The 72,089-nt window shown below is 32.8% G+C and overlaps 3 protein-coding genes and 1 non-coding gene across 5 annotated transcripts; 1 reads left to right on the top strand and 3 right to left on the bottom strand.

Annotated features, from left to right (window-relative positions):
• The first annotated feature begins 19,750 nt into the window (after positions 1–19,750).
• Positions 19,751–22,478, top strand: LOC120256046 (IQ domain-containing protein IQM2-like). Its single transcript, XM_039263816.1, has 8 exons — positions 19,751–19,847; positions 19,948–20,424; positions 20,514–20,694; positions 20,784–20,963; positions 21,064–21,210; positions 21,294–21,386; positions 21,476–21,577; positions 21,659–22,478. The coding sequence occupies exons 2-8, from the start codon at positions 19,976–19,978 to the stop codon at positions 22,376–22,378; spliced, it is 1,872 nt and encodes a 623-aa protein (XP_039119750.1). The 5' UTR covers positions 19,751–19,847; positions 19,948–19,975; the 3' UTR covers positions 22,379–22,478.
• On the bottom strand, positions 22,300–24,756 carry LOC120256047 (pentatricopeptide repeat-containing protein At4g39530-like). Of its 2 annotated transcripts, XM_039263818.1 has the most exons (3): positions 24,274–24,756; positions 23,338–24,156; positions 22,300–22,372 (listed from the first exon to the last, which is right to left on the bottom strand). In XM_039263818.1, exons 1-2 carry the CDS (start codon positions 24,738–24,740, stop codon positions 23,340–23,342), a joined length of 1,284 nt encoding a protein of 427 aa, XP_039119752.1. In that variant the 5' UTR covers positions 24,741–24,756; the 3' UTR covers positions 22,300–22,372; positions 23,338–23,339. The 2 variants fall into 2 exon arrangements, with proteins under 2 accessions (XP_039119752.1, XP_039119751.1); XM_039263817.1 differs by having other exon boundaries at positions 23,338–24,756.
• A 31,887-nt stretch (positions 24,757–56,643) lies between these two features.
• Positions 56,644–56,750, bottom strand: LOC120256051. The gene has a single exon (XR_005535172.1). It is a non-coding gene; the product is annotated as a small nucleolar RNA R71 (small nucleolar RNA).
• Positions 56,751–66,720: 9,970 nt separating this feature from the next.
• On the bottom strand, positions 66,721–70,229 carry LOC120256042. The gene is made up of 6 exons (XM_039263814.1): positions 70,123–70,229; positions 69,815–69,953; positions 69,648–69,717; positions 68,942–69,571; positions 68,641–68,706; positions 66,721–66,995 (listed from the first exon to the last, which is right to left on the bottom strand). The coding sequence occupies exons 2-6, from the start codon at positions 69,945–69,947 to the stop codon at positions 66,866–66,868; spliced, it is 1,029 nt and encodes a 342-aa protein (XP_039119748.1). The 5' UTR covers positions 69,948–69,953; positions 70,123–70,229; the 3' UTR covers positions 66,721–66,865.
• Between the last annotated feature and the right edge of the window lie 1,860 nt (positions 70,230–72,089).

Raw genomic sequence — 72,089 nt, forward strand, 5'->3', positions numbered from 1 at the left:
TGTTTTAGTGTAAACATTTGATGGCCAATAATGGTGATGTGAGCTTTTTAGCTTAGAAAAATGATATATATTGAGTGGATATCTATCTTCATTTTATTGCTAATTTTTCTTTTTATTTTTTTACACACTTTTAGAGCACTCAATGTTCACTTCGTAGGAATCAAAGACTTAGAGAAGATTCTTGTGAATAGGGACTTGTTAGACTATACAAATTAAGTTATCTCTTTAGCTTATTAAGAACTAAAAGAATTAAAAAATGATACCACTTTTGAAGTGTGAACTGGGGAAAAAAAGCTACATTGAGGAATGTGTAAAAGCTATTGTTCATAGTTTTAGTGAATAAAGGTAAAATGAGTTACCACCTTTGTAGTGTGAAAACCATGTATAATTAATATGTAGTTGATGATCTACCTAAAAAAGAGCTACCTTAGAGGATGTGTGAAGTTACTGTTTGTAATGTCATTTTAATTTTAAGAAAAAAATGTCAGAAATCTAATAAACACTTTATTTACATAACTCGATTTAAGTTGAAAAAGAGCAAAGTAGGGAAGATTGAACATACATATGTAAAAATAGAGTGAAACTTATTTGTTTACTGAGATTGCCGGCTTTACTTGACTTTTAGAATTTTTTTTTCTTTGAATTTGAGACTCCCATTGTCAAGGCCTAAGGGTAATGATTGCAATCTTTGTTTGCTTAAGTGTAAAGATGTCTGAAAAAGTGCATGATTATACATATTTTTTTACTGATATTTGAAGCATCTTGCTCATTCTCTTAATGGATATGTTGCTTCTGGTAATTAGTTCTTTTCTATTTTCTATTCAAGTTAAGTGTTCAGAATAAAATGAACAGATTTGGAGTGATTCCAAGTTATTTTGATGAAATATTAAAGTTCCAAAAACTTACATTGGTATATACATTGCCATGTTCATGGCCATGTTAACTACTACTCATCATACTCAACTGTCCAAGTTGTGTTGACAAAGTTAACCATGTTCTTGATCCATAGATTTACACCCACTACAAGAGTTAAGATTTTTAGTGACAAATTTTTTGTATCACCCGATTATTTTGCCACAAATATTAGATTTTTTTGTGTCAAAAAATCAAACAGACACTATTGTTTAACTTAATTGTGATAACTTATGTTTTTGTCATTATTATAATGATAATTGTAATAATTTAGCATATGTCACAATTGAGTTGTCACTATTAATATATTAAAAGTGGTAAAAAATTTCTTGTGTCCAATGTCCATTACTAAAAATATACAAGGTTTTATGTCAAAAATTTTAATGAGAATGATGTGTAATTGTGACAAGAAATATTATCGTCACTATAATTTTTTATTTATTGTGACGAAAGTGTTATCCGTCACTCAACAAATATTTTTTGTTACAACAATTATGTCACAAAAAATTCAACCATTTAGTGCCCACTAAATATTGCCAAAACATTAAATTTCTTAACCATATTATTGGTTTTTTATGCTAAAAAAGTTAATTGGCATAATAATTTGGATTAGTTGTGACATTTAATTATTCTGTCACTATTATAATTTTAATTGTGACAATTTAGTATCCATCACAATTATACATCTTATCTTTTGTGTTGATAATTTTGGATACAAAAAAATTCAAATAAATAGTATATATAGTAGTAAAATTATATCGTTAATATAATATTAAAAACTCAATTTTTTTTCCTACCCAATCTCAAAGGTTATGTATAGATTTTTTAAGTAATTATAGAAAAAATTTGAAAGGTTTTCAAAATTAAAATTTAATATGATTCTATCAAACAAAATTGTTATTTATAAATACTTCAAAATAACCTATTAGATACTAAAAAAAATTTATTCTATTAAGCCAAAATATTAATCTATTAAAACATTTAAAAGTAACTATGCCCAAATACTAAATCATCATCATTGCATTGGTGTAGCCCCTGTATCCACAGTGTGAAGAAGAATATTCTATATATATATATATATATTCATCAATCATTTACCAAATAAACAACTATTTTTCATATAAAAGTACCAAAAGTAACAAAAAAAATATTAAAAAACAGTAAAAATATAGGCATGGCTTTCTCCAATCTAGTTTTAATATACCAAATAAATTATGCTTGTATTATAAGAATTACGACATAATGATTTTTACGTAAATCTCCAAAGATCATTTGTCACCAAATACCAAAATTTTGTGTATTAAAAAGTGAGTGTAACACTATTGTTTAAGTTAAATGCTGATAATGTCACTAAAAGCAATATAATTACGATGATTTCACGTACTCTCTCATAATTACGTTGTCACTATTAATATACCTGTAATTGATCTAAGTGAATAATATTTTCATTTGTTATGTGATGGCAAGTGTTCATCGCGTGGGTCATTTTATACGATCACATTTTTATCTACATTCGCTAGTAATGTCTACTAAAATGTTGTGCACACCCTAGTATGTTTAGCATATTTTAGGATCAAAACCGACAAAGTGTGTGTCTATATATGTCGTTTTAAATAGAAAACTATTCAAATTGTAAAAATATTTGTATTTGTGAGATAAAATTGATCGTATATTTTCCAGTCGTTGTTTTTGATTGTTATTGTATACCCCAAATCACACTCAAAATTGATATTTTTAAAGGGATAAAAACAAGCTTTTAATTTAGATTATACCTAGGATTTATAGTACTATTTATTAAACTAAATAGAGATTTACCAAATCTCACAAAACAAAATCTAGATAATATAATTTAAAAAAAAATAAAAATTTAAAAAGATATATATCCTCAATGAACTTAACATATAAAAAGAGTTAAGCCTCGAGTAATTATATGCCTGTGGAGATCGATAGCAACGGTTCGGCTTTAATTGATTCGGAAAATTAAAGTGACTCAAATAGCTCTTGATGTAAGCGTGCATGTTATTGATGGTCACAAGATTTGCTTATTTCTTTTGTTAAATTCATTTGCTTAGTTTTATCGATTGATAAAGAGATGTCTCTTTTAATCTTCAAAGTTAGGTTTATTGAATTTTGTTCAATAATGATTGTTTATTGGTATTTTCTTTTTTAATACTTTGAATCTTAGTTTTAGGTTCATCATACCAATATGTTATTTTGATTTTGATTATATGATTTTCGTGATGATTTTTCTATTTAAAAATTACAAAAGCCAAATGCAACATTGAACTTGTCTCAATTGAGAATAAATAATGGAATGAAACTTGTAATTAAATTAGAATTTTTTTAATTTTTTAAATTATTTCATTGGATTCTCTTAAATGTGTAGAATAAGTATCAAGAAAAGGGAATAACACTAGAGTCCCAACAAAATAGTCAAATTCTAACATAAGTTGAGGCTGAAAAGTAAAAAAAGAAGATTCAAATGTATAAAGGCGTACTTCATCTCCAAATTTTGGATAATTTTATAATCTTTTTCTTTTTTTAAAAGGATGATTTTATAATTGTATTTGGGATATTAAAATTTCCAATTTTATATATTCAAATTTAAATTTTGTATATTTTGATGATATTTATTTATATATTTTCATATAATATTAAATACTTTATTTGCTTGTGTGATAATATTTTTGCTACTAAAAATTTGTCTTGACAAAAGTATCTAAAATATAATTTTATATTTATCACAAATAATTTATTATATTAGTGACAAAACTAGCGTAACAAAATTTTTATTTTAGTGACAACATTATTTTAAATTATTAATTTTATTTGTGACAATAATAAACACAACAATATCTCAAAGTAACATTAGTGACAAAGTATTGGTCACCAATAAAAATATTATTGTTGACAAAAACATTTTGTCACTATTGTATTTTTTTTCTGTGTCAATAATATTGTCACAATAAAATAGACTATTATGACAGTTTATTCATTGTAATTTAGCATTTTTCTTGTGTCAACAAAATTGACACAACAAAACAAATTATTGCGAGCATTTTATTCGTCACAATTACTAACTTTTTGTGTCAACATAATTGACATAAATAAATAAGGTTATTATAGCCACATCGCTTTGTCACAAATATTAAATTTGTTAATGTCATGAAATTGGTCACAAAAATATGGAATAATTGTGACCATTTGTCTAAAATGGTCACTTTTGTATTAGCATTGGAGGTATTTATGAAGGGAGGTAACGACTTCTAAAATTTGCTACTATTGCTAATTATGACTAAAATTATTGCTTTTAGTGATAACTTTTGTTATCACTAAAAATACAATTTATTGTAGTGACCATCTCTACTACATCTATATTGGAGTGTTTGTTAATTTTGTGGTATGAACTCGGCCAACTCATGACAAAACCCGTAACAGGACTGATCCAGATTGTTTGCTAATACTAGCTTAGAAAAGAACCTTGACCTATGCTTATATTAAGCAAAACCTCACTATGTCAAGACGCTACGAACACTTTGCGGAAGGTTGTTCAATAAGTAAATGGGTGAGCTCCATGAAAACTCAAATAAGGTCAAAATAGTTTTTAAAAAACAAAAAGAGTATTCAAGAGTGTCATAATTTTTTGGTAAAAGGTAATCTAATTATTTCAGCCAAAAAGGCTTCTTAAATAGAGGAGTCAATAAATTTTGACAACTAAAAAACTCTCTAAATTAATGCAAAAATTCCTAAATTATTCAAATCAAATAGGGAAAATACTAATTTCTTGGCATGCAGACCTTATAATCCCCAAATTAAGTCAAACTAAATAAGAAAATACTAACTTCTTTGATCAACCCATTCAAAGCCTCATTGAATTGTTTGTTTCAAGAACGAGTAACCATACCAATTGAAACTTGAATAGGAGTTTTTCTAATCATGTCCTCATCGCTTTGAATTTGGTGTATTAAGAGCGATACACAACCTAGTACATGTTGTGTTGGAGCCCATGTTCTACCCAATCTTTATAGCTATGAAAAGGGGGAGGATCAAACCTAATTTTGTAAACAAGTTTTAGGCTAATTTCGGAAGAATCTTATTTTAGGTGATCTTGGGATGGAAATCAGGAATTAGCACGATTGAAGATCATGGATTGAACATCCTCAAAGACGATTCCCTTAAAGTAAGAGAATTATGAAGATTCAGAAAGGGTTTATCATCTGTTCACTAGTTTCTTGTTCCTTCTTTAGATTTGATATTATTTCTTTGATGATAAGGAGCTAAACATCCTTCAATACTTGGATATTGATAAATGTTGGGATGAATTTTGTAATTTGACTTCTTTTATATGGATTTAACACTAAGGGTCATTATGATTCAATTATATGTTCTTTATTATCTTTAATTGAATATTGCTAGCGCATCGATTCATGTTTAATTTTATGTAATTAAGATTGAGAAATCCCTTTGCATGAATAGATCTATCATAATTAATAGAAAGTTGCTTGTAATCCTGGAGATCGAACAACATAAATTTTCCATATTAGAGCCAAACCTAAAAGAGGGTTTTATCAAATGATTAATGCAATTCTATGGAGATTTAATTAGTAAGATATTTTAATTAATCAACCTAAGGTTAGTTGTTAATAGTCTTGAGAAAGATATTAACACAATCAAGGAATCTCCATGGTCCATTGAACTTAAGATTAAACCTAATATTTGAGGTCGTTTTGCATTAGAAATCCCAAGGAATTCATTACTTAAGGTACCACCTTTATCATTGATTGTTTTCTCGATTGGCTTATCATTCTTGTTACTCATTGCATTGATTTAGTTCCCCTTTGATTTAATTCTTGCAATCACATTATTTTGTCTGGTAAATATTTGAAGGAGATTCATTACTAGTACTCATAATCTTTATAAGATCCACGCTCTACTTACACACTTTATTATTTGAATGACTTATGCACTTGCTAGCTTACTGTTACATGCTAGTAGAGCATCACATGTATAAGAAATATCAAAATTTAAACAACAATTTCAAGCTCTATGTTCATAATTCAAAGAGCTAGGAAGCTACAACTTTAAACTCTATGTTTAGAATTCAAAATACTTCAAATGAAATCAAAAGAAGTAGTTTTAAACTCTATAACTGTTATTGACATAATTTGTGTATATGCTCCTGAGTTATGGGTGAATTTGGTATTTAATAGGCTTCCTTTTTGTTTTAGGGGTTAATGAGGACACATGGAGCTACAGAAGAGAATTTGAATCACTTTGAACCAATGAAGCCCAAAATATGGATTTTTCATAAGAGTTTTCAGTCAAGTTTACAGTCATAACTCTAGGCCATAAGAATGAGATTCAAAGAATCAAGACTCAAGGCGGAGAGGATGTTAACAGAAAAGTTTACAGTGGTTTGCTCGGCCCACTTTATGTCTGTAAGACTCCTTACACCTATAAGCATTGTCGAGCAATTTACTAACGAGTGTTAGGCTAGGGAATGTGGTGGCTTGTCTACATTATTAAAAATAAATAAATAAATAAATGAAATAATTAATGTGGTACATGATGTGATAAAATGTGACATTTGATTATCCATATAAGCTACTATCTTTAGGGGTGTTTGGTTTGAAGGAAAGCAATGGGAATCATTGCTTATAGTGAGGAAACCCTTGTTTGGATGTGGAGTAATGGGAGTGAGAGAGGCATGGGTAAGGAGTGAGAGAGGCATGGGGGAGAGTTCCCATGCCTCTCATTTTTGAGAGGAGTGGGAGGGGAATGAGGGTTATGATGGGTAAATTTACTCATTTACCCTTTTATTTTTTTTAATTATAAATCTATTAATCTAAATAATTTATTATAATAATTAAATAATAATTAATCTGAAAATATTTAAATACAATATTAATTATAATAAATAAATGAATAATATTAAAGTGAACTATTTTAATTTAATACTTAATTATTGTAATTAAAGTGAATCATAATTGATATGAATGGTTATTATGACTTAATTTTTTAATTAAAATTAAATAATTATTTATTATGGTTAATTAATTGTTAATTAATGATATTAACAAAATTTTAGATATTAATAAATAGTGTCACATGTGAGCTATTAAAGTTAAATATCTTTTTATAATAATGAATTTATTTTAATATTTAAATAATTTAAAAAATAATTATCACACCTCATTATATATATATAATAATAATAGTAATATTCATTTATATAAAAGGGCATGACGGTCATTTTATCATATTTTCCTTTTTCACTTTTTCTCATTCCCAATAAACTACCTCCCCAATCCTTCCAACCAAACATAGTTTTCATTCCCATGCCTTTTCCAATCCCCCTCATTTTCATTACTCCTCCACTCCTTTCCATTCCATTCCTTGCAACCAAACGGCCCCTTAGTTTTTATGGCCATCTTAGCACTCATAAATAATAAACAATTTTGTAAAATAAGGGGTACGTAAAAAGTAACATTTTTGCAATTTAAATACTTAAGAAAACATATATTATAATTTAGATGTGGAAATCAAAAGTTGAGCGACTGATGGGACGCATACAAATGCCTAAATATGTTCTCACTCTATGTGAGTGTAAGTGTCACATCAAGTAATAAAGTATGTAGACTATGTAGGATATCGAACCAACGGGAACCATAAGTACTAGTACTGTCTGCTCGTCTACAATCTAATCTAACAATTAAAGTGAAGGATTTAAATGAATTAAAACATACTCAAATTTAACAAGGCAAAACTTTCTAGATAATCAGAAGATAAAACAATCATTAAAGGAAAGTATTCAGGCAAGACCCTAAAATTTCTAATAAAGCTTTAGACATGGATAATAGAACAACATCGATTGGATGAGACTACAATTGCTCCTCAAGTATGTTAGCCCTGTTCTCAAGATGGCTAACAACTAATCCCAAAAATGAAAGTTTGAGTTTAAGTCAAGCAAAATTCAATAGAGGCCCCCAAACCCTACATGTCCTATTTTCGTCTAGCAACGCAAGAGCCTTCCTTATGGGAGATATTGGTTTTATCATTCGGTTATTGCATGGGTTGCACATTATTTGGTATGTATTTTTTTATTATTTTCTAAAATTATGCATTAATTATTTTAAAAATAAAATCGTGTAATGATAATGGCAACTTACGTGGGATAATGTGATACGTAGTTAACTTTATCCACTTCTATATTAGCCTTGATTGTCAAGTCAGCAACAAATGATAAGATTAGAAAGAAAGAACATGAAAGCTTTTTAAATTTTAGAAATTGATATAATGTTTACATTTTAAATGAACTTTTATATTCAAAGGTCAGAATGCAAACTTTCTAATATTTTTGGGCTAGTATGAAAGTTGACTCAAAGTTCAAGGCCTTCAACATTTCCTTAAGCTTTCAATGTGCATTCCTCAATCCCAGACTTAGAATTTCTAATCTCTTTAATTTTCAATTAATTTTATCTTAAGTACATGTTTTAATTGAATGGTTTCTCTAACAAGAAGACATCAATTAGCCTTGTTTTTTAATGTTTGTTTAAAGAAGTCAAATTAACCATCATATCAAGATCCAGCTTGGTTTTCCTTAAACCAATTAAACCAGTTATAAGTTAATTAATTTTCTTTCATTCTTTTTTCATCATAGTAACACATGGCTATTCATGATACTCACATGTAGCCACTTATGCATCATAAATAAAAATAATAATAATAATAATAATAATAATAATAATAATAATAATAATAAGATACCATAAAAGGCCACTTATCTTTTATGAATATGTAATTTTCATACTTTATAAGCATATAAGACCATGCTATTTTGGATTGTTGCTTTTAATTATACAATTTTAAAATATTAAACATAATTCATGTATTATGTTTTTTAATTTATTTTTGTCTTTAAACATGATTTTGAGTATGATCCAAAATATATGAATTTTTTAATTTCAAGTCGATTTGTAATTTATCGTTAAAATGGGTTATGATGTGTTTATCAAAGTATCAAGCATATTGTTGTACATTAACATCACATTAGTTGTTTTATAAACAATGAAAACATTATAAAATTTTGCACTTTTAATAATAAGCTTGCCTCCTATATTAGTTAATTCAAAAAAATATATATATATATATGGACTTGAATTTATAAGTTTGAGTCCCTCGTCTTCTCATATTAAATTTTTGAGTTCAATTAGGTCCATATATGATATGGTTGTTTTCTATCTAACAGGGTAATTAAAAAAAATTACAATGTTTATATAGTTTATTTGTAATGTGGCTATTTAAAATAAATTAACACATCAAAAGTTTGAGTCTCTATATCATTCTATTAACTTAAGCTTTTAAGTGTCATTGATATCTAACACAAGCGGTGGAGAAGCATATGAAAGTTGTTAGTTCGGCCTAAAACAGCACCCACTGTTTTTGGTAATCTTAAGTTAACTAGTTAAGGTGTCCTATTGCTGTTTTGGTTGGGTGCAATGCTTTCATCACACACCAAGGCCAAATATAAAATGATGGAAAGCATCCTTAGTTTTCAACTCATACTAAGCCTTTTTTGACTTAACAAAAATAGTCTTCAGTTCCACCTAGAAAGATTGAGATGGATGAGAGGCACTTAACTATCAAACAAACAAAGAAAGAAAACAAAAGAAAAAGAACACAGGCGCATTAATTGATTAATGAAAGAACCAAGAGATCCAATTTATGTTTATATAATTCAAAGGAGGGTGTTGCATGGAAGGAGGGTGTTGCATGAACAAAGTTAGCTGGTAGAGTTGGTTGCCATGCTGTTACTGTTGACTTTGGCCATTGCATGTGATTATTTTTTATTTTTATGTAGTAGCAGTAGGAGGAAAAGAAGAAGAAGAAGCAGTTCATTAGTCAGCTCAGGTACTAGTGCTATTTGTTTTGTGTTTGGTACTAGTACAACTACAAGTCTTTAATAAGTTTAACTAGTGATCTGTTTGGTAATATAATAATGTTTGCATGTCTTCTCAAATCCAGACCTTGGTCCTCTGGTTGTTGCTTCCTTTTTTTTATTTGTTTATTTGTTTTTTTCCCTCTATCTTGTATCAAGATAAATAAACAAACTGAGTTTTGTTAATTATGAATAATGAGTATGAGAATACAAAATGGAAGAGATAAGATGGAAGATATGCATAGCTATCTAGAAGCCTTCTTCTCTAGATTTATGTTTAGGTATATTATTAGGGTTTATAGTTTAAGGTTAAATTACTGCATCCATGGCTGGGAGTCCAAATTGTCACAGAGTTAATTTTTCTACGTGAGTTTTGAACTCTCATTACTTTTTTCTGCTCTAAAAGACTTTGAAATAATGTCAGTTAACATCAAAACTAAATGGCTTTGGTTGAATCTATTTTTTTAATATAAGTTTTATATTAAAATATAAAGGTATTTGCTTTTTAAGTCTATTATATAATAGGTTGATAATAATCCCCAAACAAATAGTTTAACAAGGTAAAGGGTCATTATTAAAAGATTTTCTGCATAAGTTACAATATTAATGAACAAAAACATGTAAAGAGGATATGCGCTCTTCCTTTCTGATGAGTTAGCTTAATAATATTATATTATGTCTTTTTTATATTATTTTTAAATATAGCTGTTTTATATTTATAGTTATTAAAAAAATATAAATATAGCAATTAGATACACATAGAAAATGAGAAATTATAGTTTCATCTCATTATTATTTTCATTATTATTACAATTCTTTAAAGAATCATGGACAAGAGATGAGCAGGGCTATTTTGGTATCTCAAAATTACACTCCCTGATTTATATTAAAAATTTTAAATTATTTAATTTGGCTATTGTTACATTTTTTTCACATGTATTAAAGGATCATTATTAAGAAATTCTACATCATAATAGATAATTTTCACAATAATTACAAATAATGGAACCTTAACATATATAGAGGTCATTTATATTTTTTATATTAAAAAATATATATATATATATATATATATTTAAAAGGACAAGCAAACAAACAAAGATGAAGCAATGTATAGGGGTTACGTTGGAGCCTACCTGGAATCCAGAGGCAATAAAGAGAGATGGGGCCAAGAGTATCCAAACAAGGCAAGGAAACCAAAATCAGATCCGGTCATTAAAAGGGTTCTCTTAACCTGGCTTTGCTTAGCTTTCCAATTATTTGAACCTCACCTTTTTCATTAGCTCCCTATCAATTTCATAAATTTCTATAAAAATAAATCATATACATATATATGTTGGATGTGGGTCGCATGCTATTCAGTAATATATTTCCTACAATATACACATATATTAAAGATGTACTTAAAGACATGTATTTATTTACATTAATATAAAATATATGTAAAACATCCACCGAAAAAGATCTAACTTTGTATAAAACTTTGACTACTTTGTTAAGGTGTTTAAAGAAAGTGTTTATTAGGAAATGGATGAAAGAAATTAATTAGATCATAATATCTTAATAATATATATTTTTTTATTTCATATTTTTATCATCTACTTAAACATTGTGGGAATATTGCAAAAATAATAAATTTTAAATTAAAATTAAACATTTATTGATAATTCATTAATTTTAATTCGTTGTTTGGTAGGAACAGCTCAAATTAATTGTGTGTTCACCGACCATTGCCATCCTCTGTCCTCATCAATCACTTTCTTGTCTTTTTTATTTTCTTTAATTTAACAGATAAATAGTATAGTCAAAGAACAAATCCCACAAAAAGTCACTACTTTTATGTCTGTTTTTCTTTTCCTTTTCATTTCAGTTTTGGAAAGAAGAAATAGTAAACTCAAATATCAAATACCACAGTGTCTTAATATTCAAAGAGGGAATTTGCAGTATATGATGCATTTATTATTAACATTAGACATTGTGTATAAACTTACTATCTATTATTTATTATTTATTATTATTATTATTATTATTATGTTCCTTAAAGTTCTTGTTTTTGACATCTGGCTTTTTAAATATTTGCGATAAATTTAATCTTTATGGATTATGCAAAAAACTTGTTTGGTTAACAATGGTAAAGCACATTTATTTACAAATATTATTAAAAAACAAATAAATAATAAATTTTTTTTATTTTTTTATAAATGTGACAAACACAATATAATCAGAGATGTGCACTATATTGTTCAGTCCATCCACCCCTCACATTCAAAATCAAAGATCTATTAATATTATTACTATGTCAAGCAAGATTGGAACTTGGAACTTTTAAATCTTGACACCAACCCCTTATTTTTATATTATATAAAATATCAAGTAATATGTAAATATTTGGATAACTATTTTTGTACCAATATTTAATTTACAAATGGTGTCTAGCAATTTATCTACAAATAACCCTCAAAGTTTATCTATTGATTAATGTGGTTAATGATTTAGTGTCAATTATAATTTTAAGCAAGTAATCTAACAAAACATCATATTAATTAATGAAAATTTTAAAATATAAAAAATAGAAAAATGATTTTGAATGTTTAATTTTTTATTAGTTTAATTTTTATTTTTTAAAAATATTTATGAATAAGTTTGATGTGAACAGGAGTAGATGCCGACTTGATGGCTTTGCATGTATTGGACAAAATAAATTATTTATAAAAAAATAGCAGCTCAATAGAACACAAGTGAGTCACTGTAAGGAGAACTGTACTATAATGTACTTATAGGATAGAAAAGAATATAATAATTTGATCTTGGCTCTTGTTCATTGTTTCGGTGCATCCAGCGGTTGTGTATTTTGATAAATTTAAATAAATTATGTGTCAAAGACTAATGATTATAAAAAAATTAAATTTTATAATATATTTGTTTTTCATCAAAGTAAACTGAAATTCAAATATGTATTTTAACAATGAAAATATCTTATATATAGGGGATCTGATATCAACACTTGTCTATTATATATTTATTTATTATTTATTTTGCTTAACTTATGTATTTAGAATATATATATATAATATAATTAAAATTTTATAATAAATAAATAAATAAATATATTATGTATTTATATTCAAAAAATAAAAACGAATCTATAATTTACAAAATATATAAAGTATTTTATAATTGAAAATATATATAACTAAATATAATTTTTTTTAAAAGGGAAATTTTAAAATTATCTATCGATACACAATTTTCTTATTTTGATATATAACTTCAAAAATTATGGGAAAATGTCAAAATTGCCTCTAGATGTCATACTTTTTAAATAGCCAATAAATTCTTAACTTTTTATAAACCCTAATATATTAAATTATTATTTTTCTTATATTATTTATTCATTAATTATTCTACGGTATCAAGTTTCGATAAGCAATAAATAACTAGTATTTATATTGTACTCCCTCGTGTACTTTTAATTGCCCAGTTTAACTAATTCAAATAAATTAACAAGTTAAATAAAAATAGTTGGTAATTTAAAATTTATACAAAATTATATTAATTTTATAAAATATCCCTATTTAATAAAATATGTAGTGAATATAATTTATTAAAAATTCTAAAATTATATAAAATATAAATGGTAAATTTAAATAATTAATATTTAATCATTCATAAATTTTTTAAATGAATAAATAATAAAAAAAAACTCTAAGATAAAATAAGTAACGCAATTGAAGTTTAAATCTTTGCCTACTTATTAGGCTTTATTTGGGACAAAAATAAAGTAAATAAATATTTGAAGATAATAAAAATAAGGTTATAAATTACTAAAATACTTTTTGAGTTTCAAATGTTATATTATAATAAATAATGGATTAATAAAAAAATTTAATTAATAATTTTAATTAAATATTATTAAAAAAGAATTAAATCACATGAAAATATTTATATAAATATTTTCAAATTTTATATAAAACCCCATATATAAATATTAGTAAAACCATGCTAGTATGGCATATTTGATTTTTAAATTTTGATTTTTTTTTTTAAGTCTAAAAGCAATAAAGAAAAGAAAACGAGTATAGATGTACGCTTTTAATTTTTAATTTTTTCCCAAAGGCATTGTTAATTTGGTGTAAGTTTTGCATGAGACCTTTCGACCTAAACTATTAGATCGGATCACACGGTTTCCAAAGCTATCCAAATAAATTAAATAAATAAAATATTTGGAAATGGTGAGAGGTTGTTGTAGTAATAACTGGCAAGTGCCAACCAAAGAGCACGTGATGACTACTCTAGTCTAGTCTAAAGCCACGTGGACGGATAGATCATGTTAAGTACGGTCCAGTACAATAGGCAGGGGTCTCATTTTTGTTTGACTTTTTAATGTTTTTCCAAAATCGCTTAAAAAGTTAAGTGTGACGGTGGTTTAATTTTGTTTTTTTTGTTTTTTTTTAATATTCGGACTTTGATTTGCACAAAAAAGTCCACACTATAACCATTAATTTGAGAAAGTAGGTTTTAATTGCTTTCATTTAAGAAAATTTAAAGTTGGAGTTTGAGATTCTTGCTAACACTGCTTTGTGTACACACTAGACACCATTCATTATTGTTTTCTTATTGCTACCTAAATAAAGAGATTGATGGGAAGGGTGGTTGGACATTTTTAGTTATTATTATTATTATTGTTATTATTATTATTATTATAAAAAAATGCTTATAATATTTACATGGTACGAAAAGCCTTCTGTTTTAAAAGTAAAAGAATTTTTTTTTATTGAGTTTTTTTTTTACATAACATTATAAGTATTTACTTTAACTGTTTTATGAAGAGTAAAAAGAATAATTGAAATTAAAATTTGGACACCCAATAAGCTTATCTTTATTATTTTACATATTTTACTGTCCATTATTCATTAAGATTGTATTAAGATTGTGCATTTAAGATGGTAATGATAAAGAATAATATGCACTTAAATATATTGATAAAATTAAATTTAAAAATTAAGACTTAAATTAAGACATAGAAAGCTTTTAGGAATAGATATTTATAATAGAATGGAGAAAGTATTATATTATATTGATATAATATTTTTTTATAATATAAATAAGTCACCATACACATCATCATATTTATTCTTCGATCATGTGGGAGAGAGTCAAATGTTTCAACAACTTGGCTATGCCCAAAATTTTTTTAATATAAATCATAACTTATTTTTGCTAATTTCTTGTAGTTTTTCAGTTGATATTTGTTTTTTGAAAATTTTGAAAATTTTAATTCAAAATTTTAATTTTATGAATTATAAAATAAATTATTTCACGTGAACAATCCCAAATTCTTGGTCAAATATAGTTATTTCACTCATTCAACACCATCTCACCCAACACTTAATTAACAATTAATTAACCAATTAATGCAAAATTTTTAAAATATTTAATGGGGAAAAAAGTCATGATAAGTCATGAATGAAAAAGAAAACAGAAGATTAATTATTTTCCAAAATTTGCCAACCCCAAAGAAACTTTAATTAAAAGCTTTCATGCATTAACTTGGCCAACATGTAATGCTAGTTTGAATTCTTCTCAAACTTGACCAAGCCCTTACAAAAAAGAAAAGAACAGTATGTAATTCTAGAAAAGCAATAAAAAAACAAAGACTTGTCAAAGGTAAGTCTGTTTTCCACTCTTGCCTTGCCACACAAGAATACTTCATACTATATATATATATATACATTAAAGAACTTTTCAAAAGATCATAAATAGAACTAGTCTCAAATACCAAATTCCACCGCCAAGTTGTCATGAGGATGGGTCATAACTCATAAAGCCAACCCATGCAAGAAGATGTACGCGGATTCTTTCTGCCTAGAGTCAAGTGGCCCACACGTGTGATGGATATATGTTAAGGACCCCACATGAATAAAGTTTTCTATTTTTATTTTTATTTTTTATTTTTTATTTTATTTATTTATTTTTTGATAAATAAATAAACACAACTCTCAAACCCAATCAAATTTTTGAATTTTAGTATTGGAGTCAAATTGCCTTAACCATTTAGCCATTGAAATAATTTCTCATAACAATAGTTGAGAATTGTGTTTTATCCATATTTATAAGAAAAAAAATATGATTTCTAATTATATTTGATTTCAATCATACATTGAGAGAAAATTAAACCCTTAACCTCCAGTATGAGATCCAAATATTTATTGTTTAGCTATTGCATAATGACCACATAAATAAAGTTATTTATATGAGCTAGTAATCTCAATAAAATTATTTTTGATCATTATAATTAATTAATTATTTATTTCTTGTGAAGTTGTTGATTTACATTCTTGTATTTTAAAAATTTTCATGTTTATATTTTTGACTTTGTATATAATTCTAATAAAAATGACAAATTGTTATTATATATATTGTTGATATTAGGAAATTAATATATATATATATATATACACAATCCACATGGTTGTCGAGGTAGAAGAGTGGGTCAATAAGGCATAAGGTAAAATGGATAGTCATTTATTTCCGACGTTACATCGCTTGTTGGCCACATTAATATTAGGGATGAAAACAAATACAAATGCAATGTATAGACATAGAAATGAATATTTTTAAAGTAAGAGAAATTGTATTTTTGTAATTCTTGCACTATATCCTATTATTCAAATATGTTCTATGTAATTCTAAAATATTTATTGCGATCTCTATTATTTTACTTTTATTAATTTTGGTCCATATTAACGACATATTGCTGAGTTGAAATATACCATTGTTTTTAAAAATTATATGCATGCTTTAATTGAAAGGTATAACATGTTGCTGTGGTGGAATATACCAATTTTTTTTTTTTTTTAATTATGTGCATGCTTTAATTGAAAGGTATTACTTGCATTCTCTACGTTGCTGACGTGTAACAGTCTAACATGTCATTAGTTTGTGACATTAGTGCGCCCACATCACCAAATTTACCCAATTTAAAGAATGACACAAAATTAACATACTTGCATGATAATGCTACATCAATTGACATTGTATAAGTTGCCGTACTTGTTACCAAAAGATGGAGCCTCCTAATTATAAATGTTGTTTTTAATTTCTACGGTTAAGTTTTTCCTTTGTTTTCCTTGAAATTGCTTTGTTGACATGTGATATGAGCATAGAATATATTGGATTATGCTGGTATGGCATTATCATATTAATATTTTAAAATCATATCATTATCATGCAGAAAAAAAATGATGATATAGCAAATAGTCACATATTTTAATGACATGTGGATGGCACATCATTTATGATTTCCAATTAGGATATTAATATAATTAGTAAATAATCTAATAAATAAAAATAATGATGTACTATGAATGGACTCCATACATGGACATGGATCATAGTGAATGAACAATAAAAAATAGAGTGATTGTATTAAATATTTTTAAGTTATAGGAATAGAAATTAACATTGGACTAAAATACATAGATCAACAATATATTTAATCTTATAATTCACTTGTATATTCACTTGTATGGTTCTTATCTAGTGATTGCCCTGTCCGTAATCCATATAACACATGTACTATTCATTATTTATATAACCTTGTCTTTTCTTAAACAAATAATATATTTTTAATAATTTATTGAAATATGTAAAATATAATAATAATAACATTATTATTATTATTAAATATATGCACCCTAAATATATTCAAATAATAAATGTTATTAACTCAATATTCCAAAACTTTAGAAGTGCCCTCACACAAAGGCAATGCATGAATACTTGATACACATGGAAGGAATGATATATATATATATATATATATAAAAATTTATTGTATTTGTATGTCTGAAAAAAAAACATAATTCTCAAATATTAATTTTTTTAAAATAACCACACATTGATTAATAAATAAATAAATAAAATAAATAAATAAAAATAAAAATAACATCTTTTCTCACAAAACCATTTCAAACCCTAATTCAATAGAACTTTCAAAATCCAACGTAATCGATGGTTTAGGATTTGGTTTACTTATTCTCTTCATTTTTTTGAATATTTTATTTTAAATAATATATAATAAGTTTAAATCAAGTGAATGCACAATGTATGTATATCTGAAAAATATAAACATAGTTCTCAAATATTAATTTAAAAAAAACCCTAAAAATAAAATAACCATCTTTTATAATAAAACCGTTTCAAACCCTAGTTAATTCAATGCAGCTTTCAAAATCCAACGTAATGGATGGTTTAGGGATTTGGTCTACTTATTCTTCCCATATATATATTTTTTAAAATATTTTATTTTAAATAATAAATAATAATAAATTTAAATCAAGTGAATGAACAATGTACAAAGATTCAATGGATGAGTGGTTGGAGAATAAATTCTTGCAGGTGAAGTTATCATGCAAGACTTGTCTGTTCATTGACATCAGTGATGGCGTTTATTTTGTTTAAAATGTTGATTGACATGGACCTTCTTGAAATTTTCAATGGATATTGAACCCTATCAAGTCTTTTTAACATATTATTTGGTCAATTGTTTGGTATTTTGGGAGCACTTTCATGAGGTATAGTATTGCACGGTTCCACCTCATAGATAAGATTTACAAATAAAATATAAGAATATTTATATATTTACATTTACAAAGTATTTTTATACTGATTTGGATGTGTTATGTTTTTCTTAAAATTTTTTATTTATTTTATTTTTCTTTGACAAAGGACAAACTTCTGATTAGTTAAGGGATGTGGGTGGAGTTAATGTTTTAAGCCATTTCACCTTAGATTATTGGGATTCACATGCGGTTTTCAACTTTAACAAAGTTAATTTTTTTTTTTATGTATGATTCAAACTTTCACAATTTTTTTCGTTTTTCAAAAAACATGTTATTAGTGCTGTTTATATTTTAAAAAATAAATAAATATGTGATATTTAAAATTTTTTTTAGTGGTTTTTAAGAATATAAAATTTAAATGCGTCTAGTAAAACACTAATAGAATTACCAACATGGTTGATCCAAGTGGTAGGGACTTGAGTCATTTAAGTAAATAATTTTAAGTTTTAATTTTTTTGTGTCTTTCAAAAACTACTTGCTTGAAAAGGTATATCTTTTTTTATAGGATTTTCAGTATTTTATACATAATTGATTTAAAACATGTTACTTCTAAAAAAATCGGTGAGTTAAAATATTTTTAAAAAAATATTTATAGAATTATTTAATATTTTATAAATAATACAATTTAGAAAATTTCCATATATTTTATTAAAAAATATGAACATATCATCAATCGAACATATAACGTCTAATTAAAATAAAAATGAAATACCAATTCTACTATTACAAAAATTATGTATTAATATTTTATCATTATAAATTTTTATAATAAGTACATTCAATATAATAAATATGGGACAAATACGTCACCAAATGCCGGGAAAAAAAAAATAGAAAATAGAAAAACAAGTAACATAATTGGATAATAAATAGTACCCGCCACCCCCACCTACACTCTCACCATAGGACCCAAGTGTGTGACACAGATTAGGACACTAAACTATAAATCTCAAGTCAACCATTGACCAAAAAAAACAACCAGGATCATGCCAGAGTGTCCCAAACTTAAAATTAAAAAAATAAAATAAAATAATAAAAAAAAAAAATTGAATTGAATAAACCCCCCCCATCCCAATCCCAAAATTTCTTTTCAACAACTTTCTTTGCAACTTTCCATTCTATTCCGATTTCCGTGTGAGGATTACTGTGTCAAGCCTAAACCATCTCTCTGGCTCTTTTTCTATCTCTCTTAACACGTGGTTGGAAAATCAAGCTCTTCTGCATTCCCACCTCTTCTACCTATACATTTATATAAATCCAGCCTTGCCTTCTTTCATCCTATGCTTGTCACTTGCTTGCTCCCCCAAACACCCTCTGCCATTTGTGTCTTCTTTTCTCCCTTTCTCCATTTCTCACTATCTTGTCACCTTCAGGTATGTGTTTAATTGTTCTTGATGTTTGTTCTTGAATATTCACTCTATTTCAAAGTTTGTTGATTGTTTGATGTATGAATAATAATACAATATTCAGCAGGGAAGGAAAGACTTTGGATTGGATTGGAATGGGAATAACATTCACATGTCCAGGTGCTGATGCATTTGATGAGGGGATTGAATCTCTCATTGTTAGATCCTTGAGCTTCAATGGAGACAATGAGAAATCCCCCTTGAGATCTTCCTTTAGTTTCAATTCCAATGACAATGAATCATCATCTATTCTCAGAGCTTTAGGCTCTGGAAAGTTGATCATAGAAGGGTCACTGGATTTAGATAAGAAAGAAATGGATATATCGATAAAAAGCCCGAAGACGACGGAGAAGGAGGATTCTCCCAAGTCAGATGGATTCAAGAACTCCGGGTTTCGGCTTTTCAATGATAATTTGCCACAAACTCTTCTTGCTCAACCCAATGAACCGAAACATTTAGCGGCGGTGAAGCTGCAGAAGGTTTACAAAAGCTTTAGGACACGACGACAACTCGCAGATTGTGCTGTTCTTGTTGAGCAGCGATGGTGAGTGAAAATCAAATGTTAATGCTGAAACATTTGCTTGTTTGTGTGAATAAAACCATGTGTTGATTATATTCTGATGCATAATGCAGGTGGAAATTGCTAGATTTTGCATTGCTCAGAAGAAGTTCCATATCTTTCTTCGACATTGAGAAGCAGGAAACTGCTGTTTCCCGGTGGTCGAGAGCAAGAACAAAAGCTGCTAAGGTTGGGAAAGGTTTGTCGAAGAATGAAAAAGCCCGGAAACTGGCCTTGCAGCATTGGCTAGAAGCGGTAAATGTTACAATAGAAATAAAACTGAATTCTCACATGGAACTTGGATTTGTTTTCATAGTCTTAACTTGTATTGATTTGCGATGCAGATTGATCCACGACATCGATACGGGCACAATCTTCATTTCTATTATGATTCTTGGCTTAAATGCGAGAGCCGGCAGCCGTTCTTTTACTGGTTAGATGTCGGAGAAGGGAAGGAAGTCAATATTGAAGAACGATGTTCCCGATCAAAGCTCCAGCAGCAGTGTATAAAATATCTTGGTCCAGTGCGTGTCTGAACCCGATGCTCGATTTAATCTTACAATTGAATTTAGTTTTAGATGATAAATGAATGACAAGTTTTTCTGGTTTCATATGATTATGCAGAAAGAAAGAGAGGCCTATGAAGTTATAATCAAAGACGGAAAGTTCTATTACAAGTGCAGCAGACAACTACTAGACACAACTCAAAGCTTGAAAGGGACAAAGTGGATCTTTGTTCTGAGCACATCAAAGGCTATGTATGTCGGGCAGGTAAAATCTCATCTCCACAAAATCACCGATGGATCGAACACATCTTATCGTTTCTGATACAAGTTAAGTTTATGTCCATGCAGAAAAAGAAGGGAGTATTTCAGCATTCCAGTTTCTTGGCTGGAGGAGCTACATCTGCTGCAGGGAGATTAGTGGTGGAAAATGGATCTCTGAAGGTAATCATAAGAGAATATTTCTATTTCGATACGGACAAAATTTTCCTTCCTTCATGTACTAATCAATCAATTATGCATTGTTTTTACAGGCTGTGTGGCCTCACAGTGGTCATTACCGGCCAACCGAAGAAAATTTTCAGGACTTCATGAGCTTTCTGAAAGAGCATTATGTTGATCTCACTGATGTTAAGGTTCGTAAAAACTTTTGAATTGAATCATCCAAAATACTTAACTTCATTGAACTTATGATCTTCTTTTATCATTATCTGCAGAAAAGTCCAGCTGAAGATGATGATGAGTCCGGATTTAGCCTTCGGTGCAACACCGGCCTTGCATGTAATGGTTCTCAAGAGGACCTAACTGAGAAGAGCCTAACAGAGAAAACCCCAGCAACTGAAGGCTTGACAAATATTGAAATGCCGCCGCAAGTACTTAACTCTTGCAGCCATGCAGAAGAAGAAGAAGAACAAGAACAAACATCTATGATGACGAACAATGTCAAAAAGCAGGCGGAGAATGAAGAAAGCTCTGATGATGAAGAAGAAACAAACATGGAGACAAACTTGAAGACACAGTTCAAGAGGCCGAGGAGACTTAAAATTGGTAACTCCATGGTTGCCAAGGACGAGGAAGATGAATCCATGGCTTCTTACATGCTCCGCAAGGAAAATCTTTTTGTGGAAGAGTCTGCCGAGGAGGAACATGTAGCGGTACCTCAAGATTGGATTCTGAGGAGGATTGACTCGAGAAGAGGAGCAAAATCATATCAACTCGGGAAACAGTTGTCCTTCAAGTGGACAACAGGTGCTGGACCAAGGATTGGTTGTGTGAGGGACTACCCTTCTGAGCTGCAAGTCCTTGCCTTAGAACAAGTGAGCCTTTCTCCAAGAGACACAAGGAAGTCAAGATCATGCTGTGCTTCACCATTGATTCCTGCTAGCCCATGCACCAAGAAATCACAGGTTCCCTCAACCAAAGATGATACACTGTGACAGAAATAGAAATCGTCATAAATTTTTTCTTGTATATACAATAAAAAATTTTGCTTCATTTGTTTTATAGATCTTGTATAGCGGCTAAACTTGCAAAATGTAACCATTTTTGAGGGGCTATTGCCCTGCAATGAAATAAGATAATTCTTAATTTTTGTTCACAAGCTATTGAATGAGCACAATGTCCACTGAAATTGAAGCAAAACTTAAAATTGTTGTTAGATTTTTCGTGTGGGTTGCTTCTTAAATAAAAGAATTTGGAATATCAATTCCTTTCAGTGTCATAAAGAACAGATCATATGAACTCGATTAATGTTAAATTATATAAGCTAACTCTGTACAAAAGAGGGCTAACTCTGTACAAAGGAGGATATTTATTTATCCTAAACAAAGATCTAACAGAGAGTAACCTAATATAATAAAGACACATAAGCTGAAACCCAAAATTTTCTAATAAGTATCCCAATTTATCAATTGATGGAGTATGCATCCGGGCGAGAAAGAACCTAAGTAATATCCAAAACAAAGCATGGTCAATCATGGCATATTGTTTAATTCTAATGAAAAGTTACAAGGAATGCAAATTTGCTTTCACCAAAGAACTACTGAATGAAAGAGAAGTTCTACTAACTGGTTTTCAGCTAAAAAAAGAAAATTTATGCAGGCTCGCGTGATAATTTTATAACTGAGTCTTAGATAGATTTCCACAGATGCATGAAATAAATCACAGACATGTATGCGTGTAATCATTCAAATCAGACAAGCTATCTTTAATATAGCAAGAATACATGGAGGATCTTTTTCCCACCAGATAGAAGAAATGTCAATAAATTTGTTTTCTATAAACATCTAAGTACAACCATCAAGGTCAAATTCAGTAACATTTGGGGAGTCACCTACAATTTTAATAAAGCATCAAAATCTACAGCTAAATTAGTACATATAGATAAATCACTTGCCTTTACATTGCTCCATTTGCAATGCGTTCAACACCACCAACAATCGCAAGGTTTGGCAGCTTCTTCATCAGCTTGTGAACTTCTTCAAGCTTCCCACAACATTCATACAGTTTCGAAAGGTCATGAATCACAGAAATTCGCAACAAGCGAGGATCTTTAATCACTCTACCATGTATCTGTTTGCCTTCCTCCAAACTCAACAAACCAATGCATGCCTTCAAAGCAAATGACACTAGAGAAGCGTTAACACCACAACCGGAACATGTCATCTCTGCATATACTTTCAATGCTTCCCCATACAATTCATCGTGCACAAAACCGGAAATCATTTTACCCCACAAAACCACATCCTTAACAACCAATTTATTAAAAATATCATAAGCATTCATCATCTTGCCACATTTTGAATACAATTCAACGAGCAATGTTAGAGTATTCATCCCCGGTTTGTGCCCAAACTTGATAAGGTGCGCATGTATTTCTTGTCCTTGACGAAGACCCATATTGACAATACACGGCCGAACCATAGTTGCAAATCCTATCCGTTCAGCTACCTTACTAACTTTATACCGCCGCAATGTCTGCCTAATCAAATTGATAGCATCCTTAGCACGATCATTCGCACAGTACCCCTCGATCATAGCAGTGCAAGCTTCAACAGATGGCTCAGTAATTTTATCAAACATTTTCCTTGCTAAACCAACACTCCCACACTTTGCATACATATCAATCAATGCCACAACCACAAACTCATCACCATCACAACCATCTTTAACAACATCCTCATGAATTCTGATTCCCATATCCAAATCACCAGTGCTGGCACAACAATTCAAAGCAACTGTATAAGTAAAAGCATTAGGCTCAATGCCATCCTTCTCCCTCATAGACCAAAACAAGTCGAGAGCTTTGTTGTGGAAATTAGAGTTACTATACATGGAAATTAAGGTGGTCCAGGAAACAACATTTCTCAGAGGCATTTCGTCGAACAGTTGTTGTGCAGAACGAGTGCGGCCGCACTTGGAGTACAAGTGAATGAGGCTATTGGAGACAAAGGTGTCAGTGTGGAGGCCGAAGAGGATGGCCTTCTCGTGAACAAGCTTGCCAAAATGGAGGCTTTGAGCGTCGGCACAGGACTTGAGGAGGGTGCAGAGAAGGGAAGGATCAGGGGTGATGGATTGGGATCGCATGAGGTCGAGAATGGCGAGGGATTCGTGCATGCGTTGGTCGAACGGAAGGGCAGAGGACGATGGGAGAGGAGATGAGCGCAGAGGAGGAAGGCGGTGGCCGGAAGTGCGGAATCGTTGAGAGAAGGTGGGAAGGAGAAGCGATGGTTGGGGCTTGAAGAAAGGGTGAGGGTGGTGGTGGTGGTGGCGCGGTGGGGAAGGAAGCATGGAAGCCATGAGTGTTTTGGATGAAGTCTTTGTGGAGTATTTGCATGGAGTTTTCAACAATTAAAGATAAATATATATTAAAAAATTTATAATTTATTTATTCATTATTCTTATAATATATATGCGATTTATTATTATTATTATTATTATTATTATTATTATTATTATAAATTTTTTTGGATTGAAGCAAGGGAAATTCAAAGATCCCTAAATTCTTCTGTAATTTTTTTCCTTACAGCATCATATGCGTAGATATTTATATATTTTGTCTTTTCATGTTTTAAATCTAAATCAACTTTTTAAAAAACCATATTGAATCCTTTGTGTAGAGGGACTCATGTCTCATTAAGGAGGTGAGCTCGAATTTCAACTTAAACAGTGTGAGGGCACATTTATTATAGAACTTACATACACATTTTTTGCATGTGCACGTCCCTCATATGTGCTTTAATCACATTTGTTAAAAATAATTGTTTTTTAGAACTTTTTGTTATCCTTCTCTTTTTTTCCTATTTCATTATTTTTATTTGTATTTGTTTTTTTTAGTCTTTATTCTTCGTATTTTTCTTATTTTTCTTACTAAAATGGGCATTCATTGAATTTTCATTAAGTTACTATTATACATTGTTATTGATAATGATAATGACAACACTAATGATAATAATAACTTAATGTATTATTATAATAATTAAATTACAATTATTATTATTATTATAAATATAAAAACATAGTCATTTCCCTACTTGATAAGGGTAACTTATTAATTTAACAAGCCCCAAAACAGCTTTTGAGAAGTGTTTTTTTCCAAAAGCACCACATGGCTAGCTTTTGAAAAAAATAAACTGTTTTTCAGCTTTTTTTATCAGCTTCTGCTTCTATAGAAAAGTTAATACAAATATGTTTTTTTTAAGTACATAAGTGCTTTTTTTATAAGTTAAGCACTTATCGGCTATATAAAAGCCAATCCAAACAATCCCTTAGAATCCAAGTACTAAACTTCTGGGAAAGAATAACTAAACACCTTAAATCTAAGCACTAAACAACTGCAAAAGAAAAACTAAACAGTAAGCTTGTCAGAATTAAACATTTAGAGGGCATTTGATTCTCGGATTGGATTGAGATTCATTTATTTGTGAATCCATACCTTTGTTTGGGTGTCCATGAATGAGATTGAGAGAGGAGTGGGTGAGGAGTGAGTGAGGAGTGAGATGCCTTGTCCCAATCCTCTAAAAAATGGAGGATTGTTCACTTCTTGGGGTTGAAATGTCAAATTTGTCCATGATATTTAATCTAGAAAGCAACACCTTAACCTAATTTCTAGATCTTCAGCATCTAAGAATAGGGCATTTGGTTGTGCCGGTAAAGAACGGCAACACCTGCGAGAAGCAATATGTTCGACAATCTCTCTTCTCATTAGGTGGTGTACATCATAGAGTGAAACATCTAATTATTAGTGTTGTTTGGTTCTTTGGATTGCAAGAGAAGGTGGTGAATACAACTTTTTTTGTTGCTTGTCTCATTCTCTTTCTGGTAAGCATCATCGTTTCAACTGAGATTTTGATTGGTGATGAGTGCATTTTATATCATATTTTGCATACCTCCAATACACTCTTTATCTTGTCTTTTAGCACATTTTGTTTATAAATGATGCTATTCTGGATATGTTTGTCTCTGCTGCAGGTTTTTAGGGCTCATAACACATATGGAGTGAAATCAGGGGCAAAACCAACCAAAGAAGACAATTCTTCTAAGTTACCAATGTATGCACGGGCATGCCATTTCCCCATGGTTTTCTTTGTTTGAGACTCCTCTGATTGTCAACGAGAGCACGGGTGAAGCACGGGGGTGCCATCTCCCTATGATTACTTCGGGATAGGAGTACCTTATACTTTTAGGGGAAGCACGATCTGCATGCTCCTTTCATGGGCATGCTCAAGCTGAGCACGGGTGGAGCACAACCATGCTCTCCCCATGATTCCCTCTGGATGCCACTTAGCCCTTTTTACTTAGAAGCTTCAAGAAGAGCATGGTTTGAGCACGACTATGCTCAGACCATGTCGAGCCCGAAAAGTCATTTTTAATGCCCAGATTTAGGGTTTATTGGCATCTCTGTTTGGGAGTTTTCTTCTCCAGCAGGGGAACTTTCAAGGGAAAAATGATTAGCTGTCACCACTCGAACTAAGGAGGCCAAGGATGAGTTAGAGACTCGGAGAAGTGGAGTGGCCCATTCCATGGAGCTATTGAAGTACATTTGAGGAGACTTTGAGAAAAGGGCGGAAGTCTAGATGCTTCTCATCCTTATTTTTATCTTCCTCTCTCATTTGTATGAATTCATAAGGGGCTAACTGTTCCACGGTGCCTGGGATTGTGAACTATGCTGTCTTTGATGCTTTGACTACTTGAGTTCTAATGCTTATGGAGTTCTAATGTTTTCTTGTGTTAATTTATGTGTTGCATAACTTGGCGTGCTTGATTTGCGTAGATGCTTGTGTAAAACTTGGTGTGTGTGGATTAAGGCAGTTATGATTATCTAGTGTAGTCGTCAAAACTTGGCGCGTATGAAACCCGTAGTTACACTTGCAAGAACTTGGCGTAATTGATAGCCGTAGATGCAACATAGCTTTTGAGCACTCATAAGGATCTTAGAATGTAGCCTGGTAGGCATTAGACTCAAGTCAGTATCTTTGGCACTTAGGAATCATCCCGGGGCATTACTCTCTTGTTATTGAAATTCAACCTTAGTCTACTTAGTTCTTCTGTCATTTTGTTTTTATTCTTGTAGTAGTTAATACCTTCATCACCCTTTCAGTTAATTAGACATTAGAAGATCAACTAGTACTAGAAGTCCAGTCCCTGAAGTTCGACAACCCTACCCCCTTGTGGGTACCACTTTATTACCAGTAATGATCCGTGCACTTGCTGAGAGTTCATCAATTGGAATTAGGATAATTTTATACTTAGATGCTAGTTTCAGATCAACAGATCTATATTTTTTAGGTTCCCAATAGGTTCTATATCTCAACATCACTTGCTTGCTTTTACATTCACCTTTGTTTTGTTTTCTCATTCTACACTTAATTTGGTGTGTTTGTGCTATGTCATGTTGCGCTTGCTTTTGACAATATTCACATATTATCCCATATGGTGCACTTGAGAAATCTATAAAACTGTTTTCTTGATTGATTGATAATTAATAATACCAATACAAATTTTACTCTAAACATTGTGTGCCAAGTCAAGGTATAATGCTAAATGTTAGTGTTGTAAAATCATTTAGAAGTCTGGTCAGAGAGAATATGACGTAATATTCTGTGAACAATCCCATTTCTTTATGTAATTCTAATTATATCTTATTAAAATTGTTATATTTTGTTTTATGGTTTTCTTAGTTACTTTTAAAGACTGAAGAAATACTGAGATGCCATGCATTAAAGAAAATATTTGGTATAAATTTACAACAATTGTAGTTAATTAACAAGTTTTATTTTTTTTTGTCATATTTTTAATAGTTAGCTTAGTGACATTGACTATATCTCCTTGTTATTTTAGATATGGGCAAGTTTCAAAACTTCAGGTATACTGCGCAATGTTTATATGCTACTTTTATGTTTTAAGTGTCATGATCACCATATGTGCGACAAAGCAACACAACAATAGAAAAGGTTGCCTCAACAGGAGATTGATTTAACGTTTGTTAGGCATCGCAAGCAACATGAGTACCTCCATCACGTGGTTTATGAGATTGATATAAAAGACATTGATAAATTGCTCATGGATTGACGCTGTTTTCATAATTTGTGCCAATTGCTAACTATGACCGATGGCTATGTGGCACGATAAACATTGGGGTCAAAGAAATGATAGCGATGTTTTTAAAAATTATAGCACACCATGTCAAGAATAGGATTAAATTTGACTTTGTTCTATCCAGTGAGATAGTTAGCCGACATTTTCATGTTGTTTTAAAGCTGGTTATTTTTTACCATGGTGTGTTGTTGAAAAAAATAGAACTTGCGCTTGAAAATTCAAACGACTCTAGATGGAAGTAGTTTAAGGTAATAACTCATAAGCCCATAAATTTTTTTAAATCCTAGGTATTCTTTAAGTAATAGTTTATTTCTTAATCAATGTAAAATTGTTTAGGAGTATTGGATGTGACACATATCCGTGTGAATATACTGAAAGCTGAGGGATACCATAACAAATCCCAATAGATTGAGGGTTCCAAATGATAAATAAAATATGTTTTTTTTGCTCAAGAAGTATTAACAATAAATGGTTTATAAAACCGTTGGAAAATGAGAATATTTGACTCTCCATTAGGCTTCTATTACTTAGTGGATGCCAAGTATGCAAATTGCCATGGTTTTCTGGCTCCTTTCCAAGGACAACGTTATCACTTAAGTTCTTGCACTGATGGACATCAACCATTTACACCTCAAGAATTTTTCAACACGAAACATGCTACTGCAAGAAATATGATCTAGAGAACATTCAATCTTCTAAAATGTCTTTGGAATATTTTATCCAACTCAGGTTTCTATAACATTAGTACACAATGATGTATCATTAATGCATGTTGTTTGCTACATAATTTTATTAGAAAGGAGATGGCCAAAGACCCAGCAGAAGATGACATTGACAATCTAATGTTTGAGGATACCTTGCAAGATGATATAGAAAATATTAATGTTGTTGATCTAATGGATGAGTTGACACAAATTAGGTTTAACATGACCATAGGTATATTTAACTCTTGGGATTCAAGTTTATTGTATTGTTTGGTATCTATACGCCGAACAAGGGTGTTTTTATGTGTTATATTTTTATTGATGTATTATTTATACTTTACATTTAATAGTATTGATGTTGGAACATTTATGTTGCTTTTGATATAAATAGTGGCCTTTCATCTCCCACCATATTCACTGCATTCATAATAGAAGGTTATAAAAGAATCAACCTCCATCAAAACTCCCACCCCCACTTTCTGCGTTTTGTTGTAATTAATCATCTAATTATTTGTTTTTATCTAAAAATATGTTGGGTTGATTTCCATTCATAGTAGTTGTAAATCTAACTTTATGGAATCCATTCACAAGATTCTATGACTGAATTCTATAATATTGGAGTCTTGTTCAATTTACTTATATGTTATGGTTACCAAAAATTGAGGAAACTAATATTTCTGAATGTTATTGCATTTGTATTTGTCATTCATTACCTTGCAAGTTTTTTGGTTCAATTGATATTTACATTATGAAAAGAAATGAGAGCGTAGTTCAAATTAAGAAAACATTTACATAGTCCAAGTAGATTGTAATTTTTTGTTTATTTACTTCCAAAATATTTGAACAAGGCCATGTTATGAATAACCAATTGGTGTAACATATAACACCCAAATTAATCAAATCAAGGTAAGATTAGACTTTTTGTTATCTAATTCTTAGTCAAATTCAATATGAAGTTGTTATTTTTTTTTTTATGTTAATTAATATATGGACCCTGATCATTAAGTCAAATTAGAAGCCCAAATTACAACTAACCAAGACTCATTTAAATCTAGGATTAAATTATTAACATAATATAACATAATTTTGGTGTTGATGTTTTTCTCTTCTTGATTATAGTATGGATTCAGATTCACAATCAAAGTGTAGGTGACAAAACAAACACTATTGGACTATAGAAGAATATAAAGCCCTTATTGATGCCTTAATTGAGCTATCAGCTAATCCAATGTGGCACACAAAAACTGGTTTTAGAAATGGGTGGTTTTGTTTGGAACTACAAAAGGTGTACCATCGAATGTGAAAAAAGTGCATACGACGAGTATGTTAAGGTATGTACAATTTATTTAGTAATTATGCAATTAATTGTATGTGTTATTTGCATTATTAATTTTTATTTCCATTGTAATATAGAACCACAAAGAAGTAGCTCGCCTTTATAGAAAGTCATTTCCATTCTTTAATGCGACATTGGGCCAGTATTTGCAAGAGATAGAGCACATGGCAGTGAAAGATGGTATATTGGTGATGATGCAGAGCAATATCTACAAGAGAACATTGCTTTGAATGATGACATAAGCTTCTTTCAAATGGCAAATGATGAGTTCTTTATGCCAATGCAGGAACCCATTCCAGCTCCATCACTTATGGGATCTGAGACAAATCCTGTAAAAATGTGTCAAAAGGGGAAAGGTCCTATCACAAACCCATCATTGGACAAAATATTTGAAATTTTCACAATTTTGTTGAAATGTTGGTCTTATACATAAGGCAATAGTTGAAGGTGATGCTCACGAAGAAACTTGTGAAACAATGCGTGAAGAGTGAACAAAATTATTAATTGAACTAATTTTTAAGTTAATGGCCTATGCTATTCTTGCAAGTTTTGGGTAATATTGACAATCAACTAAAATGTTTTTGGGCTTGCCGGAGAACAAACGACTGTGCTTTTGTCAGTTACTCTTAAAGAGATTGTGACCTACCATGCATATAGTGTGATCTTATGAGCATCAGGTAATATTCTCTTTTATTCTAAATATGTTCCCCATTTGGAAAGCTATCCTTTTTATGAGTTTTATCAATTGCATTTGTTTGTTGAAATTGTTGGCCATGAATATTTATTGATCATTTTTATTTGGTTTATTCCAATGTCATTGTTTAATTTTTCTTTCATATTCCGCAGCTGCATCGCAACTACGCCTAATAAAAGCTTGAATGATGTTGGTTTCACTCATTTTCTAATAACGTGTCTTTTTTTTGTTGGATCACCATTTAGTTGATGAATTTCAATTGTACTATTTGTATATTTAGTTTGGATGCCTCGATATTTGTGGTTTTATTGGGATACTATTTACTTTGGTAATGTAGGTGATGTTTAGATGTTTCAATTGTGTTTGTGGTTTTATTGGGGTACTATTTACTTTGGCAATGTAGGTGATGTTTGGATGTTTTCAATTGTGTTTGAATTAGTGAATGTTTGTTAATGGTTAAGATTGGTTTGAAAGTTTGATATATGAAAGTTTGATATGTATAGGTATGTGAAGTTTGTTATGTTTTTAGTTGTGAAATGTGAATGTTTATGAATGTTTGGATGCTCGTTATGTGAAGGTTTGGATGTTTGGATATTTTAAATTATGCTTATTTAATTAATGATTGTGAATTTTTAAATGTTTAAAAACAATAAATAATAAATAGAGTGAAATAACAATAATAATAATTAATAACTAAATTAATAATCTAATTCAAACAATAATTAAATGGATAATTTTAATAATAAATAGTAATTAAAGTGAAATATTTAATTCAAATATTTAATTATAACAATGGGAACAACAATACTGAAATATTTTATAATTTTAAAATAGTTATCATTTAACCTAACATTCTATTTTATAAATAATATTATATTTACTTACATCAATGGTATAAAAGTCATTTTGTCATATTTTCTTCTTTTACTTTTCCATCTTTAATGAATTACCCTCTCATACCTTACCTACCAAACATATTATTTATTCCCATTCCTACATCACTTTCCCTTATTTACATTCCTAAACTAACCGAGAATTTAACAACATGTTTGGATGGTTAATAAGAATCATTATCTTTCATCCATGTTGGCCCTTGTTAAGATTGGGGTAAAGGAAATTTCATTTCATTGCTGGGATGGTCAACTATCTCATTAAGAAGATTCCCATTACCCTCCAAAACTAGGGAGATTAGAGATAGGCCTGGTAATGGGGTGGGCCGGGGCGGGGATGGGGAGAGGTCTCCCTGTCCTTGATTCCCCGACTCCTCGACCAGTGGGTGTTATCTCCCATCCCCGTCCCCGAGGGGATCCCCATTTACCTATAAGGTTTGATTGTTTTTAAAAAAAATTAATACTAATACACACTAATACATATGAAAAATATAAAAATCATTCAAAATAAAGCTCAACAAATCAACATATAAGAATTTACAAAAACAAAATACTCCAAATGTTTATCAGTATAGATCAAAACATGAAATTTATAATTCACACAAGTACAATACTACAATCTAATACAAATCTGATACTCCAAAAGTTGAATAAAAAGAATCCTTGTCATAGGATTTCATGACACGTAGATGTAGTCCATAGAGCTTCCTTTGTGTAGATCAAAGAGCCAATCAAGTCCGTTGACACAATCTGAAACTTGCACATAACAAATTCTATCAATTTAGAAAAATAACAAAGATATGACATAAAAAATTCAATCAAATTTTAAAAAATAAGATCTAATATTATAGTAAAATCATAATCAACTTACCATTAATTTATTAAAAACAAAAACCAACTCTGCACTTATCAACTCATAAATCAATTGCGCTTTAATCCTTTTGATGAACATCAACCTAAAATATAAATCATGTAAAAAATAAATTCTATTAAAATATCAATGTATATAATGTTTAAACATTGAATATTCAATACCTTATCTCTTCATCCACCACATCCATATCATCACTAATTGTGTAACATTTAGAATGAGTGGTTGTTGAATTAGAATCTAAAAGAATATAAACATTTATTAGATCAAACTATTTTGAGCTATAATAAGAAAAGTAAATTCATTCATTAAAATATGTTATAGTTATATATTTCATTATATAGTATACCTCTTTACATACCTCTCATATGAGTCCATAACAAATTTTGTGTACACTTTAATGCTTCAAGTGTGTTTGGATGAAGGCTACTATAGTGTGGACTCACAATTCTCCCACTCGTACTGAAAGCCAACTCAGAAGCCACGATAGACACATGAATTGCCAAAATATCTCTAGCAATTAAATTGCATTGTAGAATACTTAAGTGTCATTCTCCACCAACTTAAAATATCAAAATCACCTTTTCTTGGTATCAAATGCTCTTCCAAATAATGATCAAATTCTGTACCGACAATCTCCTTTTCAGTCTCAATATAAGCAGCAAATAAGTCAAAATTACTCATTGATTCTGACTCTTTACTAAGTGATGATTGGGTAGGATTATCTTTTGATGACTCATAATAAACATCATATCCACCGATATTGAACTTTACTGAATATTCAGAAGTTAAATGATAACAAATCTTTTGAATTCTATTAATTTCCATTTTTGTCATTTCATCACCATAAAGAAGAGGGCAATAATGCTCCAATAGCTTCAACTTATAACGAGGATCCAAAATAGTTGCTACATTCATAATACCATACATTTGAGTCCAATATTTATCAAAATTTTCCATCATTTTTGATGCCATTGCTTGACTATAAGGTCACCCACAATTAATCCACTGCTTCAATGCTAACTTAATATCACAAATCTTGGAAAAATAAACATTAGCAGTAGGGTACTTAGTTCCAGAGAATGACTCTATGATAGCATGAAACATTTTTAGTCTGTCACAAATCTCTTTAGCCATTTCCCACTCTTCATCCAATGTGACAAATTTGTAAAGAGGCTCCCTTTGCTTCAAGCATTTAAAAACATCCTTGGAACAAATAGCAACATTAAGCATGAAGTATGTTCAATTCCATCTGGTCTTGCAATCTAAAATCAATTTTTTAGTGCAAGAAACTTTCAACTGATGAGTTGTTTCTTCAAACTTCTCATTTCTTTTAGGTGTTGCACTTTAATTAGCAAAACTTTCATGAACTTTTTCAAAAGCTTCAAAAATAACCTCTAATCCTTCTTTAACAGTTAAGTTCAAAATATGGGCACAAGATTGCATATGCAAAAATGTCCATCCATCCAAAGAGTATTGCAAAATAACTTATTCAAAATCAAATTCACTAGTGAATCATTAGTAGAACAGTTATCTAGAGTAAATGCAGACAATTTTTATCAATACTCCAATCCATCAAATAGCTAATTTGCACATCAGCAATATGTGGGTATTGGACATAAATGAACCTAATCACATAAAATATGAAATAGTATTAAAAGTATTTACATAAAACACCAAATAAATCTAAAAAAAGCCCTGATAATTTGACTTTGCAAACTCCATGATGCTTCAATATAATGTGCGGTAATAGCCATAAAACCTTTCTTTTGATTGCTTGATGTCCACATATCAGTTGTGATTGCAAATATACTATTATTATCTTCAAGCAATTTCATTGTCTTTGCCCTTTCATGCTCATATATTTTGAGAATATCCCTTTTCATTGTTACCTGAGAAATTTCTTAAATAATGGTTGGATAGCTCCAACAAACTTTCAAAAGCCAAAATGCTCAACCATTGTCAATGTATACTCATGTAAAACAATCATGGAAGCCAACTCTTTTCTTACAACCTCTTCATGAAAAGAGAATGTCCCAAGTGAAACTTTTCCTTCGTTCTTTACCTTAGATTTTATAATATTTTGCTTAATATCTCTTGTCTTCCTCAATGGACATGATGCAAAATGGTCATGTAAATGTTTAGTCCCATTCTTTGATTCTCCTCCAAGCTTATTTTGACAATAATTGCATATTACCTTCCATTTATCATCTATTTTTTCTTTCTTAAAATGGTTCCATACTGCAAATGTCAATTTTCTCTCAATACTATTAGAAGAATTAATTAGTTTTGACTCATTCTGTTAGTCATGCTATGCATGTAGGGCGGTTACTGCATTAGTGCCACATGTAGTGCCTTGTATGTAGGATAGTGCTTTACTTCTTCTCTAACTGCTGTTGTACAACACTAATATAAATATCAGAACCAATCTAAAGAGGATGATACCTTGAAGATAATTCAGTTTCACTGATTTTTACATGGTACCAGAGACTGCTGATCCATTGCAATGACTGTCCCATCTCTTTCAAGTTATGTGTCCTCACCCACATCCATAAACATCAATTCCCCTACCTCAGCAAGCTTACTTCCTACATCCTCCTTTAACCATATCATCAATATGAAGCTGACAAGGGACAACTATCTACTGTGGAAGGCACAATTTCTTCCATACTTGTGTAGTCAACAGTTGCTCGGCTATGTTGAAGGCACCATCCAATGTCCTTCGACAACTATCACACAAGCTGGTGATGGAGAAACTGCTATAGTCCCAAACCAAGAGCATCACATCTGGTTTCAGCAGGTTCAACTAGTGTTGTGTGCCTTATTGTCCTCATTGACTGAAGAAGTCCTGTCTCATGTTGTCTTCCTATCAACTTCTAGGGAAGTATGACTTGCTCTTGAGAAGATATTATCATCAAGCTCCAGAGCTTGAATCATGCAGATCCGCATGTAGCTTTCAATGCTGCAGAAAAAGGACATGTCCATTAGAGACTATTTTCGTAAGGTAAAGAGCATTGTTGATACCCTTTTTGCCATAGGAAATCCACTTCAGGAGGAGGAGATCATCTCATACATGCTGGCCGGACTCAGCTCAGAGTATGACCCCTGGTGACAAGCCTCACCACCCGTATTGATGCTATCACCTTAAGTGACGTCTACACTCATTTGGAGAGCTTCGAGATGAGGCTTAAGCATAACAACTCCAATATCCAGATGACTACAATTAATAATGTCTTGCGAAATCAAGGCTGTGATGGAGGATGCAACAATCGTGGATGGGGGCCGTGGACATGGAAGATCACAAAATGGGAGGAATAATGCTGGCCAAACTGGAAACAAATCACGATCAATCTGCTAGGTTTATGGGATGATGGGACATGATGCCCTCCATTATTATCATCGTTTTGACTGAACTTACCAACCAGAAGAGAACCATGTGGCAGCGGCGGTAACAAACTTATACAACGCTGACTCCAACTGATATGTTGACAAAGGTGCGTCTGATCACATTACCAATAAACTTGAGAGATTGAGTACAAGAGATCGATACATTGGTGAAGATCAGATTCAAGTCGCCAACGATGCAGGTTTGCCTATTACTCATATTGGATATTCATCTCTTGCCACTTTCTTTAGACCTTTATCTCTCAAAATTGTTCTTCATGTCCTAAGAATTAATAGGTATTTGCTCTCTGTTCACAAACTTGCTCTTGATAATAATGCATTTCTTGAGTTCCATCCTCATTATTTCTTTGTTAAGGATCGAGCCACGAAGAACATCCTCCTCAAAGGCAGGTGTAAAGGAGGCCTTTATGCTCTTCCAAATAATCGTCCTAGTCAAGCTCTTCTCTCAGCCAAAATCACCCAAGAGCAATGGCACCAAACGCTAGGCCATCCTTCCATTCCAATTGTTCAACAAATCTTGAAGACTCACAAGCTTGCTGTCCATCCAAATAATCATACATCCATTTGTGATGCTTGCCGGCAAGCCAAGATTCATCAATTCCCTTTCCCATCTTCTTTACATGTTTCTTCCTCTCCTTTAGAACTGGTATTTTCTGATGTCTGGGGACCAGCTACACCATCAACTGAAGGTTTTAAATATTATGTTAGCTTCATCGATGATTATAGCAATTTTTCCTGGATTTATTTTCTAAAAAACAACTCTGATGTTGAACAAATCTTTCTTTAATTTCAAACTCATGTAGAACGAATGCTTAATTGTAAAATTCATGCTGTTCAAACAGATTGGGGTGGTGAATATCACAAACTTCACAAGTATTTCAATAGTACAGGGATAGGGATTACTCATAAAGTTTCTTGCCCTCACACTCATCAACAAAACGGTTCAACTGAACGCAGGTATTGACACATTATTGAAACTGGTCTTGCTCTTCTTGCTCAATCTCATATGCCAATATGGTACTGGGATAAGGCTTTCCAAACTGTATGCTTTTTGATCAATAGGATGCCTAGTTGTGTTTTATCTCATGAAACTCCTGTTAAACGTCTTCTTGGCACTAATCCTAACTATTCGTTGCTTAGAATTTTCCATTGTGCTTGTTGGCCTAACCTTCATCCTTATAACTCTAGGAAATTTGAATTTAGAACAAAACAATGTGTGTTCCTAGGATATACTGGCATGCACAAGGGATATTTATGCCTTGACAGATCCACAGGAAGGGTTTATATCTCTCGTGATGTAGTCTTCGATGAGACCATGTTTCCTTTTGTAAAATCTTCAAAACAAACTCCTATCAGTAATTCATATTCTCTCATCCTATTTTTTACCTTCTTTGCTTTTACCAAACTAGTCTAGTTAGCAATATCAAATGGACAAAATACCTACACAATCTGAATCTTATCTGGCAACAGAAGAAGTTCAAATGAGTGATAGTCATGCTAACCCTGCAATTAATGATCTCTGTGCTGAACCTAACTCTGTAGGTACACAAGTTGATGTTATTCCAATGAGAACAAGGCTACAAATTAATATAAGAAGGCCAAGGTAGTTCATTGATGGCACTATTCCTTATCAGACAAATCGAAGAGCATTCATCTCCATCATTGAACCGATGAGTTATACTAACGCTTTGCAATTTCCATAGTGGAAGCAAGCGATGGATGCTGAATTTAAGGCATTGATCAAAAACAAGACATAGAGGTTAATTCCAAGAAGAAAAGACATGAATGTCATAGACTGCAAATGGATTTTTAAAATTAAAAGGAAGGCCGATGGTACAATTGATAGATACAAGGCACGTTTGGTTGCAAAGGGCTTTAAACAGAGGTATGGCATTGATTATTTAGAGACATACAGTCCTATTATTAAGCCTACGACTGTACAGATCATTCTATCAATTTCCATCTCTTGAGGCTAGACACTAAGGTAGATTGACATTCAAAATGCCTTTCTGCATGGAGTTCTAGAAAAAGAGGTATACATGAAGCAACCTCCTGGATATGAAGATAAAAGGTATCCCTCAACTTATGTTTGTAAATTAAATAAAGCTCTTTATGGATTGAAACAAGCTCCCAAAGCTTGGTACTCTAGACTAACCTGTAAACTCAAAGAACTTCACTTTATTTCTTCTAAAGCAGATACCTCTCTATCTGTATTCAATCAAGTTGGTATTACAATCTATATGCTCATCTATGTTGATGATATAAAAATTGTAAGTTCATGTCCTAAGGCTTCAGAGAAGCTAATTCAGCAACTGACTACTGATTTTGTTGTCAAAGACTTGGGCACTCTAGAGTACTTTCGAGGGGTTGAAGTGAAGCCTGTCAAAGATGGTGTTCCACTGTCCCAAGGAAGGTATATTCAATACTTACTCAAACGAGCCAAAATGGAGAAGTGCAAGGTCATCTTAACACCAATGACAGTAGGGGAAAAGATGTCCAAGTCACAAGGAAATTCACTGTCTGATGATGAAAGTTTCTAGTACAGAAGCATTGTTGGGGCTTTGCAATATCTAACAATTACTAGGACGGACTTATGTTTTGTAGTAAACAAAGTGTGTCAGTTTCTACAAAATCCAACTGATGTTCATTGGGAAGCTAGTAAAACGTATAATTCGCTACATCAAGGGCACAACCACTCAAGGTCTACTTCTTCAGAAGATATTATCAACAACCTTTAGTGCTTTTTCAGATGCTGATTGGGCAGGTTGTCTAGACGATCGAAGCTCTACAGGTGGGTTTGTCATTTTCTTGGGCTCTAATCTTGTGTCCTAGAACTCGAGAAAACAACCTACAGTGTCTAGATCAAGTATAGAGGCAGAGTACAAAGCAATTGCAAATGCTACAACAAAAGTAATCAAGATTTAGTCATTGCTTAAGGAGCTAGGTGTTTATCAAGCCAAGGCTCCTATACTTTGGTATGATAATCTTGGCGCAATTTACCTTACTGTTAATCCTATATTTCATGCCCACACCAAGCACATTGAAGTTGACTTCCATTTTATATGAGAACAAGTTGCCCGCAAAGAAATGGAGGTCAGGTTCATATCATCTAAAGATCAATTGGCAGACTTGTTTACCAAGGCATTGACACGGTCTATGTTTGATCAACTTTGCTCTATTCTTTTCTTACAATGAGTATTACTTTTCTCAGATTTTATCGCTCATACATGTGTATTTGTGTTACTTTTGTGCATGTAGGGTTGTGGAGACAAGTATGGAAGAAAAAAGCCAAAGTAGATCATGAATGCACGTTGTTGATGAAATCTTGGAGTGAACAAACGTGAAGACACAAGTTGTGCTCAAGTGAACATGCAAAGTGGAGGGGCACAAAGGCAGTCACACTCATGTGTTCCGACTTGTGCAAAGCTAGCAAGATTGTCGTCAAATAAGATTTTGTTGAAAGAGCAACGCGATCCACCACATGAATATGTGCCCATTCATGTGGCTTCGATGAAAAGTGTGGATTCGGGAGTATTTTGCTGGAGCACTGTAGCTGGCCAACGGAGCAAAGTTAATGTAGCAATCACTGTTCACAGGCCGCAGAAAATCAATCCTGTAGATTCACACGGCCATGTGAAATTTTCACACGCCCATGTGGATGCCCGATTCCAGCCTTATTTAAGTCGCGATTTTAGTCCGTTTTCAGGATCCCTTTTCCTATCTTTTTCTCATCTTTTCTTCATCTTTGGAGGTGCTTGCGGCTAGGGTTTGGAGAGGCTTTGGCAAGGTTTTTGGAGTTGTTCTATGGCCTTCAACATCGCATTCCTTCGGATGATAGTTATTGGGGGAACTTTCGTTGGCATCGATTCGGCGAGGTGTGCCCTAGGCTTGACTATGGAACCCTTGGAGAAAGACGAGGCTGCTCCACAAGATCATTGATATGGACTACAAGGGGGTTTTACTTATAGATTGCATGCTTTTACGTTTGATTTCATTATTGATTGTATCTTGCTCCATGGAGAGCCAAACCCTAGTGGGTACTTGGACTTGTAAACCCTAGGATGATATTGTTTCTTTGACCTTTCTATTTTGTTTCTTTAATTGATGTATTTAATTGAGTTCTAATCTTGAATGCTTGTTGAATAGATTTTCCCTTAGAGTGACACTAGGGTTAAGAGCCTACATTGGTAATCCTTGTGAGTGAGTGACACACCATGAGGGTTAGACAAACCAAGATTGGAAAGGGTCGAGAGGGTGAGTCGAGAGGTAGCGGAACGTCCCTTTTTCCTTTGGTGTGATTTATCCTACCTCCACGTTCCAAGAGTTCTTTGCGGTCACAATAGAGTGAAGTGCTAAGAGACGAACTCCGCTGGGGCTTAGTTGGCAAGCAACAGAGTGAAGAGTTGAAATAATCCTTAGTATCTGGGGCTTGATTGCGATTAGGGGTTTTTCGCCTGGACCAAACGGTTAGATCTATGTTAGGGAATAGGGTTTATCACTTGGAGTCCCTAAAGCTTTAAGCAACTTTGCACAGTGTGAGGTGTTAAGACTGAGCGATTTCTTCTCTTGTGCATAGTGTAGGGTTAGTCACAGTTGACCTTAGGTTTGGGACCGTGTATATTAGGGTTTCCATGACTCAGTAAGCATCAGTTAGGAGATATAATAGTTGGTTTTCCACTTGAAACAATAGTCTTAGGGGGAGCAATGTCCCCCACTTTCTATCGATTGCCTTTCCTCTTATTTTTTATAGCGTTTCCCTTTCTTGTTCTTTTTATTTCTTTTCATATTGATATTGTTCACACCACTATTGATCCATCTTCACTTTAGTTAAATAGCAATCCTTGTGTTTCTGATCACTATTCCCTATGGATACGACTACCCACTCACCAGGATATTATTACTTTGACAAACCCATGCACTTGCAGTACACACGCATTGACGTTTGTCAGCCTTACTAACAAAGAGATGAACAACGTACAAACTATATTTAAAAATAATATATGATTCTTATGGGGCTAGTATATCAATATTAAGAATGAAAAGAGTATCATTTTTTTTATTATATGATATACTAAAAGCTAATGGATTATTATGTAACATTTTACATGTAAGTATCGAAGAGCGAGTGGCTATGTTTCTTCACATTGTTGGCTATAATGTCATAAATAGAGTGATTAGAGTTAATTGTTTACGATCTAGAGAAACTGTTAGCTGATCTTTCAACCATGTCTTATATGTTATTGAAGAACTTTGGGGTGAGTTAATTCTACCACCTAACACAACTACTAGTCCAATCATCATATAAGATCCAAGGTTCATGCCATATTTTAAGGTAAGTGATCGAGGATTAATTATAACTAGACTATTAATCAAAACTTATATGATATTAGTAATTATTATTTTAATTAAATAGGATTACATTAGGCTTTTGATGGTACACAAGTTCATACAACTGTTTCAAGTGATATTGTGGCATGTTTTCATGGAAGAAAACCTTATCCCACTCAAAATGTGTTACTGTGGTTAATTTTGATTTAAGATTTACATAAGCATTATCCGATTAGGAGGTTCAACACATGATGTACTTGTCCTTTGTAACACTTTAGAAAGAGAGGATAGATATATAGTGCCCAAAGGAATTATGTCATTCTATAAAAATTAAAATATTTAATCTAAAAAAATTATGTAATACCTTAGAGTTATTTTCTCAGGCAAAAATTACTTCGGAGGCACTGGATACTCCACACTATTGAGTTTTATATCACCATTTCATAGTGTTTGATATCATCTTAAGGAATTTAGCATCAAATAGCAAATAATTGTTTAACTATAAACATTCTCTTTTGTGAACTTCTATGGAACAAGCCTTTGAGCTTTGAAAAATTATTTCAAAATGTTGACACCAAAACCAATTTTCCATTTGAAACACAAGTAGATATTGAAATCATGTGTTTTTTTTCTTCATAATTACATTTAACAAAGAGGTAATGACATCTATACACCAAATCTTGAAGAATGGGAACTAAATGTATGCGAGATAAGAATGCAATCCCACGTCCGTGAAGAAATGAACGGTTGACAAAATGAGATGCACTAATAAACGATATGTAGAATAATTAATAGAACTAGCTTTGTATTCTATTGTTTATTTTTTATATTTTTGTGCGACTTGTGTTGGTATTATGAACTATTAAGTTAGAAATTTTTTTTGTTTAATTATAGAAAAAAAACATGGAATGAAACTTGTTCTTGTAATATGTTTGTATATAAATTAATTTCTACCTTTTATTGAAGATGAGTTTATTGTCTTGTAATTTATTTAATATTCATATGCATGAGATAATTACATTTATCCTAATTGCATGATGTAATAGATGCAATCTAAAGACATGACACTAGAAAGTCATGACTTGTTTGAAAAAAAAATGGCAACTGATTTCCGATAGACAAGACATCATTCATATTGCGTTATTGGGTTGAGTAAGTAAAGCTTGGGCTTAAATTTGTTAAAACCTTTAAAAGTGTTGCTTTCACCATTATTACTAGAGCAATTAGTGCACAGCTCAATGTGGTTGTGAATGGCATAGATGTTAATGATCGTCTTCATCATATAAGAAAAATATGGCTAATAATCAAGAAGCTCAAGGATTTAAGGGGTGTGTCATTGGGATAACATGGAGAAAAAAATAATTATGGGGAGGAGGAATACCTAACATATATATATATATATCGTAAGCAGTAAGTTGGAATTTATGATTAATAGTTTGTGTAATATTTGTGCATTGACTCTAATTATAGAATGTGTGTTTTATGTTTGTAAGCACATTCCAAGGAGAAGATTTATATTAATAAACTAATTCAAGACTCTGAAGAGATGGTCATCGTATGTGTCAATGATCTAGCAATGGGATCTTTTACAAGAATATTTGCTAAAATCTCTAGAAGCCTAGGTGCATGCATGGAACCACCACTAACATCACCAGTAATCGATCTTGATAACCACAACCAAGGTTTGGATGATTTTGATGATAACACACTAACTCAACCTCCTATTATAGACACTAACAACTTCTACTTTTGAGACTAAGGAGGATAAAAGAAATGAAAAACTTGCTAAGTCCAGTGAAGAAATCATGTGAAATGTTTCACTTGAATTAGGAAATATTGCAAATGCAGTAGAGGCAGTCAATAGTTGATTTCTTCGTAAGAAATTTCTTGATAAGGCTATGTCTTTGAGTGATTGCTATAGTGGAACCAACCTTGCAGAAGCATATGATTAGGGGTGGCGAGAGAGGAGGTCAAAGGGGTGCTTAAGCACCCTTTTGGCCCCAGCTTATGAAATATATGTATATATATATATATATAAATATATTAATGTATACAATATTATATATAATATAATATACATATACATATATTATATATTATCTGATATATTACGTGATATATATAATATATAATATATTATATGATATGCAAGTCTTGATCAAAACTTGCATTTCATGAGACTTATTTTCTAAATTCTATTATAGTAGACTATTTCCTTCTATTGAAATTTATTATGACGTTTTTTCAAAATGAGATCTTCAAGTTCTAAAAATACAACTTCACACCCACATTCATTATGTTAAAAGAAATTCTGATTTTGTTGAATGTCATGATTTTGCAAGTTTTACTATGAAGCCAGTTGAAACTAAAAAAACATTTGGTTTTCAACTAACTGAATATCACCTCATTAAATTCTTACCAACAACAACAATATCAAATGAAAGAGCCTTCATAGCGTTTTACATCACCAAAATAGAATTGCACAATAAGGTGGGAGATGAATGGTTGAATTATATGATGATATGCTAATTTAACAACAAGTGTTTGAAGTTATTGATGATGAAGCTATTTTGGTGAGGTTTTAAAATATGTGAAGCCAAAGGATTCAACTCTCACCTTGTGGGGCTAATTGTTAATAGTTTGTATGTTTTATATGTTTCAAAATGTTCATTGTTATAATCTCAAGTACGAATGAATATAATTTTTTTTTAATATTTATGTTTTGTTAGATTGAAGTTAGCACCCCTTTGGTTTTGGTTCTAGTTACGCCATTGCATATGATTATTTACTTCAAAATCTTTCCCTAGCAAATGGTTTCATGAGCAAAATCCATCATCTTAAATGCGCTTAAATGGATCAGTTTCTTATGAAATTGAGGGGTGATAAATGGGTATGAGTTATTAAAACATTATTAATTATGTGATACTATATATTTGTGTAATGCTATATTTTATCTTTTTGGATTTACTATGATGTTATGCTTGGAATGATGTTGTATTTTGGATGAATGTTGATTATTATATTTTGAATAATGTTGAATGTGACTATGTATGTATTAATGTGATTGTGAGTATTACATGTTGTATTTTGGATAAAGGTTGATGTCATATTTTGGATGAAAGTTGAATGTGATTATATATGTGGTATTGTGATTATGAATTGTGAATATTGCATTTTAGATGATATTATATTTTGAATGAATGTTAAATGTGACTTTATATGTAGTTATGTGATTATGAGTGTGATTTTTAATTTAATTTTGTGTTTAGAAAAATGTTATACCATTTGCTATAGTTATAAAAATGTTTTTAGGCACAAAATTAATTTTTTTTAAAATTTAATAAATAATTTTAAATTTTAATTAATTGTTATTGCTTACATTAATTTTTATGAAGAATAGTGAATAATTAGTGTTAATTGTAGATAATGAGAGTTACCTCATCGTCCCAAGTACATGGTATGGTGATCACATCTTAACTTACATTAAACTTTAAAAATGAAAAAAGTAAATATAACATTTTTAGTTAGAACAAACTAAATAACAATGATGTAATTTACAGTTCAGTATTTATATTTACATTGTGATTTTAGTTACAGATAACCAAACAACACTTAAGTATTAAGGGGGTGTTTGGATTTTGATAATGACTCCCCAAAGGGGGAATAATTACCTGCATTGATGGATATCCAGTCAGGGGCATGATTACCCTTCTCGAGCTTATGGGATTCCCCTATTCCCTTTATGGGAAATTCCCATTTTACCTCCATTTATTTATTTTTATCAAAATTATTAATTTATTTAATTAAATATAATGAACTTGAATAATGATTAAAATAAGATATTTATTTTAAACATTTAATTATAATAATTAAAATTAATAATGACATCAAAAATTTTTTTATAAACAAAAAATTTTATTTAATTTTGATAGTTAATTATAATAACTAAATCAAATAGTTATTAAAGTGGGCAATTTAATTTATCTATTTAACAATAATGCAATATTTTATAATTAAAGAATTTAATTAATTTAATAAGTTAATTATAGGAATTAACATGAATAATGATATTCAAAATATTTTGTCAATAAAAATGAGTTAATTTAAATATTAAATAATAATAATAAAATAAATTGAAAATATTTTATAAATAAAAACATTTATCATTAAACATAATTATTTCTCTATATTAAAGGCATAAATGTAAATTTACCACTATCCCCTCTTACTTTTTTCATTCTCAATAAATTACCATGATATTTTTCCCATTATAAGAAATTATCCTTCCAACCAAATATAATTTTTTGAAAAGTTCAAAAATAAACCATGTGGTTTTCTGTTTTTGTAAATCAAGGCTTTTGAAATTTTTGTTACAATTTCGTACCACGTGGTTTCCCTTGGTTGGCAAAAAATGGAAGAACTGTCAACGGCGTCAGATGATGCTTATGTGGCAAGGGTAAGATCACCAAAATATGTATAAAAAAAAACTCTTTTCAAAGTGAGTTGGAGTGTGAGTTGGTACCTTAATTTAAGTTTGAGAGAATTGAAACCTTTCTTCTTCTTCACTACCACTTACCTTGATGGTCACCCATCGTTCAGACAAAGGGGAGGTTCTCCTATGGACAAGGTTTCCAGGGTTTTAAATCATTGGATGAACCCCGGTGATTGCACCAAAGGTCAGACAAAGAGGAAGTTCTCCTCCATCATTCATTGAATGCTGGTGGCCGAGCATGTATTTCCATCGCTCAGTCGAGACAATTACCGGTGAGTGAGGAGAACTTCCATAATTGCACATTAATCCCATAAACAACCATAAACCGTTGTGGCAAATTATGGAGGAGAACTTCTCCTCACTCACCGTTGTTTATGGGATAAACCGTTGTGGCAAATTAGTGAGGAGAATTTCATATTACCATTTCTATTCCCCTTTTTCCTATTCGGTGAACTAAATGCATCCTAAACACTTAGAATCCAAGTGCTAAACAATAGTTGTGAGTACTAAACAATTATAAAAAAAAAACTAAACATATGGAATCTAAGCACTAAAAAGTAGTTGCTGGGGCAAAATAGTTGTGAAAGAAAAATTACACAATAAGCATTTATGCATTTATGCACTAAACACTTAGAATCTAAGTGCTAAATAGCAATGTTTTGAAATCCGAACAGGGGATGTGACTTAGGAAGGCTCTTGGGTCATGGGTCAATGGTCGAACCAAGGTTAAACCGTGGTTAACCCTGTTATAAATAATTAAATATAAATATATAATATCTATTATAATTGCTAAGAATTTGAAAAATAATAATATAAAGTATAACAAACAAATAATTGTTTTTGTAAATTATAGATACCAAAAAATAATAATAATAATAATAATAATAATAATAATAATAATAATAATAATAATAATAATAACCTTTGACAAATTCAATGTTTTTTAATATCATATAATAAATCAATATGATTTTTAAGCATAGTGATGAGTATGTATCTAGATGAGGTAAATCATAAGCATATATTTTATGACTTTATAAAAAAAATAGTGTAAAATGTAAACTCATATTTAAGATTGATTCCAATAACCCGATTTGGTTCTTAAAAGTTTAGTATTAATTGATATTTAATTAGATTATACATACAAATATTTATGTTTATGTGCTTGTGGAATTAAGAGGAGTATGAATTTTATTGTTGAAATATAGGAAAGTACAAAAGTTTATTATAAAATAAATTTATATATATAAAAAAATGTTCATTTTAAGATTTGAACCCAAGAACTCATCTTTGCTTGAAAAACAACTAACCACCTTATCTATGGTAGGTTGCAAACACTTAAAAATCTAGAAAATTTAAAATAGTATTTATTATTTATAAACCCGGGTTGATCCAACCTGGTGACCTGGCCAGGTCCAGTTGAACCGGGTCCAATGGCCGGGTCAATCCGAGTTTCAAAACATTGCTAAATAGTAGCTGTAAACACTAAACAACTGTGAAAAAAGCTAAATAGTAAGCATCTAAGCATTAAACACTTAGGGGCTGTTTGGTTGCAAGGAATGGAATGGAAAGGAGTGGAGGAGTAATGAAAATGAGGCGGATTGGAAAAGACATGAGAATGAAAACTATGTTTAGTTGGAATAATTGGAGAAGCAGTTTATTGGGAATGGGAAAAAGTGAAAAAAGAGGATATGATAAAATGACTATTATGCCCTTTTATGTAAATGAATATCATTATTATTATATATATATAGTAATGAGTTGTGACAATTATTTTTTAAATTATTTAAGTATTAAAATTAATTTATTATTATAAATAAATATTTAACTTTAATAGCTCACATGTGATATTATTTGTTAATATCCAAATCTTTGTTAATATCATTAATTAACAATTAATTAACCATAATAGTTAATTAATTAAGCATAATAAATTATTATTTAAATTTAATTAAGAAAACTAAGTCATAATAACTATTCATATCAATTATTATTCACTTTAATTACAATAATTAAGTATTAATATTAAAATAGTTCACTTTAATACTATTCATTTTATTTATTATAATTAATATTGTATTTAAATATTTTCAGATTAATTATTATTTAATTATTATAATAAATTATTTAGATTAATAGATTTATAATTAAAAAAATAAAAGGGTAAATGGGTAATTTACCCCATCATAACTCTCACTCCCCTACCACTCCTCTCAAAAATGAGAGGCATGGAAACTCCCCCCATGCCTCTCCCACTCCTTGCCCATGTCTCTTCCACTCCCATTATTCCATATCCAAACAAAGGTTTACTTACTGTTTGGTTAGCTGTAACTAGCTGTAATATAAGTGGTTTTACATGTAAGTGACTGTTTGGTTTGTTGTAAAACTTCTACTTACATGTAAGTGGACTTACATCTCACCCACTTTTACAGTATTTCGACTTATAGAAAATTTTGCTGTAAGTTGAAATGCAATAAAGTAAGTGGTATCCACTCACCATTATATTTAATTATAAAAATATTTAATAAAGTAAATTATCTTTAAATTTAATTATAAAAATATTTTTAAGTAATAAAATTAAATAAATATTAAATATTTATATGATTAAAAAATTTTATGAAAAAAATATTTTTTATTGAAAATATTATATTGTTTTAAAAATAATTATAAAAATATTTTTAAGTAATAAAATTAAATAAATATTAAATATTTTAATAATTTACTATTTATATGATTAAATATTTTTATGAAAAATATTTTTTATTATTGAAAATATTATATTGTTTTCATAATTATAAAAAATATTTTTAATTTTATTAAATTAATTAATTATTTTTATTTAAATTAATTTTAATAAAGAGTATTAAATAATAATAATAATAATAATAATAATAATAATGGGGGTAATCTCACCAACTCACTTACATGGTAACTATAACTTTAAACTTATACCAAACCAAACAAATAAAAAATAAATACATCATTCTTAGTTACAACAAACCAAACAACATTGTTGTAAGTTGAAATACAATATTTTCACTTACACTGTAATTTCACTTACATATAATTCTAATTACAGACAACCAAACAGCCCCTTAATGTAAGCAATGATTTCCATTCATTTACTTCAAACCAGACACCCCCTTAGAACCTAAGTGCTAAATAACTGCGAAAAGAAACTAAACTATGAGCATTTAAGCAACTATTCATGAAAAACTCAACAATAAGCATCTAAGCATTAAATTGCAGTTACTTACAAGCATTAAATAAACATCTAAGCATTAAATAGTTGGGAAAGAAAAAAAAAACCAACAACCATTTTCTAACCTCAAAGCGGCTAGTCTAAAAAGATGAAAGTGATGAGAAGTTGAAATATATGTAAAAAATTAATGTCAAACATGATAATTAGCATAGTTTAGAGGATAAGATGTTGAGACATTCACTAGCCTATTATAGTTCTTTTCTCCTCTCTCACATATTTAATTAAAATACTTTTTTAAGAAAAAAAATTATTTTAGAAAAAATTAAGCAAATAAGCATCTAAGCATTAAAAAGCTACAAAAATAAACAGTTAGGAAAAAACTCTATTTTTTTTTTATCATATTGTTTACATTTTTCCATAAAAACTTATGTTCAGATTTGGTTAAATTGTTCTATATGAAAACCTTACTTTTCTCATAACTTCTTCAACCCATATATGCACCTTATTTTTAAATTTGTTCCTCTAAAATCTTACTTTCTCATTCTTTCTTCAACATAGCTATTTAGATTTCTACAACCTTAATGTTTAGAGTGGAGAATCAAAGTAGAACATAAAGAAAAATAAGAACATAAGTAAGAAGAAGAAAATAGATGAAATATTTTCTGTAACAACAAGAATATATAGAAGAAGAGGAAAAACAAAATAGGACAACAAGAAGAACACAAAGAAAAAATAGCATAAAGAAGAATGAGTAGCTTACACATGAGTAACCTTTTTTTTTGTTCTTTTGTTACTTAGTCAAAGACCTTGAGTCCTTTTTCCATTAAAAAAATTGGTGGCCATAGTGTTTAGTTGATTGTTTATATTAGTAGTTGAAGTAGGAAAAATGTTCATTTTTGCCTCGTGAAAGTTACTCATGTGTGAGCAGCTAGTTAATTGATTTGAAAATTATTTAGACATAAAGTCAATTCCTTTTTTAAAATCAAGATAGATACCAATAGACAAGTCAGATGAAATAATGATTATAATGCTTATGTTCTTATTAATGGAGGTTGGATTTGTCTCTTTGCCTTTATAGTGCCTTTGTTAAAGGAGGTCTCTTAGTGGCTAAAATTATTGGCTGAGACACCTATCAATGAAGAAGTAGAAGAAAGGCAGTAGGGTCTCTCTAATTCTTAAGTTAGGCTATTACTAAGAGGAGAGAGGATTTTTGGATTGTGATTTCATATTATCTTTCTTGGGGTGAGGAAGGTTGTTTTTATAGTTGGTAGGTCTAATAGATTATGCTTTGTTATCTTGAAGATTTATTTCCTTATTTGGATAATTAATAATCCATATTTATATCTGTTTAGGTAGATTATGTCATGTATTTCTAATATATCAGGAAACTTTTCTTCATATCAATTTTTAAACAGATTGAAAATGATGCTTTAAATATATATAATGTAATGTATAATGATTTTTATATATACCTTTGTCTATGGATTATTTACTATACCAGTAAGTAGCGCCTACATGCGGCTCGTATAGTACTTGCATGACTCATTTGGAATACCATGCAACCATTATGTTCCAACAGAAAGGCTTTATGAACCGTCCAGAAAGCCATGCGACCTTCATGCGCTCGCACAAAGGCCACATGTAGCCCCCAGCTTTGCCAAAAGCCTATTTTCTCGACCCATGCTGCCTTCACGCATCCTCATAAGTGCCCGCATGCCTGGGGAAGTATAAATGGGTGAAGCTAGGGTTTTGGAAAGGGTCTTGGCCACCATTCAACTCTACACACTTCTATTTCTAAATCCCTTTGGGAGGAGAATCCTTTATGCTCAAATTGAAGGGAGAGGAAGGTAGATCTCAAGAGATTCAACCTTGGAGCTTTGATAGAAAGGAAATCAAAACATGGCCGCATTTTGTGGATTCTTGAAGGATGGCGTCATTGGTATTCCAGGAGCTTATCCACTTTCATTACTAGTCGATGAATAGGGAGTTTCACCATGAGTTCTACTTGTTTTCATCTTGATTTTGTGATTTTCCTTTCATTTATGCCGAATTAAACTCTCAAGATCAATGGGTCTATGTGAATCATGGGAGGAAACCTTTGTATGATTAATAACTTCTTTATTAATGCATGTTGGCTTGTTCTTTGGATTTAATATACGATGTTTCATGTTTAATCTACAATGGTTGGATTCCGTAGGTTAATTTTGAATTGTATGTGTAGAAAGGGTTGTTTGCATATACTAGGTCATACTTAGATTAATGAGGTTTCATTGTACTTACATACCAAAGATTTCAGATGTAGATGACCTTCTGTATTAGGGTTGTACCCTAGATTTAGAGGTTTCTTTTACCCAATGCAATCATAGAGATGTCCGAGAGATGGAACCTGTATGTGATTAGGGTTATTTACTGAAGGTTTCAGGATAGCCAACATTAGAATCTTGCAGTCCAAGCTTGCTAATGGCTACTTTACCTTCATATCATCCATGCATTGTTAGTACTCCCAAGGGGATTATTGCCTGAGGCCTACTTTATTCATAGAGTCCTCACCTCCATTGAGTCATTAGGTGGCATTCTTTCTTTTTTTACTTTAGTTTTCATTAAGATAACACTCTTTTGATTAGTAGACTAAATAGTGAAATGAAGAGGAAGTAATAGTACTTTTTGGGGCCCTAGGGATATGACTCTCTCACACTTACGCTCGAAGAAATTTATTACTTCACGACCTATGCACTTGCGACCGGGAGAGTGACATTGCTTACCCATACCATCAACAACCATGATGAAGATTAGAGGGAAAAGGAAGAAAAGGAGCTCTAGACAACTGATGGATAATTTATTAGCTAGTTTAATGGGCATGATCTCTTTTGCATCAATTGCCCATGATCTTATGGTAAAGGCAATGCATCAAATGTGCAACACATTTAAAATGAGACATGTGGATAATTGTGCATTAAAGTGATGCTTATAAAGGAATGCATTCCATCCTTATTATCATGAAAATAGTTTGAGAATAAAAGTGCCGCTTTTGTAGAAAGATGTGCTTAGCTAGTAGTTAAAGTCTTGGGAAAGTTGTTTAACTTGTTGATAAAGTAGCTTGGTAATATACCAAGAGGTTTAATCAACTTAGTAGCCCATCTCGGGAAAAGAATTGGTGGGTTTGTAGAGTTGGAGTGTAACTAATAAAGGGGGAAAATACTAAGACAAATGGCATAATTTGAACCACAAACATGTGGCATTTTCAAAACCCATATATTTAGACTAGACAACCATTAAACAAAGGAGATCATAGCTTTTAATTCGGTAAATCTCACCCACTCATCTAATGGAGATGGAGGAATCTCCAATAATGGCAAAGTTTGTTTAGCTATTACATAAGGGAAATGAAAATCTAGAAGTCAGAAAACTAAGTTGATTATGGTTGAACATGTCAAGATTGCTAATGGATAGTAGATACAAGGGCTTCAAATCACATGTCCCCACATTTGTCTCTTTTCCATTCTCTTCAACTTTTACCTTACCCTATAGCCATAAAACTCCCTGATGCTACCACCAAATTAGTAAGGTACATTGGACATATTTTTCTTCAACCTAACCTAGTTCTTAACAATGTCTTTTATGTACATGATTTTTAAGTTTAACCTTTTATATATTGGAAAAATGCTTAAAACTTCAAATCTTATTGCTTTATTATTACCTATCAAATGCAATTTTTAGGATCCTTCTAATGCCATAGTTATTGTTGAAGGAATTTGGTCCAATGGATTGTACAAATTCAAGTCTCTTGCCAAGACAATCCCAGTTTCTACTTCTGTTAATGCTAATAAGTCTAGTGGTACAGCGTTTTCTAAAACTTAAGCTTTGCATTCTCAACTTGATTTACATTACATTCAATAATTGGTCATTCTTTTGCCTCAAAACTCATTGATTTGGATCATCGTAAATAGTTAGTTCACAAGGATTTCGTTTCTGATGTTTGTTCATTGGATAAACATCATTAGTTGCCTTTCCCAAAATGTACTACGCTAGTGTCACTTCTTTTTGAACTACTTCACTTTGAATTATAAGGGCCTTATAGAACAATTGGTTTATCAGGTGCAAGATATTTTTTTACAATTGTGGATGACAAAACTAGGGCCACCTAGACATATCTTCTTCCCAATAAAACTCATGTTTGTCCTACATTTACTTCCTTTCTCAAATTTGTTATAAATCATTTTCATGCTAGGCCAAAACAAATTTGATCAGATAATGGTAACCAAGTAGTCAAACATGAGTTTAGTGCTTATTTTTTCAAAAAGAGTATTATCCATCAAACTGAACAGAAACACCGTCATCTTCTTGATATTGCTAGAGCCCTTAGGGTTCATGCTTATCTTCCTAAGCATTTTTTTTTGTTGGGGGGAGGGGGGGATTGTATTTTAATAGCCACTTATCTTATTAGTCACATTTCTATATCTCTTTTGGGCTGTAAAACTCCATTCGAGGCCCTTCATGGTCATAAACTATCTTATGATCATTTAAGAGTAATGGGTTGCTTGTGTTTTGCCCAAATTACTGGACCAAATTATGATAAATTGTCTCTAAGATCTATGCAATATACGTTCATTGGTTATCCTTCAAATAAAAAAGGGTATAAATTATTTGATTTGGAAAACCATTCCATTCTTTATAGTAGAGATGTCACCTTTAAAGAACAACTTTTCCCTTCTAATCTGGCTCATCTTATGGCTTGTCATATGCCTATAACTACTTTTCCTACTTTACCTCCTCCAACTTTTGAAGACATGGCCCATGGTTCTTGATAAATGCTTGTGTGATAAGAATGCGAAGTGTTCTTTCCTTATGATAAGTATTACTTTAATGAGGTTTTAGCACTAATACTTGTGCATTTGTGTTACTTTAATACATATAGGGTTGTGAAGCTAAGTATTGACGAAAAGAAGCTAAAAGTAGATCGTAATCACATTGTTTAGTGGAATCTTGGAAGAAACAAATGCGAAAACACAAGTGGGACTCCAAGATACGTGAATGTGTGCCAACCTCCATAAATTCAAGTCACTACAATGGATTGGAGGGGCACAAAGGCAGTCACATTTGCATATCCCGACTCATGCATTGATGACAAGATCTCCTCTAATGAAGCTTTTGATTGAAGAAGATGTACCCGTTTATGTTGCCTCGATGAAGAATGTGGAATTGGGAGTGTTCTGGTTGACTACTATAGAAGTACTATTCATAGCTGGCCGAAAATGAGATTTCCAGAGAATCCACACGGGCGTTTGGAAATTCCACAGGCCCATAGGAAACATCCACAGGGGCGTGCGGATGCCTGATTCCAGCCCTATTTATGCCACGATTCAGCCCGATTTCCGGGATCCTTTTCACCTCTTCTCTTCCACTTTTCTCCATCGTTTAGGAGACTAGGGTTTCAAGAGGCTTTTAGTACGTCTTAGGAGTGGTTTGAAGGATTCGATATCACGATTCGCTTGGAAGAAGGTTATTGGGGGAGCTTTCGTCGGCATAGATTCGACAAGGTGTGCCCTATGCCGGACAAGAGAACCCTTGGAGAAGACTCAACTACTCCACAAGACCATCGATAGAAACACTGAGGGGGTTTTTCTATGGATTACTTGTTTTTACATATGATTTCATTGTTGATTGTAACTAGCTCCATGGAGAGCTAAACCCCCTAGTGGGTACTTGGATTTGTGAACCTTAGGATGCTATTGTTTCTTTAAACCTTTTATTATGCTTTCCTTTATTGATTTTTTAATTGAGTTCCAATCTTGAATGCTTGTTGAATGATTTCTCCCTTAGAGTGACATTAGGGTTGAGAGTCTATATTGGTAACCTTTGTAGAATGGGTGATATGCCATGAGGGTTAGACAAAGCTAGATTGGAGAGGATTAAGAGGGTGAGTCGAGAGATAGCAGAGCGTCCACTTTCTCCTTCGATTTGATTTAGTCTATCTCCATGTTCCAAGAGTTCTTTGCAGTCATAGTAGAGTGAATAGGCTAAAGGGATGACCTTCCACTGGGGCTTAGTTGCAAAGGCAACAGAGTAAAGCATTGAAAGTGATTTTAGCACCTATGGCTTAAATGTGACTAGGGACCTTCCACCAAGACCAAAGGGTTAGGTCTACATATAGGAATAGGTATTATCACTTGGAATCCTTAGAGCATCTTGTAACTGTACACAGTGCGAGGTGTTGAGATTGATCGATTTCTCTACCCGGACTTGGTGTAGAGTTAGTCATGGTTGACCTTAGATTTGGGACCATATATCTTAGGATCTCCATGACTTATTAATGTATTAGTTAGGAAGCATAATAGTTGGTTTTGCACTTGAAACGATTATCTTAGGCAGAATAGTATCTAAGTACCCCACTTCTATCGTTTGCCTTATCTCTCACCTACTTGTGCTTCTCTTTTCTTATTTCTTTTACTCTTGTTTACACCACACCTTATTAACACAATCATTGTTCATTTTCACTTGGTTGAGTAGCAATTTAAGTATTTTTGGTGCTGTTGCCGGGGAGTAGGCGTTTAGAGATACTTTACACTTTGTTTCTTAGCTATTCATCATTTATTCTATTTCATATTTTCTTATTCTATTATCGTTCTGATTTTTCTTTTCTTTTTGGTTGCAACTCCAGGTTATGACCCGAGGGAACCTTTCACAAATTGTTGAAGGAGATCCTGAGCTTGAGTGAACACTTAGAAGAAGGGGGAAAGAACCTGTACAAGAACAGTCAATCCGAGCTGAAGAGGAAGGTCAAGGGTCAGATAATATGGTAGAACAGAATGAGTAACAGAGAACACTTTCTGATTATGCTAGACCCTCAGTTTTGGGCACATAATCGAGTATTGTGTGACCCCCGATTATAGCTCCAAACTTTGAGCTAAAGCCGGCATTCATCCAAATGATTCAACAGTCAGCGCAGTTCAATGGTTTGGCCGATGAGGATCGAAACAACCATATAGAGAACTTCTTGGAAGTTTGTGATATGCTAAAGATTAACGGTGTATTGGATGATGCTATCAGATTGAGGGCTTTCCAATTTTCTCTCAAAGGAAAAGCCAAGCAGTGGCTTTATTCCTTGCCAAAAGCATACATCACGAATTGGAATGAGATAGTCGAAGCTTTCCTTGCGAGATACTTTCCTCTGGGAAAGTCGGCCAAGCTTCGTAATGAGATATCGTCGTTTGTGCAGATCGAATTGGAATAATTGGTTAAGACATGGGAGCGCTTCAAGGATCTTTTGCGGAGGTGCCCACAACACGGATTTCCCGAATGGATGATTATTTAGACTTTCTATAATGGGTTGAATCCGAGTACAAGGCAATTGCTAGATGCCGCCGCAGGAGCTACAATGGGGAGTAAAACCGCTGAAGTAGCCCGATAATTAGTGGAAGACATGGCCATGAGTAGTTATCAGTGGAACGTGCGGGAAAGGAAGAAAGTGGCCGGACTCCATGAAATAGATGCAGTCACTTCTTTGGCGGTCCAAGTGGAATCATTGAGTAAGAAGTTAGACCTTATAACTTCTAATAGGGTGACGGCCGTGACTACTTGCACAGGGTGCGGTGGAGGACATACCCCCTCCGATTGCCCAATAGCCTTTGGTGGTACACCCTCCGTTGAGCAAGTTGATTATGTGGGTAATCTAATGAGAAACCAAGGCAATCCTTATAGAAATACCTACACTTCAGGTTGGAGGAACCACCCTAATTTCTTATGGAACAACCAAGGGCAACAAAAGGCCACCACACCACTAGATTTTCAACAACAACAAGCACTAAACATAAAGAATCGAGTTTCAGGTTTGGAGACCCGGATGACCGATCTAGAGAAGGCCTTGTCTTGATTAGTGTAATCATCGGATACACGGTTCCAATCGGTCGAGGCTACACTTCGCAACCACACCGCTTCATTGCACAATCTAGAGAATCAGGTGGAGCAAATTGCGAAGTCTCTATCAGAGAGACCTCAAGGGAGTCTACCTAGTAACACCGAGACTAATCCGAGAGAACAAGTGAAGGCGATTACTTTGCGAAGTGGTCGTGAAGTTGAAGGTATACCTCCTAGTGAGAAGACCAATGTTGAAGCACCAGAGATCGTAGAGGTTAAGGTATTATCCCAAATGCCTAAGTATGCCAAGTTCTTGAAAGATTTGTTGACCAACAAAAAGAAATTGGAGGAGAGTGCCTCCGTGATTCTAGATGCATCTTACTCGGCGGTGTTGCAAAAGAACATGCCGAACAAGAAGAAAGACCCAGGAAGCTTCATCATCCCGTGCAACATTGGCAATTTAGGTTAAGAAATGGCATTAGCAGATTCTGGGGCTAGTATCAACGTCATGCCATATTCTTTCTTTCAAAAGCTAGGCTTGGGAGAGCCTAGGCCTACTCAGATGACATTACAATTGGCGGATTGAATGGTGAGGCATCCGAGGGGCATCACTGAAGACGTGCTTGTCAAAGTCGACAAATATATATTCCCTGTAGACTTCGTGGTGTTGGACGTCGATGAGGATGTAGATGTTCCTTTGATACTTGGGAGGCCATTCTTGCGTACTTTCCAAGGCATTGATTGACATGGATGGCAAGGAGTTGATAGTGAGGGTTGGAGATGATAAGCTCACATATCGCCTAGCCGAAGCCATCGGCATTCTCTTGACTTTGATGATACTCTCTATTTTCTCAACACTACTGATGAGATAATTGATGAATATGTTCAGGAAATGTTCAATCCAGACCCGTATGAAAGGGTTGCTAGACCAAGATGAGGTTAATGAAGAAGTAATGGTGCTTGGTATAGAGGAGAAGGTACCATCTACTCCAGGGATCATGAAGAAGGTGCTCCAGAAGATGAAGCGGGTGAGGAGACGCCACAGGAAATGCCCCAAGGCTGTTGGGGATGCACACAAACCGAAAAAGTTGGATGAACCTTTACTAGGTGGTACCAAGCCCGATAACTCCCCCCTCTATCTTCAAGAGGTTTTACTCATCATGCTTTCAAGTTATGGGTAAGAGGGCAACCTTCATCTATGAGCCCCCGTGAGGTAAGACAAGGTACGTCAAGCTTAGTGACGTTAAACAAGCGCTTCTTAGGAGGCAACCCAAGTTTTTACTGTTTTCCTAGTTCTTAGATTAGAGTTGTATGAATAAGCATGAGTGTTGGTGTCTTGATTGTTAAATGCTTTTGCTGTGATTTTCCTTGTGGATTTTTGATGTCATCGTGTGCTTTATTGTGTTTTGGCAGAGAATTTTTGGTCATTTGAGCTTATTTTCAATGTTTTCTCTCGGTAAAGTTGCTTTGTAAGGTAGGCTTTAAGTTTATTTATATGTTTGGGAATTTTCTCCAGAGCCTTCAATGTTTTTGAAGTATCCAGAGAAAACACACGTCCGTGTGAAATTTCTGTACGGGCGTGCGTTTTCATTCAGAGCTCATCCAGAGAGGGCACAGGGGCCTAGACTCGTACCTGTGAACAACCTTGTGATGGTCCACGCCCATGTGGAAGCTCCACACAGGCGTGCGTTTTCCTGCAGAGACTTACAAATTTATCCCGAGAAGACACAGGGGCGAGGTCTCGCCCTGGGGATGACTATCCCATAAAAGCACGGGCGTGGGTAATTTCCGCATGCCCGTGTGGATCTCTGTAGAGAGTTTCTCCTCCATCCCGAGAAGACACAGAGGCATGCGCCTGTCCCTGTGAACTGCCCAGTAAGAATCCACGCCCGTGTGTAATTTTCGCACGGGCGTGTGAAACACTTAGAGAATTTTCTCGGTTGGACAGAGAATTTTCTCGGGCGTGTGTCTGTCCCTGTGGGTCAGGCACACAGGTGTGGGAATTTTCCACACGCCTGTGTGGATGTGTTCAGAAGCATAAGACGTTATCTCGAGAAACCTCAGGGGTGTGTGTTTGCCCCTGTGGGTCTCTCCTGTGGAGTCGCACGGGCGTGGGTAATTTCCGCACGCCCGTGCGGTTGTACAGAACATCAAGAGGCACGAGTTCCTTTTAAAGTCTCATCATTTCTCTTCATTCTCAACCTCCTAATTCGTCTGAGAGCACATTTGCACTCTTTCCCGACCTCATACTGCCATTTTAGAGGGATTTTCACTAGGTTTTCCGGCCGATTCAAAGTTTTACAGTTCAACTCGGAGGTAAGCCCTATTACCTTCTTTTCTTCGCCAATTCTTGATTTTAATCAATGAAACTGGTTAATGTTGTTTCGTTTATGCAATTAGAAGGGTTATGCATGCTTAGAACGAAGTTAGAACTGATAATACGGTGTATTTTTGGCTTTGTGAGACGTGGCCGTGGGATTTTACGACACGTGGATCCACATTGGCGTGTGGAAATTCCACACGACTGTGCATATTTTTGCAGTAATACTTTATGAGCTGTTTGATCAATTTCCTTCAATTTTTATAGTTATGGCACCTCGGTCGAAGAAGCAAGATGATAAGCGGCCAAGTAAGTCATCCCCTGTGCCAGAAAGCATGAGATTTGCTATTCCCGAGCATCAAGTGCGTTTTGAACGGTTATTGAGGTTTAGATTTGGACAATCTCACCTCCTAGACATTAGTATATTGCGGGATATACAGCAGGGGGATGAGTTAGCAGATGAGGTCGAGGATCTCGTTTCAGTGGGTGGTTGAAGGTAGCTACTGTTGATTAAGAAGCCTGCCATTCGTGCACTTACTCTTGAGGTCTTATCATCATTTGAGTTTGACAGATCTTATGTGAGATTCGACAGCCTTGACGCCATTCAGTTTAGAGCATTTGGACATCATCATAGCATGAGCATTTCTCAGTTTTCAATTCGGCTTGGCTTGTATGAGGAACCATTTATAGATACTGAGGAGTATGCCCAGTTGCCTACAGATTATCCTGGAGCGTTGACCCTGCAGAGAGCGTACAGAGCATTATGTGGTCAGGGCCAGTATGAGCCGGGTGTGTCCAAGGCCACGTGCATTTCTCGACCTGCTTACCGATATTTGCACACTATTCTGAGTAGGTCGGTGAATGGCCGTGGTGATAGCACTGGCGTTTTCAGCCGGCTGGAGCTGTTGTACCTGTACTCGATGGCCCAGAGCACACCGATTCATCTAGGGCACATCGTCGCAGAGTATATATGACATCAGGGTTAGTATGCTAGATTAGGAGCGATTTTCTCGGGCCCCTACATTATGAGACTAGTTATGGGTATGGGTCTCCTGGACGCGATTCGTGGGGCCGAGAAGATGAGTATACCTGCCCCCATGAGCTTGGAGACGATGAGATTGATGGGTATGGTTTGCATAGTCCAGTCAGGAGTATATCCTCTGATTACTCCTACCCCAGAGGTAACTGAGAGAGAGGATGATTTGGCCAAGGGTTCTCAGCTTGTCCCCGAGCCTCAGCCGACACCGATAAAGACCGAGGCACCCCCTGTGGCAGAGGAGCCACCCCTAGTATGCCTATTTTCACCATCTCTAGCCTATGATCAATTTGAGAGGCTTGAAAAGTGCGGTGGGGGTGTTACGGATAGAGATTATGGAGGTCCGAGCTACACAGGCTGCACAGTATACAGAGTTTATGGCACGTTTTGACACACTACAGCAGATTCTTGAGCGAGACATTGGCTCATCGTTTGTTCTGCGACCACGGACTCCTCCAGCTTCTCCAGCATCACTATCACTTGATCCACCGGCACCTTTTGATTATCCAGCACCAACAGAGCTTACATCAGGCGACACCGACACTTGATTCCGCTTTTCATTTCTTTACTTGTGCATTATATTTTGGACATGTACAATCGGAAAGGATTTCCTTCTGAGTTTATCATTTCTTATCTTTATCTAGAGTTGTATTCATTGCTTTATCTTTTATATACTTGGGTTGTTTTTGTTTTATTGAGTTTCATTGAACCCCCTTGTGTATGTGTGCAGATGGTCTTGTCAGTATGGGAATTGAGAACTAGTCATGGACACGACCAAGGTGCTTTTGCACTTGGTCATGTGTGCTTCACAACCCATTGGAACATCACTCCCAAGGATTTAGCTCCATCAAATGCAACAGTAGGAGTTAGGGGAATATTGTTTTGATTGCTTCCCCCACATATATTCTTGATTGGTTTACATTATTAGTGACCTTGAATGTGTACATCGGGGACAATGTATAACTTAAGTGTGTGTGTGTGTGTGTGTTGGGGGAGGGAGTTTCATAGTGCACATGTCTTTTTTTATATTAGTTTTGATTGACATACATGCCACATAGCCAATGGCGGTTCACATTAGTTGTAATGATTGTATTCTTGAGTTTAGGAGAATTTTTAACATTGAATGCTCTCATGCTCTAGTTCTTGCTTGAATTTCTAGGAATGTTTGCCCGATTAACACTTGTTGCACTACTCATTCATTAAACTATTTTGGAAACTCAAGTTCAATATTAAAGGGACTAATCAGTTTTGTTTCTTGTCTTTATTTTGCTAAAAACAAATATGGAAAAAGGAAAAGAAAAGAAAGAAAAATATAGTGTTTAGTTGTGCATTTGAGGGTGGAAAGAGCTACCACCGATGAAGTATGAAGCTACTCTCATAAGTCAGATACTAGCCATGGCCTAATGAGAGAAAGAGCTATCTCATAGGATGAGTGAAGCTACCACCCCTGTAAAAAGAGCTACCACCTGGAAAGTGTGAAAGCCACCTTAGCGGCCACTTTGGAAAGGGCAACTTTAGAGGATCTGTGAAGCTACTACCATCTTTTTAATTTTTGTCGCTTTGTGTAGATAAATAAGTCCCTTATACTTAGAACTTTGAGGAGTATAATTTTGGTTGACTTGAGTGAGTTTACACACACTTACACGATTTCGGGTTTGTTGTCCTTTTTTATTCAAGTTTTTAGCTAGAGCATTGATTTTTCGTATTTAGTGTTGAAATTTCCCTTACTTGTAGAATGCTCTCCTTGCATGCTTTGGTGAACTTAAGGCCAAGGGCTTTCATTATTTCCTTCTTCTATACTTCAATGTTTTATTTTTTCTTGAGGACAAGCAAGAGCTTAAGTGTGGGGGAGTTTGATAAGTGCTTGTGTGATAAGAATGCGAAGTGTTCTTTCCTTATGATGAGCATTACTTTTAATAGGTTTTAGCATTAATACTTATACATTTGTGTTACTTTCATGCATATAGGGTTGTGAAGCTAAGTATTCAGAAAAGAAGCCAAAAGTAGATCATAATCGTATTGTTTGGTGGAATCTTGAAAGAAACAAACGCGAAGACACAAGTGGAACTCTAAGATACGTGAATGTGTGCCAACCTCCATGAATTCAAGTCACTACAATGGATTGGAAGGGCACAAATACAGTCACATTTGCATATCCCGACTCGTGCATTGATGACAAGATCTCCGCCAATGAAGCTTTTAATTGAAGAAGATGTGTGATCTACGGTATAAACGTATGCCCGTTTATGTTGCCTCGATGAAGAGTGTGGAATTGGGAGTGTTCTGGCAGGCTACTGTAGCAGTACTATTCACAGCCGGCCGAAAATGAGATTTTCAGAGAATCCACATGGGCGTGTGGAAATTCCCCACGCCGGTGTGGAAATTCCACAGGCCCGTGGGAAACATCCACAGGGGCGTGTGGATGCCCGATTCCAGCCCTATTTAAGCCGCGATTCAGCCCGATTTTTGGGATCCTTTTCATCTCTTCTCTTTCACTTTTCGCCATCGTTTGGGAGTCCGTCGGCTAGGGTTTCGAGAGGCTTTCAGCACATCTTAGGAGTGGTTTGAAGGATTCGATATCGCGATTCGCTTGGAAAAAAGGTTATAAGAGGAGCTTTCTTCTGCATAGATCCGACGAGGTGTGCCCTAGGCCGGACAATTGAATCCTTGATGAAGACTCAACTACTCCACAAGACCATCGACACGAACACCAAGGGGGGTTTTTTCTATGGATTACTTGTTTTTACATATGATTTCATTATTGATTGTAACTAGCTCCATGGAGAGCTAAACCCCCCTAGTGGGTATTTGGATTTGTGAACCCTAGGATGCTATTGTTTCTTTAAACCTTTTATTATGCTTTCCTTTATTGATGTTTTAATTGAGTTTCAATCTTGAATGCTTGTTGAATGATTTCTCCCTTAGAGTGACACTAGGGTTGAGAGTTTATATTGGTAACCTTTGTGAATGGGTGACATGCCATGAGGGTTAGACAAAGCTAGATTGAAGAGGGTTGAGAGGGTGAGTCGAGAGGTAGTGGAGTGTCCTCTTTCCCTTTTGATTTGATTTACTCTACCTCCACGTTCCAAGAGTTCTTTGCGGTCATAGTAGAGTGAACGGGCTAAGAGATGACTTTCCTCTGGGGCTTAATTGTAAAGGCAACGGAGTGAAGCGTTGAAGTGATTTTAGCACCTAGGGCTTAATTGTGACTAGGAACCTTCCGCCAGGACCAAAGGGTTAGGTCTACATATACGAATAGGATTTATCACTTGGAATCCCTAGAGCGTCTTGCAACTGTACACAGTGTGAGGTGTTGAGATTGATCGATTTCTCCATCGGGACTTGGTGTAGAGTTAGTCATGGTTGACCTTAGATTTGGGACCATGTATCTTAGGATCTCCATGACTCATTAATGCATTAGCTAGGAAGCATAATAGTTGGTTTTGCACTTGAAACGATTATCTTAGGCGGAACAGTATCCAAGTACCCCACTTCTATTGGTTGCCTTATCTCTCACCTTCTTGTGTTTCTTTTTTCTTATTTCTGTTACTCTTGTTTACACCACACCTTATCAACACAATCATTGTTCATTTTCACTTTGTTAAGTAGCAATTTAAGTATTTTTACTCCCTACTCCCTATGGATACGATACCCCACTCACCTGGGAATTTATTACTCGCAAACACGTGCACTTGCGGGTAGAAAACTCCGCCACTTGCACTTAGGAGATATTAGAGGTAGAAAACTCACCCTGAATGGCTTGATGATTTTGTTGGTGTAGTTCAAAAGGCTAAATGCTCTTTCATTACTGATTCTTCCCTCTTCCATAATTTCTTACCCATTGTTATCACCTCATAGTCTTTCTACTTACCCTAAAGATTATGTGTGTTGTTTAGCCCATGTGTTTTCTATCCAAGAACCTTCTTGTTATGCACAAGCTAAATAAGACCTAGGGTGGCTAGCTGCTATGGACAAGGAGCTTGATGTTCTTAAGAAGAATGAGACTTGGGAATTGGTACGTGCAATTGTCTCAGGATAAAAAAAGGCATTCACTCCAAAGGAATTTACAAGGTTAAACTTAACCCATATGGAAGTGTGGAACGATTGAAGTCTCGGTTGGTTATCAAGGGATATAATCAAAAGGAGGGACTTGATTACAAACACACATTTAGTCCTTTTGCTAAATTGCCACTATTAGGGTTATTATTTCGCTCGCCACTGCTCATTGATGGCTTATGCACTAGCTCGATATCAATAATGTCTTCTTTAATGACTATATTGATGAAGAGATTTATATGCATCCACCTGAGCATTATTCTGTTCCTATACCTAGATTGGTATGTCGATTAAAGTGCTCTCTTTATAGTTTAAAACATGCTTCTCATTAGTGGAATCAAGAATTTAGTCGAAGCATGATTACTCTTTTTTGTTTAAACCTTATGGTGTACATATTACCGTGGCGCTTGTCTATTTGGATGATGTTCTTCTCACAGGTAATTTTCCTGCTCAAATTACTCATACTAAAGCCACTTTGGATCATCAGTTTACTATTAGAGACTTGGGTGTTCCCAAGTACTTTCTTGGCATTGAGATTTGTACCACTAATCAAAGTACCATGTTCCACCAATACAAATATGTTCTTGATATTCTTACTGATTCTAGTGTTACTGAAGCCAAACTGGCTTGGTTCCCTAAACCTCAAGGATTTAAACTCAGCCACTATGAAGACACATTCTTGTTAGATAGTAAGAGCTATAGATGGCTCATTGGCTGCTTGCTAAATCTCAGTATGACTGGTTTAGTATTTTGCATGTGGTTCACCTTAGTCAGTTTGTTTCCACAACTAATAACCCCATATAGCTGCTCCTGTGCATGTTCTTCAGTATCTAAAAGGGACATTTTCCAAGGGTTTGTTTGATCCCCTTCAATAGTCTTTAAAAATCACTGGTTTTACTGACAGCGTTTGGGTTAGTTGCTTGACGACTCAAGTGTTTCAATGGGTATATTGTATTTTCATGGGCCGCTCTCTTATTTCTTGGAAGACCAGGAAACAAACCAATGTTTCTCATTCTTCTACCAAGGCCAAATATCATACTATGGTTGCTACTACATGTTAACTTCTTTGGCTTTGTTATCTTCTCACAGATCTACATGTTAATATTAAGCAGCCTATGATACTTTTTTGTCATAGCAAGGCTGCTTAGTTAATTGGCGCCAATCCTTGTTATCATGAACGCACAAAACACGCCGATCTCATGACTAAACCCCTCGGTGAATCACAATATTCTTTTCTTTGTTCCATGTTGCCCTTTCAAAACTCCAACTTAGAGAGAGAGAGAGAGAGAGCGAGGGAGAGAGAGAGAGAGAAAGAAAAGGGGGTAAAAGAAAGTTGCTCCAGTCAAAAATAAAATCTTCACTGCTCTAACATTTGTATTATTTTCATAGTTGTAACATTTATACTATTTTACATTTTAAATTCCTTTTGCTAACAATCAGTTCTTGCTTTTTAGAGTTATTAGTCAGCACTTGCATGTTAAATACCTTAGTTGTTTCTTTGAAAATATATGAAAGCAAATTCTTTTAGTTTTCCTCTCATATATATGAGAATAGAAGAATATTTTCTACTCCAACGATATTTTTCTTCTTTAATTTGATTTCTTCAGTTAATTCTGCCAAAATTTCAAAATTTTGTTATTTGAATGAACCAATTTACCATGCCATACATCTACAGCTGTGGAATGATTGTGAACAGAAAAAAATCACATGATTTGTAATTTCAGATTGCAAAGCTTGTTGCTGTTGTTATACCCAAGAGCAGGATTTAATGGGTTAAAGAATCCTTAACTAAATAACCAGACTTATTAAACTCAACAGAACTTCTTTAGAGAAAGTACTAATGATCCAGGAGTTACACTAGTCAAAATTTAGAAGCTGAGATGATTTGGATAATGTATGAATTATATAGTTATCACTGTTTTACAACATTTATATTATAGCTGATATATATATATATATATATATATATATATATATTCATTTATATTATAGATAGTCTTTATATATGACACAATTTTTCACAAAAAAAATACAGATTCTAGTATTTTATAAATAGTTTTTTAATCAATTTAATATATGAAAGAAAAACAGATTAACTTGAAGATATTCACATACTTGACAGCATTCCCATAATTGATTCTATAGCTTCTTCTCTCCATTTCTCTGTTCTAATTGTATCCTTTTCCAAGTTCTTTTCTTTTCTCTTAGAACTTTGCATGAGTTCATGTGGATATGGAGCTTTTCTGGTTTGAATTTTTTCCCACATTGCCTGAAAATGTATCAACATGCATATTAATTCCAATTTCAGAAACTAAGTTGCAAGTATTTATTAATTAATAATATCGTCTGGACCCAGAGGGCAAATTCAAACTTTAAATCTAACTCATAATTATTATTTTAGCATAAAAAAAGAGTTTTAGTTCTAAAAGTTGTTTAGGTCAAAACCTTTAATTTAAAAAAAATACAAAGTAATAATCTATGTTAAAATGCAATTATGTTATTTTATTTGTTTTGGTTTAATGGACAAATTAAAGAAGAAAAACTCACCAACTATATATATTGTATATGCCTATAGGGGACTTTGAAAAAGTCTAACATTTAAGTACTTACTAAGATAAAATTTTTTTAAAAATTAATTATTTTTTTATTAACTTGTTTTTACTCTTCTTCCTCTTTGTTCCTTCACTAGGAAGCTCTCTTCACACCTACTTGGCCTTTAGGAAGCTTGACTGAACCTTTGTATACAAGCCTTCCTAGAGAGCTCCCCTAGTCATAGAAGGCCTGTTTATGGCCAGAGGAGCTCACCCCTACACAGTGAACCCATGAGGCTTCCCATGTTGGTGTCGCCTCATGAGGTCAAGCAATCTCAATCGATCATAAGAAATCATCGTGGGCTTAATCACATTAGATAATTGAGGGCTGAGCGGCCTTGCTCAGACACATACAAGTTGACTATGCCTAAACGAGGTTGCCCAACTAGCAAGCTCCTATGTTATGGAGGGTTAGGAGAAGGTGAAAAAAAAAGATAAATTAGTAATTTCAAAAACTAAAAGGAGAGAGGCATGTTTTTGAAAAATCAAGAGTTTTTATTGGATTGAGATAAACTCAGTTGTTCCTTTCAAACTTGCCAAAGGTCCTTTTTCTTAAATGAAACTTTCATGTGGTCCAACATTTTTTTAATTTGTAAATTATATTTATGAGATTATATTTATACACATATTAAAATACATAATTATTAGACTTTTTCTTACGTACATAAGGGGTTGATTTGAGATGAAAATGACTACAAAATAATCAATTTTGGCCTTATCTTTAACATGTCCATTCAAGAATATTAAATTACTATTCATATATATATATATATATATATTTTTTTTTTTCTTAACAATGGTCTTTGGAATTGGCAACACACATATAATTAAATATGTCCCTATTATTATGTTTATAGCTCAATACATAACACAACTAAGTATATTCTTGCCCATCATAAATATCCAAGGCAGAAGTTATATGCAATAATGACTTTCTAACCATTATATCATCATGATTACATCCTTATAACAATTATGTTTGTGGGTATACTCTCACAAAATACCAATATATATACCAATATATATATACACATTATATATTCAATACAAACTGAATTTTTGGACATGCCCTATTTAAAATAACTCTGATATAAAATAATACCATTTAAAAAAATCGCGGAAAAACAAATAAACAGCTATCAATTATGATGTTTTGGTGTGGATTTAGGGCAAATGATAGATATACCAAAGGCATATGCACCACTAAATATGCATGGTTTTCATACAATACAAATTTTAATATCAATGAATATGCACCATAAAAATTTCTAAACATTATAATAGGCAAATAATGAACTCAATAAATATCATAATTAAACTTACGAGCATTTGGGCTCTACTACTGGCCGGTAACTTCTTCGTTGGCTTTCGCTTGTTGATGACTTTTTCCTATTATAAATAAATACATAATTAAATAAATAAATATATTTATAATTTATTAGAATTTCTTTTAGGAAAATCCACCTCTCTTTTTGTGGCTTTTCAGTCTTTATTTTTTTTCGTTTTGGTTGTATTTATTTGCTGGCTATATTTATTTGCTAACTGTTCTTTGCTTTCAATAAATTTATAATTTATTTATTTTTATATAAATAAAATTATTAGAATTAACTAAATTGATCTTTACCTTGCATAAGAAAAGGAATGACTTGAGTTGTCACGCTGCTTCTGCTCATGATATCTTGCATCACCACCAAGTGACCTCCGTTGGGACAATACCTCAATGCTAACCTGCTGACCGGTAACAGGCGGCTTCACCGGCCGGAGTGTCGAATCACTTATATCTACAGTGCCACAGTGCATGAGGTTTCGGAGTACTCGCGAAGCTTTTTGGCTGGAGTTGTGGCTATTGTTCTTGTTGCAACTTCTAGTTCTGAAGTTTCTAATATAATCCTGAGGAATGTGTTCCATGTTCTTGTTATCATTGACAATCTCATTTTCGGTATTCAGCACATCTTTTTCGTATTTCTTGGAAACGATACTGATTATAGATGACTCATCGGAGGTGTCTTGGCTCAGTGGTAGTGGCGCGGATGATATTACTGATGAAACTCCAGATTCTGGACTGTTTGATATTGTTCCAAAAGGATCTACTATCTTGCCAGAAGAAAGAGATGTATTGAATTTCTGAATTCGAGCTTGTTGATCAAATCTCATGATGAGTTCTGAGCCCTTGAGGATGTACTCATTGTCTGATATTGGAGTGATGAGATCATCTTCGGTTAGATCCTGCCATACATACTCACTCTTGTACTTCCTGCTTTTTGTGGAATTCAGATGAAAGATTCAGGCTTATATATATTTTGATAAATATTTATTTTTGTATTAATTACCTTTTGTAAGACCATGAGAACGAGTCCGGCATGCCGTCTCCTCGCAAAGCGGAGAGCCATCTCTTCACATCTACAAATAGATATTCATGGCACATCAAACTCCAAAGACATAATCAGAGTTGAAAACCAGGAAAAATATAAATATATAATAATAAATGTCTAGATACCACGAAGGTGAACACCATGACCACGAAATTGGTGCACACGTATCAGATGAGGATGTTCAACTTTGCCTTCACGGCTAATGAAGTACACCACATTGACTTTTCTCACTTCTCCTCTTCCCTTCATTGCCTCCATGTCTTTCTACAAATCACATATGTACAAATATATAATACTTACATAAAGAATATCAACTCTGTGCCGGCAAAGGAAAACTATTTAGAAAACAAAATAAAGAAAAAATGGGCATAAAATATCTTAAATAATCCATGTATAACATACAAAATTTTTATTATTAGATATATATGCATACCTCAAACTTAAACTAATAAGGAGAAGAGATTGCCAAGAGTAGATGAAGAAAAATGGCTTAAAAAATAATGTTTGGGGGGACAGATAGCAAGTATATACTAAAGGGATAGTACTCTACATGTGTCCCTTATTCTTTTAATTTTTTTAATTATTTTTCTTTGATAAATATGATTCACAAATCTTTTTATGTTCAAGGAGAGAGCGAGAGCGAGAGGGCCAACAGGTACAGTTGAGAAGTTGTAATCTAATTCTTAAATTTAAGTAGGTTGAGGGTCAATTGTTTGTTTGGCCAAACTGAAGATGGCAACTCATTATCTTTTGTTAGTTCACATAATAAAATCATTCATACCTTGTATCTTGGAATTATTTGACAATTATATAATTATGATGAGTTTTTGAAGTCCAAAGGTGAAAATTCAATTTGCAGAGGTTAAAGTTAAACCCTCTTCTCGCTTTCATATTATAGCTGCAAGGAAAATTTCTTATTATATTGTTAAAATATAATAAAGGTGTAATATTCTGTATATATCTTATCACATTGTTAAAATTAAAATATAATATATTTGGATTCACAAAAACCAAATCATCACATATGTGTTTTTTTTTTTTGTTGTAACATTGTCTATGTAATAGTATTGCGCATATGCACAACACTGACATTAATTATAATTAGATTATTTTCTAATGGTTTAATAAGAATAAAAATATAATTTTGATATTATATATGCAATGACATATTTAAATTTGAAACTATAGAAAGGATTATTAAAAAAATTGATAATATTTTATTTAAGACCTAAACTAAATTTTTTTTTACTTTTTGTCAATATAAATTTTAAATCAAAGGATATCAAGACCGTTGAAAGTTATTACTCTAAAGAGTGGCAGGGAGGTGGAGATGAGGGCCAAAAAGAGCTTGACATTATAGAAGAATCCAAAAGTGAAAGAAGCTCAAACTGAACAAGGAACTAAAGTTGAAAAGATCGAGGAATAAAAAAGGGAAGAAATGCAACGGCAACAACAATCACGAGTTTGGGAATATCAACTCTGAATCCCATATCCATCATAGCTAAAGAAAGCCAAGGAGGACACACAGTACGAGAAGTTTTTGGATGTGTTTAAGCAGCTTGTTGAGGCACTCTTCTGATGCCCAAATATGCAAAATTCATAAAAAAAATCAACTAACAAACAAGCCCAAGTTGGAGGAAGCATTGACAGTGGCATTGACCAGTGAGAACTATTTGGCGATTTTGTAGAAATAGATACCAAAATAGATTAAGGATTTGGGGGGAAGGGGGAAGGGATTTGTCATTAATTGCATCATTGCAGATTCAGTGGAGGAAAAGGCTTTAGCTTATTCAAGGTGATCATTACTGTCATGTCATACATGCTATTCTTGAAACTTGGGCTTAGGGAGCCAAGGAAGACACAGATGATATTTCAACTGGTTGATAGATTCGTGCAACACTCCCGATGAGTAATTGCAGATGTGTTGATGAAAATCAACAAGCTTATCTTCCTAGTCGACTTTGTACCTTGGATGTGGATGAGGATATTGAGGTCCCCATCATTTTGGGCCATCTATTCTTGGCCACTTCTTGTGCTCTAATCGATGCGTGTAATGGAAAATTGATTTTGAGAGTGGTGATGAAAAAGCAATCTTCAAGCTTCCCGAAGCGATGAACACCCTATGAAGCACGATGGCACCTCCTATGCTATTGATATCATTGATGAGATCATTTCTACTTGCGTGAAAGAGGTGTTGACCATTAACCCCTTCAAAGAATACTTGGGAGAACTCACAAACGACAATGAAGAGATCGGCAAGAATCTCTAAGTGAGCATTCATTTAGACGCCCAATGAGGCATATCACTTCCTCCAAGGATAAGAACCAAAGTAAACCACCATGGAAGAAGGCCTAGAAAAAGATTGACTGGAAGAACAAGAATGTTAACTCCTCAATTCCC

Source organism: Dioscorea cayenensis, unplaced genomic scaffold, assembly GCF_009730915.1.
Source record: "Dioscorea cayenensis subsp. rotundata cultivar TDr96_F1 unplaced genomic scaffold, TDr96_F1_v2_PseudoChromosome.rev07_lg8_w22 25.fasta BLBR01001275.1, whole genome shotgun sequence".
Classification (NCBI taxonomy): domain Eukaryota; kingdom Viridiplantae; phylum Streptophyta; class Magnoliopsida; order Dioscoreales; family Dioscoreaceae; genus Dioscorea; species Dioscorea cayenensis.

What these genes read in the sequence shown, in the direction of transcription:
- LOC120256046 (XM_039263816.1), top strand. Translation starts at nt 19,976, where the DNA reads ATGGGAATAACATTCACATGTCCAGGTGCTGATGCATTTGATGAGGGG. An exon ending in GTTCTTGTTGAGCAGCGATG is followed by an intron (nt 20,425 to 20,513) that starts GTGAGTGAAAAT and finishes TGCATAATGCAG; the next exon opens with GTGGAAATTGCTAGATTTTG. An exon ending in TGGAAAATGGATCTCTGAAG is followed by an intron (nt 21,387 to 21,475) that starts GTAATCATAAGA and finishes TTGTTTTTACAG; the next exon opens with GCTGTGTGGCCTCACAGTGG.
- LOC120256047 (XM_039263817.1), bottom strand. Translation starts at nt 24,740, where the DNA reads ATGGCTTCCATGCTTCCTTCCCCACCGCGCCACCACCACCACCACCCT.
- LOC120256042 (XM_039263814.1), bottom strand. Translation starts at nt 69,947, where the DNA reads ATGGAGGCAATGAAGGGAAGAGGAGAAGTGAGAAAAGTCAATGTGGTG. An exon ending in TCATGGTGTTCACCTTCGTG is followed by an intron (nt 69,718 to 69,814) that starts GTATCTAGACAT and finishes ATCTATTTGTAG; the next exon opens with ATGTGAAGAGATGGCTCTCC. An exon ending in TTCTCATGGTCTTACAAAAG is followed by an intron (nt 69,572 to 69,647) that starts GTAATTAATACA and finishes CACAAAAAGCAG; the next exon opens with GAAGTACAAGAGTGAGTATG.